The sequence below is a fragment of the Ranitomeya imitator genome, chromosome 2, assembly GCF_032444005.1.
Source record: "Ranitomeya imitator isolate aRanImi1 chromosome 2, aRanImi1.pri, whole genome shotgun sequence".
NCBI lineage: Eukaryota > Metazoa > Chordata > Amphibia > Anura > Dendrobatidae > Ranitomeya > Ranitomeya imitator.
In genome coordinates, this window is record NC_091283.1 from 834,671,498 (window position 1) to 834,743,586 (window position 72,089).

Genomic DNA, 72,089 nt, shown 5'->3' on the forward strand with positions numbered 1-72,089 from the left:
GGCACAGTATGGCACTGTTATAGTGGTGTTCAGGCACAGTATAGCACTGTTATAGTGATGTTCAGGTGTAGTATGCCACTGTTATAGTGGTGTTCAGGCACAGTATGCCACTGTTATAGTGGTGTTCAGGCACAGTATGGCACTGTTATAGTGGTGTTCAGGCACAGTATAGCACTGTTATAGTGATGTTCAGGTGTAGTATGCCACTGTTATGATGGTGTTCAGGCACAGTATGCCACTGTTATAGTGGTGTTCAGGCACAGTATGGCACTGTTATAGTGGTGTTCAGGCACAGTATGGCACTGTTATAGTGGTGTTCAGGCACAGTATAGCACTGTTATAGTGGTGTTCAGGCACAGTATAGCACTGTTATAGTGGTGTTCAGGCACAGTATGGCACTGTTATAGTGGTGTTCAGGCACAGTATGACACTGTTATAGTGGTGTTCAGGCACAGTATAGCACTGTTATAGTGGTGTTCAGGCACAGTATGGCACTGTTATAGTGGTGTTCAGGCACAGTATGGCACTGTTATAGTGGTGTTCAGGCACAGTATGACACTGTTATGATGGTTTTGTTCGGGTAAAGTATGGCACTGTTATAGTGGTGTTCAGGCACAGTATGGCACTGTTATAATAGTGATGTTCAGGTATAGTATGCCACTGTTATAGTGATGTTCAGGTGCAGCATGGCACTGTTATGATGGTGGTGTTCAGGCACAGTATAGCACTTTTATGGTGGTGTTCAGGCACAGTATGGCACTGTTATGGTGATGTTCAGGTGCAGTATGGCACTGTTATGATGGTGGTGTTCAGGCACAGTATAGCACTTTTATGGTGGTGTTCAGGCACAGTATAGCACTGTTATAGTGATGTTCAGGTGTAGTATGCCACTGTTATAGTGGTGTTCAGGCACAGTATGACACTGTTATGATGGTTTTGTTTGGGTAAAGTATGGCACTGTTATAGTGGTGTTCAGGCACAGTATGGCACTGTTATCATAGTGATGTTCAGGTATAGTATGCCACTGTTATAGTGATGTTCAGGTGCAGTATGGCACTGTTATGATGGTGGTGTTCAGGCACAGTATAGCACTTTTATGGTGGTGTTCAGGCACAGTATGGCACTGTTATGGTGATGTTTAGGCACAGTATGGCACTGTTATGATGGTGGTGTTCATGCACAGTATGGCACTGTTATGGTGGTGGTGTAAAGGCACATTATGGCACTGTTATGGTGGAGGTGCTCAGGCACAGTATGGAACTGTTATGATGGTGGTGTAAAGGCACATTATGGCACTGTTATGATGGTGGTGTTCAGGCACAGTATGGCACTGGTATGGTGGTGGTGTAAAGGCACTGTTATGGTGGAGGTGCTCAGGCACAGTATGGCACTGTTATGATGGTGGTGTAAAGGCACAGTATGGCACTGTTATGATGGTGGTGCTCAGGCACAGTATGGCACTGGTATGGTGGTGTTCAGGCACAGTATGGCACTGTTATGGTGGAGGTGCTCAGGCACAGTATAGCACTGTTATGATGGTGGTGTTCAGGCACATTATGGCACTGTTATGGTGGAGGTGCTCAGGCACAGTATGGCACTGTTATGGTGGTGGTGTTCAGGCACAGTATGGCACTGTTATGGTGGTGGTGTTCAGGCACAGTATGGCACTGTTATGGTGGTGGTGGTGTTTAGGCACAGTATGGCACTGTTATGGTGGTGGTGTTCAGGCACAGTATGGCACTGTTTTGGTGGTGCTCAGGCACAGTATAGCACTGTTATGGTGGAGGTGCTCAGGCACAGTATGGCACTGTTATGGTGGTGGTGTTCAGGCACAGTATAGCACTGTTATGGTGGTGGTGTTCAGGCACAGTATGGCACTGTTATGGTGGTGGTGGTGTTTAGGCACAGTATGGCACTGTTATGGTGGAGGTGCTCAGGCACAGTATAGCACTGTTATGATGGTGGTGTTCAGGCACATTATGGCACTGTTATGGTGGAGGTGCTCAGGCACAGTATGGCACTGTTATGGTGGTGGTGTTCAGGCACAGTATGGCACTGTTATGGTGGTGGTGTTCAGGCACAGTATGGCACTGTTATGGTGGTGGTGGTGTTTAGGCACAGTATGGCACTGTTATGGTGGTGGTGTTCAGGCACAGTATGGCACTGTTTTGGTGGTGCTCAGGCACAGTGTAGCACTGTTATGGTGGTGGTGTTCAGGCACAGTATAGCACTGTTATGGTGGTGGTGCTCAGGCACAGTATAGCACTGTTATGGTGGTGGTGTTCAGGCACAGTATGGCACTGTTTTGGTGGTGCTCAGGCACAGTATAGCACTGTTATGGTGGTGGTGTTTAGGCACAGTATGGCACTGTTATGGTGGTAGTGTTCAGGCACAGTATAGCACTGTTATGGTGGTGGTGTTCAAGCACAGTATAGCACTGTTATGGTGGTGGTGTTCAGGCACAGTATAGCACTGTTATGGTGGTGGTGTTCAAGCACAGTATAGCACTTTTATGATGGTGGTGTTCAGGCACAGTATGGCACTGTTATGGTGGTAGTGTTCAGGCACAGTATAGCACTTTTATGATGGTGGTGTTCAGGCACAGTATGGCACTGTTATGGTGGTAGTGTTCAGGCACAGTATAGCACTTTTATGATGGTGGTGTTCAGGCACAGTATGGCACTGTTATGGTGGTGGTGTTCAGGCACAGTATGGCACTGTTATGGTGGTGGTGTTCAGGCACAGTATGGCACTGTTATGATGGTGTTTAGGCACAGTATGGCACTGTTATGATGGTGTTTAGGCACAGTATGGCACTGTTATGATGGTGTTTAGGCACAGTATGGCACTGTTATGATGGTGTTTAGGCACAGTATGGCACTGTTATGGTGATGTTTAGGCACAGTATGGCACTGTTATGGTGTTGGGGTTCAGGCACAGTATGGCACTGTTATGGTGTTGGGGTCCAGGCACAGTATGGCACTGTTATGGTGATGTTTAGGCACAGTATAGCACGGTTATGGTGTTGGGGTTCAGGCACAGTATGGCACTGTTATGATGGTGGTGTTCAGGCACAGTATAGCACTGTTATGATGGTGTTTAGGCACAGTATGGCACTGTTATGGTGTTGTTTAGGCACAGTATGGCACTGTTATGGTGGTGGTGTTCAGGCACAGTATGGCACTGTTATGGTGGTGGTGTTCAGGCACAGTATGGCACTGTTATGATGGTGTTTAGGCACAGTATGGCACTGTTATGATGGTGTTTAGGCACAGTATGGCACTGTTATGATGGTGTTTAGGCACAGTATGGCACTGTTATGATGGTGTTTAGGCACAGTATGGCACTGTTGTGGTGGTGGTGCTCAGGCACAGTATAGCACTGTTATGGTGTTGGGGTCCAGGCACAGTATGGCACTGTTATGGTGATGTTTAGGCACAGTATAGCACTGTTATGGTGTTGGGGTTCAGGCACAGTATGGCACTGTTATGATGGTGGTGTTCAGGCACAGTATAGCACTGTTATGATGGTGTTTAGGCACAGTACGGCACTGATATGGTGGTGGTGTTCAGGCACAGTATGGCACTGTTATGATGGTGTTTAGGCACAGTATGGCACTGTTATGATGGTGTTTAGGCACAGTATGGCACTGTTATGATGGTGTTTAGGCACAGTATGGCACTGTTATGATGGTTGTGTTCAGGCACAGTATAGCACTGTTATGGTGAAGATGTTCATGCCTCAGATGTTTATTAAGCCTCATTCAGGCACCAGAGATGTTCTAATATTAGAAAATCAGTCAGAGTTTTTCAGAGTTTCATCAGTTTGGGCAGTCTCAGTTTTTATCATTAGAGTTTGGTCTGAGTTTCATCAGTTTTACAAAGAAAAAAAGGTTTTGTTACCTTCTCCTATCTAGCAATCCATGAAAATGGCACCCGATTGAGGACAGATTTTTCACGGGTCCATAGACTTGCACTGCTGATTTTGATCTGACACTCAGATTAATATTAGACATGTTGCTCTGTCTGTGAAAAGTCACGCACATGTGAACAGCCACATTCACTATAGGTATCTGGGTCAGTGTTAGGGGCAGGCAAACTAGGCATTTGCCTAGGGCCCCCACTCCCCCACAGGACTCCAGCCAGTGGCTTGCCGCTAATAGTAGCACATCACACAGCCGGTATTGGGCTCGTGAGTCATTGCCCTGTGCTGGCGCCCACCGCATTGCGCATTCAGTTGTACCAGCATCATAGGTGCCGATACAGTTGAGAGCAGTGATGGAGGAGAGAGCGTCAGCTGATGTTCCCTCTCCCATCATTCCCCCTCTGTGTCTGACGCAGTGGGTGCGATGCGTCACTTCATCGTGCAGCGCCCCAGGGTCATGGTCGTTGCAGTAATCTCATTCTCCTCTACAGGGAAGTGATGTTACGTTTGGAGGCAAAGAAGGACAACCGAATCCAGGTATCACAAACATGCAACACATTTCACACTCCAGGCCACCAGGGGGAGCTATGCTCCTAATTATTAGGGCACTCTTCACACTTTGGTAAAACTGGTTGTCTGGGAAGGAAGTTAGTTAGTTGCTGTGTCATGATCCCAATGGCAGGGGATCACTAAAGGACAAGCACAGATACAAACAAGCTCTAGGGCGATGGAACCTGAGCTGACCGCGACCCTGAACCTAACACACAAATAAAAGTAGCCGGGGAACGTGCCTACGATGATCCTAGACGTCTCGCTCCAGCCGAAGATCTAACTTCCCCTATTAGAAGAAACACAGACCTCTCTTGCCTCCAGAGAAATACCCCACAGAAATAGCAGCCCCCCACATATAATGACGGTGAAATGAGAGGAAAGCACATACGCAGTATGAAAACAGTTTCAGCAAAATGAGGCCCGCTAAAGCTAGATAGCAGAGGATACAAAAGTGAACTGCGCGGTCAGCGAAAAACCCTTCAAAAAACCATCCTGAAATTACTTGAACTCATGTGCCAACTCATGGTACATGAGGAGCAATTTCAGCCCACTAGAGCAACCAGCAGCAAAGAATCACATATCTGTAGGCTGGACTAAAAAACCAAATAAAGCAAAACACCAAAACCGGAAAATCCAAACTTAGCTTGACCAGAAGGTTCTAGGAGCAGGGAGCAGAGGTAACAAGACACACTGGATACATTGATAACCGGCGAGGAAATGCCAGCAAAGCCAGGTTAAATAGGAAACTCCCATATCCTGATGGAACAGGTGGAACCCAGAGACCCAGGAAAGACAAGTCACCCAGTACCATCAGTAACCACCAGAGGGAGCCCAAAAACAGAACTCACAACAGTACCCCCCCCCCTTGAGGAGGGGTCACCGAACCCTCACGAGAACCACCAGGGCGACCAGGATGAGCCCTATGAAAAGCGCGAACCAAATCATCAGCATGAACATCCGAGGCAACCACCCAAGAATTATCCTCCTGACCATAACCCTTCCACTTGACCACATACTGGAGTTTCCGTCTGGAAACACGAGAATCCAAGATCTTCTCCACAACATACTCCAATTCTCCCTCCACCAGCACTGGAGCAGGAGGCTCAAGCGAAGGAAAAACAGGTACCTCATACTTCCGCAACAACGACCGATGGAACACATTATGAATAGCAAACGATGCCGGGAGATCCAAACGAAACGACACAGGGTTAAGAATTTCCAAGATCCTATAGGGACCGATGAACCGAGGCTTGAACTTAGGAGAAGAGACCTTCATAGGAACAAAACGAGAAGACAACCACACCAAGTCCCCAACAAGAAGTCGAGGACCCACGCGGCGACGGCGATTAGCAAACTGCTGAGCCTTCTCCTGGGACAACTTCAAATTGTCCACCACATGACTCCAAATCCGATGCAACCTATCCACCACCATGTCCACTCCAGGACAATCAGAAGGTTCCACCTGACCAGAGGAAAAACGAGGATGAAACCCCGAATTACAAAAGAAAGGAGAAACCAAGGTAGCAGAACTAGCCCGATTATTAAGGGCAAACTCGGCCAGCGGCAAAAAGGTAAACCAGTCATCCTGATCAGCAGAAACAAAACACCTTAAATAAGTTTCCAAGGTCTGATTAGTTCGTTCAGTCTGGCCATTCGTCTGAGGATGGAATGCAGACGAAAAGGACAAATCAATGCCCATCTTAGCACAGAACGTCCGCCAAAATCTAGACACAAACTGGGATCCCCTGTCAGAAACGATGTTCTCAGGAATCCCATGCAAACGAACCACATTCTGAAAAAACAGAGGGACCAACTCAGAGGAGGAAGGTAACTTAGGCAAGGGTACCAGATGAACCATTTTAGAAAAGCGATCACACACAACCCAGATGACGGACATTTTTTGAGAGACAGTGAGATCCGAAATAAAGTCCATGGAAATGTGCGTCCAAGGCCTCTTCGGGATAGGCAAAGGTGACAACAATCCACTGGCCCGAGAACAGCAAGGCTTAGCCCGAGCACAAACCTCACAAGACTGCACAAAAGAACGCACATCCCTCGACAAGGAAGGCCACCAAAAAGACCTGGCCACCAAGTCTCTAGTACCAAATATTCCAGGATGACCTGCCAACGCAGAAGAATGGACCTCGGAGATGACTCTACTGGTCCAATTATCCGGAACAAACAGTCTCTCAGGCGGACAACGATCAGGTTTACCCGCCTGAAACTCCTGCAAAGCACGTCGCAAGTCTGGGGAGACAGCAGACAAAATCACCCCATCCCTAAGGATACCAGAGGGCTCAGAATTTCCAAGGGAGTCAGGCACAAAACTCCTAGAAAGAGCATCCGCCTTCACATTCTTTGAACCTGGCAGGTATGAAACCACAAAATTGAAACGAGAGAAAAACAGTGACCAACGAGCCTGTCTAGGATTCAGACGCCTGGCAGACTCAAGGTAAATCAAATTTTTGTGATCAGTCAAGACCACCACACGATGTCTAGCACCCTCTAGCCAATGACGCCACTCCTCAAATGCCCACTTCATGGCCAAAAGTTCCCGATTACCAACATCATAATTCCGCTCAGCCGGCGAAAACTTTCTAGAAAAAAACGCGCATGGCTTCATCACTGAGCCATTGGAGCTTCTCTGTGACAAAACCGCCCCCGCTCCAATCTCGGAAGCATCAACCTCAACCTGAAAAGGGAGCGAAACATCTGGCTGACGCAACACAGGAGCAGAAGAAAACCGGCGCTTAAGTTCCTGAAAGGCCTCCACAGCCGCAGGAGACCAATTAGCAACATCAGCACCCTTCTTAGTCAAATCCGTCAAAGGCTTAACAACACTAGAAAAATTAGTTATAAAACGACAATAGAAATTAGCAAAGCCCAAGAACTTCTGTAGACTCTTAAGAGATGTAGGCTGCGTCCAGTCACAAATAGCCTGAACCTTGACGGGATCCATCTCAATAGTAGAAGGGGAAAAAATATACCCCAAGAAAGAAATCTTCTGGACTCCAAAGAGACACTTTGAGCCTTTTACAAACAAGGAATTGGCCCGCAGGACCTGAAACACCTTCCTGACCTGCTGAACATGAGACTCCCAGTCATCAGAAAAAAACAAAATATCATCCAAATACACAATCATAAATTTATCCAGATATTCACGGAAAATATCGTGCATAAAGGACTGGAAGACTGAAGGAGCATTAGAAAGTCCGAAAGGCATTACCAAATACTCAAAATGGCCCTCAGGCGTATTAAATGCGGTTTTCCACTCATCACCTTGCTTTATTCGTATAAGATTATACGCACCCCGAAGATCAATCTTAGTGAACCATTTAGCCCCCTTAATGCGAGCAAACAAATCAGTCAACAATGGCAAAGGATACTGATATTTTACGGTAATCTTATTCAAAAGACGATAATCTATACAAGGCCTCAAGGAACCATCTTTTTTGGCCACGAAAAAAAAACCTGCTCCCAAAGGGGACAAAGATGGACGGATATGTCCCTTTTCCAAGGACTCCTTAACATAATCCCGCATAGCAGTATGCTCTGGCACTGACAGATTGAACAAACGACCTTTAGGAAATTTACTGCCTGGAATTAAATTTATAGCACAATCGCAATCCCTATGAGGAGGAAGCGAACTGAGCTTAGGCTCCTCAAAAACATCCCGATAGTCAGACAGAAACACAGGAATCTCAGAAGGAGTAGATGAAGCGATAGAAATCGGAGGTGCATCATCATGAACCCCCTGACAACCCCAGCTTAACACAGACATCGATTTCCAGTCAAGGACTGGATTATGAGTTTGTAACCATGGCAGACCAAGCACTAGGACATCATGCAAATTATACAGTACCAGGAAGCGAATCACCTCCTGATGAACAGGAGTCATACGCATGGTCACTTGTGTCCAGTACTGAGGTTTATTCATAGCCAAAGGTGTAGAGTCAATTCCCTTCAAAGGAATAGGGACTTCCAGAGGCTCCAGACTAAACCCACAGCGATTGGCAAATGACCAATCCATAAGACTCAGGGCAGCGCCTGAATCCACATAGGCATCGACGGAAATGGCTGATAATGAACAAATCAGAGTCACAGACAGAATGAACTTAGACTGTAAAGTACTAATGGCAACAGACTTATCAACCTTTTTTGTGCGTTTAGAGCATGCTGATATAACATGAGCTGAATCACCACAATAAAAGCACAACCTTTTTTTCCGCCTATAATTTTGCCGTTCACTTATGGACTGAATTCTATCACATTGCATTATCTCAGGTGACGGTTCAGACGACACCGCCAAATGATGCACAGGTTTGCGCTCCCGTAAACGCCGATCAATCTGAATAGCCATAGTCATAGACTCATTCAGACCAGTAGGCGCAGGGAACCCCACCATAACATCTTTAATGGCCTCAGAAAGGCCATCTCTGAACTTTGCAGCCAGGGCGCACTCATTCCACTGAGTAAGCACCGACCACTTCCGAAATTTTTGACAATAAATTTCTGCTTCATCTTGCCCCTGAGAGAGGGCCAACAAAGCTTTCTCAGCCTGAATCTCTTGGTTAGGTTCCTCATAGAGCAAACCCAATGCCAGAAAAAACGCATCCGCATTAAGCAACGCAGGGTCCCCTGGTGCCAATGCAAATGCCCAATCCTGAGGGTCACCCCGCAGGAAAGATATAATAATCTTGACTTGCTGAGCAGGGTCTCCAGAGGAGCGAGATTTCAAAGAAAGAAACAACTTGCAATTGTTCCTAAAATTCAGAAAACGAGATCTATCTCCAGAAAAAAACTCTGGGACAGGAATTCTAGGTTCAGACATAGGAGCATGTACAACAAAATCCTGTATATTTTGAACCTTAGCGGCAAGATTATTCAGGCTGGAAGCCAAACTCTGGACGTCCATGATAAACAGCTGGGATCAGAGCCATTCAAAGATTAAGAGGAGGAGGAAGTAGCCAGGCTGCAATAAGGCTAGGCAGCAAACTCTGAGGGAAAGAGAAAAAAAAAAAAAACTTCCTCAGACTACTTATTCTCCTACTTCAGCCAATACAATTAACACTTTGTGGGCCGGTTATACTGTCATGATCCCAATGGCAGGGGATCACTAAAGGACAAGCACAGATACAAACAAGCTCTAGGGCGATGGAACCTGAGCTGACCGCGACCCTGAACCTAACACACAAATAAAAGTAGCCGGGGAACGTGCCTACGATGATCCTAGACGTCTCGCTCCAGCCGAAGATCTAACTTCCCCTATCAGAAGAAACACAGACCTCTCTTGCCTCCAGAGAAATACATATATTAAAAAAAACCAATTCCCAGTGGAGAACAATAATAAATAAACAACAGGATCCAGATGTGCACCTAACCTGTCAAATAGCCCTGCACTTAGCTACTATCCCTACCTACCAGTGGAGGTTGGCACCCTAATAGATCGATTTGGCGCCCCCACTCAACGCCGGCTGACCCAAACTCACCCTGATAAATATCTAGCGAGCTACAGGTGGGAAAACAATAAGCTATTGAAAGAAATGAAGGAAGGGCTGGAGAGATAAACTAAGGTGCACAAAAAAATAAACAAATAATAAATGACCCCAGTATTAGTATAGCATACAGTAACAAAGCTATTTGTGTGTGCTGCATACAAGCCATGGTACCATCACATAAGAGCTATACTCATAGTGTGCTGGCTAAGAAAAAAAAAAAAAAAACTGAAATACACAAATATAGCCAGCACTCAAGAGGTTACAGACTACAACAAAAATAGTACTGATAACTGGGGTAGGTAAAATATCCTCAGAATAGCCTGATATGGTGTATGTCAGCAGACTGTTAATAACAGACCCTTTTTACACAGCCTGAGATAGTATGTGCCAATAGTATCATGGTAGGTGATAGATGGTGTGACGTAGCAATCATATGTAGCTGACATGAAAAACAATAATATTGTGACACAGCACAATAAAAAAAAAAATCTATTCCGTGTCTAAGCACCAGACTGAAGACGGATCAATATATCAGCAATGCACAGCCTCAGCATATTGGTATACATGATATACAGGACAGCTAGAGAAGGACATAAGCCAAATCAACTTAGCTGCCAGGTAATCGCCCCGACGCGTTTCCCCGCAAGACGGTTCCTCAGGAGGCAGAGATATCAAGAGGCATATGTAATGGATGCAGGCGCCATGATGCTTGGGCAGGCTATTCTGAGGATATTTTACCTACCCCAGTTATCAGTACTATTTTTGTTGTAGTCTGTAACCTCTTGAGTGCTGGCTATATTTGTGTATTTCAGTTTTTTTTTTTTTTTTCTTAGCCAGCACACTATGAGTATAGCTCTTATGTGATGGTACCATGGCTTGTATGCAGCACACATAAATAGCTTTGTTACTGTATGCTATACTAATACTGGGGTCATTTATTATTTGTTTATTTTTTTGTGCACCTTAGTTTATCTCTCCAGCCCTTCCTTCATTTCTTTCAATAGCTTATTGTTTTCCCACCTGTAGCTCGCTAGATATTTATCAGGGTGAGTTTGGGTCAGCCGGCGTTGAGTGGGGGCGCCAAATCGATCTATTAGGGTGCCAACCTCCACTGGTAGGTAGGGATAGTAGCTAAGTGCAGGGCTATTTGACAGGTTAGGTGCACATCTGGATCCTGTTGTTTATTTATTATTGTTCTCCACTGGGAATTGTTTTTTTTTAATATATATATATAAATAAATTGATGTTTTAAGGGATTATATGTTACACTCCAGAGAAATACCCCACAGAAATAGCAGCCCCCCACATATAATGACGGTGAAATGAGAGGAAAGCACATACGCAGTATGAAAACATTTTCAGCAAAATGAGGCCCGCTAAAGCTAGATAGCAGAGGATACAAAAGTGAACTGCGCGGTCAGCGAAAAACCCTTCAAAAAACCATCCTGAAATTACTTGAACTCATGTGCCAACTCATGGTACATGAGGAGCAATTTCAGCCCACTAGAGCAACCAGCAGCAAAGAATCACATATCTGCAGGCTGGACTAAAAAACCAAATAAAGCAAAACACCAAAACAGGAAAATCCAAACTTAGCTTGACCAGAAGGTTCTAGGAGCAGGGAGCAGAGGTAACAAGACACACTGGATACATTGATAACCGGCGAGGAAATGCCAGCAAAGCCAGGTTAAATAGGAAACTCCCATATCCTGATGGAACAGGTGGAACCCAGAGACCCAGGAAAGACAAGTCACCCAGTACCATCAGTAACCACCAGAGGGAGCCCAAAAACAGAACTCACAACATTGCTGGCTGAGCTTTGCTCAGGTAGTTGGTCCCTGACAGGGGTGGGATCCTGTCAGAGGCCGAGACAGAAGGACACGGAGCTGTGCCTGCCCTTAGTGCGGCAGCTTCCAGAAAGAGACACGGAAAGAGAACTGTATTGTAGAGAGGGTGAAGAAGTTGTAGCAAAGGAGTGGATATCAGAGGGAGATCAGCCAGGAGCAGGCTGCTTCCTTCTGAGGCGCAGAAATCCGGTGGCCGGAATACAGAGGGAGTAAGGATCTCTATGCTTTACTTCAGAGACCGGCAGGACAGCTATTTCCATGGTACCTGTCTGACCTATACCCAGGAGGCAAGGTGGCACCGCTTAGATGCTGGCGCATGATAGAGTTCCTGTAAAACACCTCAAGCCACTGGTCATACGGGTTTGTCCTATACATCTGGGGGACAGAGAGAGACATAACATCTGTAACATCTTCAACAGTTGTGAGGACCTTATGAGAAGCTGCAACCTTATGAGAAGTAAAGAGACTGCAACCTTGTGTCCTCGTTCTTCACTGCGCCTCTCACCATCCACCATCTACACACTGGGAAGCCCTGGGGACACAATTCACCTGTGGGAAGGTATACCATCTAGCTGCCATAACATCACCCCAGCGGAGCCCTTAAAGCAGTATCGGTCATCTTACCGAATACCACAGATGGCGTCACGAACACAAACTTTATCCCTTTAAAGACCTTTCCCTTTTACACAGATGTCCCAGGGCTACGGACCGGGTCAGCCACAGTGACATCCCCCTGAGAACTGAAGGACCCGGTACTGAGTACCCCGCTGCCCTTGGGGGCGATCCAATCGCTCACCACCCTGCTGAGGAAACGTGTTTCAGACACCAGAGCAGGGGGAATAAGGAGAGGTGAGTGTTGTATCTTTTTAAATTGGTGAATACATTGTGGTGGCCATAATACTGCAGGGCGATGGGGCTGCATTATCCTATATGAGGCTGCATTATGCTCTTTGGGGCTGCACTATACTATATGTGGCTGCATTATACTATATGGGGCTGCATTATACTGAGGCTGTATTATACTCTTAGGGACTACATTATACTCTCTGGGGCTACATTATACTTTATGGGAGTCTACATTATAATTTATGAGTCTGCATATAATTTATCAGTCTGCATGAGTCTGAGGATGCATTATACTATATGGGGCTGCATTATACTCTATGAGGCTACATTATACTGAGACTGCATTATAATAATAATCTTTATTTTTATATAGCGCTAACATATTCCGCAGCACTTTACAGTTTGCACGCATTATCATCACTGTCCCCGATGGGGCTCACAATCCAAATTCCCTATCATGTTGGCGGAAACCGGAGTACCCGGAGGAAACCCACGCAAACACGGAGAGAACATACAAACTCTTTGCAGATGTTGTCCAAGGAGGGATTAGAACCCAGGACTCCAGCGCTGCAAGGCTGCAGTGCTAACCACTGAGCCACCGTGCTGCCCCATTATACTCTATGGGGCTGCATTATACTCTATGGTGCTGCATTATACTCTATGAGGCTGCATTACACTATATAGGGCTGTATTATACTGAGACTGCATTATAATCTATGGAGGCAGCTTTATACTGTATGAGGCTGCATTATACTCTGTGGGACTGCATGGGACTGCATTATACTATACGGGGCTGCATTATACTCTATGGGGGTCTGCATTATACTTTATGAGGCTGCATTATATTATATGAGGTGGCATTGTACTCTATCAAGGACTATGGGGAGTGCATTATACTGTTTCGAGAACTATGGTGAATGCATTACACTGTATGGAGGAATGGATTATTTTATATGAAGGACTATTGGTGCATTATATTTTGGGGCGTGCATTATACTATATGGAGGACTATGGGGAGTGCATTATACTATATGTACTATATGGGGGCTGCGTTATACTTTATGGGGACTGCATTATACTGTATCAAGACTATTGGGGGTGCATTATACTGATTAGATAACTATGGTGAATGCATTATACTGTATGGAGAACTATGGGGAATGCATTATTTTATATGAAGGACTATTTGGTGCATTATATTATGGGGTGTGCATTATACTATATGGAGGACTATGGGGTGTATTATACAATATGGAGGACTATGGGTGCTTAATATATTGAGGTATATGGGCTGTGCATTACACTGTGTATTATACTTTATGGACACTATGGGGAGTGTATTATACTATGTGGAGGACTATGGGAGGTGCATTAAACAATATGGAGGACTATATGATGAGTACACACACAATACAGGATACAGCTGGCTTCAGTAAATGTCTTTATATAGCATTTGTTACATTATTACATGTATAGGGATACAAAGGCACAGATATATTAGAAAGGAAATGTCACGTAATACATAGTGCAACCGAGTGATCCCTGTAGATGAATCTTATACTAGTCCCTAATATCCACCCCCTGACACAGGTATGCAGCCTGTCTCCTTCCAGCTGAGGTATATACTGATCCCTGCACTTAGAGAGAAAATCCAGTCACTACTGATATCAGCATTATTAGTGCAGAGTTTATAGTTACGATCTGCTTATTATTACCTACAGTTAATTACTGAGCATAACATACCATATTTCTGCAAGGAAATGAGTGTTCCTCCTCAAGGAAATCCATGATGTTCCCCTAGCTGTAAGCATAAGACTATCATAATACTGCCTTGCATGGACAAAAATTCTTAGTATTATAGTACTGCCCCAATAGATAAAAACTATTATTATTATAATACCGCAACACATGGACAAAAAATACTAGTATTATAACACTGTTCTCCTATAGAAAAAAAATTGTACTACAATACTGCCCCCCATACTCAAAAAATATTAGTACTATAATACCGTGACCCATGGACAAAAATTAATAGTATTGTAATACTACTCCAATGGATAAAAATTATTATTACTATAATACCGCAACCCATGGACAAAAATTAATAGTATTATAATACTGTTCTCTTATGGACAAAAAAATTGCACTATAATTCTGAATCCTATGGACAAAAAAAGCACTATAATACTGCCCCCTACGGACAAAAAATATTAGTACTATAATACCGCACAATTCTGTTCTGTTAGGGACAAAAAATTGTACTATAATACTGCCTCATATGGACAAAAAAATATTAGTACTATAATACTACCCCCAAAATATAAAATAGAACTACTATAATACCGCCAATTATAACCATTATAATACTGTCCCCGTGATCAAAATATGCTAGGAAAGTTAATATATCGGACTAGAATTGCTCTTTAATGATTGTGCCGCTTTTTTAAAAGTTGTCCTTTATGTGCAGTGACCCCCAACTTCTTCTATGCCAGCACCACCATAGAAAGCATTCCAGAATCGGAGATTCGATTTTGCACTACATGGGGGTATGTGGAGACTGAATAGGTGATAGGGTCAGGATGAGTGACAAAGGGCCCATATAACAGTATTGCTGTGGATTCAGTGTCCTGGAGAAGGTCACCCCACTACTGGAGTGTATAATAGTGGGGGTTCATGTATGGACTTTTCTGTAATTAGTTCCCATCAGTTTCATCCTCAGCAGGTTCTTGGGGTTCAGGGAGGCGTCGGGGAGGGAGTCCGGCCAGCTGGCGGCATTTGTCTTCTGTACATAGGAGAGCAGAGACATCACAATGAGTCAGGTGGGCTTTGTGTATGGTCCACCATGACGTGTCTATGCTGAAAGACTCACCTTGCATGATCTCGTCCTCCTTGCACATAATCTTCGTGCAGATCTCCTTGTTTATCATGTAGATACGTCGGACGCTGTAAGAAGAACGTAATGGTTAGAGGTAAAGGGAGGTACGGGAATCTCGGTGGAAAGGACGGGATGTCTGTGAAGGTTGATATTGGCACATGGTTGGACCCTACAGACCTCCATGTGCCACCACTTAGCATCTAGAGGAGAGTCATTCGATGGAACATGCCACATTTTTTCCTGGTGTATCCATATAAAATTGGAGGTACATGGAAGTACAATGTGGGTGCCATAGCAAAGGCCCATACAATACAAATCTCTTGGAAGGATTACCCCATTAACTAGGGGAAGGGACACATTGGCCACAGCTAAGTTGTAGGTAAGTTTGTCCATTGACTTTTCATTCCACCTTGATGCAACTTGACCAGACAGGAAATGAGATCACAAACCACAAATTTCACAAATTTGTGACTCCATCCTGATGCAAATGGACTAACACATATAGTAAGAATAAGGGGGCGGACTGACGGGCGTATTTCTTGTGTGAGGATTGCATCGCAGTGCATGGACTGGCCCGGCATCGCTCAGGACGACGGTCAGTCTGAGGATTCCAATGCGATCCTTGCATGAGAAATACGATCGTCTGTCTGCCCCTAAATATAATCTTCCGAAGGTTTTAGCTGTGCACAAGGTGTCTTCTTGATGAGTTTTCGGAGCAAAGCCTATACGTTTTTTAGAAAGATTTTGTAAAGTTTTGACTCTAAGACATCCATATAACACTGTGCTGACACCACCATAGTCTAACCCTCGGCTAAATAGTGGCTTTTTTGAGGGTACCTGGAAGAAACCCACGCAAACACGGAGAGAACATACAAACTCTTTGCAGATGTTGTCCTTGGTGGGGTTTGAACCCAGGACTCCAGCGCTGCAAGGCTGCTGTGCTATCCACTGCGCCACTGTGCTGCCCCAAAAGTGCATAAAGTCTCCAGTGCATAAAGACTCCAGTGCATAAAGTCTCCAGTGCATAAAGTCTCCAGTACATAAAGTCTCCAGTGCATAAAGTCTCCAGTGCATAAAGTCTCCAGTACATAAACTCTCCAGTACATAAAGTCTCCAGTGCATAAAGTCTCCAGTACATAAAGTCTCCAGTACATAAAGTCTCCAGTGCATAAAGTCTCCAGTGCATAAAGTCTCCAGTGCATAAATTCTCCAGCGCATAAAGTCTCCAGTACATAAAGTCTCCAGTGCATAAAGTCTCCAGTACATAAAGTCTCCAGTGCATAAATTCTCCAGTACATAAAGTCTCCAGTACATAAAGTCTCCAGTACATAAAGTCTCCAGTGCATAAAGTCTCCAGTGCATAAAGTCTCCAGTGCATAAATTCTCCAGCGCATAAAGTCTCCAGTACATAAAGTCTCCAGTGCATAAAGTCACCAGTGCATAAAGTCTCCAGTGCATAAATTCTCCAGTGCATAAAGTCTCCATCCAGTACATAAAGTCTCCAGTGCATAAAGTCGCCAGTGCATAGAGTTGCCAGTGCATAAAGTCTCCAGTGCATAAAGTCTCCAGTACATAAAGTCTCCAGTGCATAAAGTCTCCAGTGCATAAAGTCTCCAGTGCATTTTTTAGCTTTGGGTATTTCTGGGCTTTTTGTGTTACATCTATGGTTTTTTTAGTCTTGCATTGTAGTTTTGTTTTGTTTTTTCATTTTTTATCCAAACACGCTGCAGATGTGGATTTTTTCTTGTGTTTTTCTATAGGACTTGAAAACTCCAAGAAAGAAGTTATCTGCACATCAGATTTTCAAAACTATTTAAAAATGGCAAACTAAAAAATGCTAAATAAAATACCTTTCTGTTTGTACTTTGAGAAATGTGTGATACAGACCTGGTGACACACAGGTAGCTGATGCACTGTTTGACCGGCTTCTGTACCGAATACACGCGGGTGCAGGGATACTTCACCTCCTTACAGTCTACGAGAAAGAAAGGAAAAAGGTCAAATAAATAACCGGCAACTCCAACAATGCATTTGTAGACTACAAGTTCTCTAACTTCATGCATCTATACAGCGGTCAGAGGTCAGAGCTCCTGTTTTCTGACACACAGCTCCAAACCCTCCATCACACCTCCCTGCTCTCCGAATTTGGTAATCTTGGGCTGTATTGAAGGCAGACGCAGATTATACACGTACATAGAGATATATCGAATCGTAACAATGTATTTCTATGTTCCGTGTATACTAGAGGTGAAGAAAAAGTCTGATTTTTTTTGTTCCTATGAAACTACCAAAAAATAACAAAAAGCAATCACAGAAATGTCATTTTTTTCTTTTTTGTGAGTTTTCTTCAACATTACAGGCAGGAGATAAAGCAATTGAGCCACAGGCTCTGGTGATGTCACTGGGAGAATTTTGTGTACTTAATGTGTATTGCAGGCTCTGACTATAGGCAGATTATACTGATACATGTGTATTTCTATGTCCCTGGATTCTAGGGGGAGAATAAAAGATTATTTCTTCTTAAAAAATTACTAAAAAAAGAAAAACAATTACAATAATGTAAATTTTATTGAGCTTTTTAAAAAAATAATAAACATCATAAATCACCAAATACCAGACATGTTTGGCGTCCCTGTAAACGTAACAATGCGCGCAACAAAGATTTCAGTTTATTTATGGGAATTGGAAAATGGTGTAAAAAAAAATGTCGTGATTGATATTTTTCTCTATTAAACTCATAAAAAATGTAGTAAAAGTGTAACGCTGAGGCCGTGTCACACGTAGCGTAAATGCTGTGTTTTTTTCCACTGCTTTCTTTTCTGCGGGTGTCCTCCTCACCACACAGCGCAATAACAATCTTCTCTGATTATTGCGTGCTTGCTGTTTTTTTTTTAAATTCTGTCCTTAAAAATGCAACAGCTTTTCTTTTCTTGCTGTTTTTTCAGGCTCCCCATAGAAACACCAAAATGGCAGAATGCAGCAACGTCATTAGAGGCACAGAGGCCGGAGATTTCATGGAATCACTTCCACTTCGCTTGGACATTTAGAACGTGTTCACAAGTAGCGCAAATGCTGCCTTTTTTTTCTGTTCCTTTTTTTTGCACAAAAAAATTCTGCTGTGTTTAACTGTTCAAGCAAAGTACAACCCCTGGCAAAAATGATGGAATCACCGGCCTTGGAGGATGTTCATTCAGTTGTTTCATTTTGTAGAAAAAAAGCCGATCACAGACATGGCACAAAACTAAACTCATTTCAAATGGCAACTTTCTGGCTTTAAGAAATACTAAAAGAAATCAAGAACAAAAAGTGTGGTAGTCAGTAATGGTTACTTTTTTAACCAAGCATAGGGGAAAAATTATGGAATCACTCAATTATGAGGAAAAAATTATGGAATCATGAAAAACAAACAAACAAAAAAATACTGCAAAACATCACTAATATTTTGTTGCACCACCTCTGGCTTTTATTACAGCTTGCAGTCTCTGAGGCCTGGACTTAATGAGTGTAAACAGTTCTCTTCATCAATCTGCCTCCAACGTTCTCTGATTGCTGTTGCCAGATCGGCTTTGCAGGTTGGATTCTTCTCATCGACCATTTTCTTCACCTTCCACCAAAGAATTTCAATTGGATTGAGATCCGGACTATTTGCAGCCATGACATTGACCTTATGTGTCTTTTTTCAAGGAATGTTTGCACAGTTTTTGCTCTATGGCAGGATGCATTATCATCTTGAAAAATGATTTCATCCTCAAACATCCTTTCAATTGATGGGATAAGAAAAGTGACCAAAATATCAACATAAACTTGTGCATTTACTGAAGATGTAATGACAGCCGTCTCCCCAGTGCCTTTACCTGACATGCAGCCCCATGTCATCAATGACTGTGGAAATTTGCATGTTCTCGTCAGGCCGTCATCTTTATAAATCTTATTGGATCGGCACCAAACAAAAGTTCCAGCATCATCACCTTGCCCAATGCAGACTCGCGATTCATCACTGAATATGACTTTCATCCCGTCATCCACAGTCCACGATTGCTTTTCCTTAGCCCATTGTAACCTTTTTTTCTGTTTAGGTGTTAATGTTGGGTTTCGTTTAGCTTTTCTGTATGTAAATCCCATTTCCTTTAGGTGGTTTCTTACAGTTCGGTCACAGACGTTGACTCCAGTTTCCTCCCATTCGTTCCTCATTTGTTTTGTTGTGCATTTCCTGTTTTGGAGACATATTGCTTTAAGTTTCCGGTCTTGACGCTTTGATGTCTTCCTTTATCTACCAGTATGTTTGCCTTTAACAACCTTCCCATGTTGTTTGTATTTGGTCCAGATTTTAGGCACAGCTGACTGTGAGCAACCAACATCTTTTGCAACATTGCCTGATGATTTATCGTCTTTTAATAGTTTGATAATCCTCTCCTTTGTTTCAATTGACATCTCTTGTGTTGGAGCCATGATTCATGTCAGTCCACTTGGTGCAACAGCTCTCCAAGGTGTGATCACTCCTTTTTAGATGCAGAATAACGAGCAGATCTAATTTGATGCAGGTATTAGGTTTGGTTATGAAAATTTACAGGGTGATTCCATAATTTTTTCCTCGGAATTCAGTGATTCCATAATTTTTCCCCTATGCTTGGTTAAAAAAATAACCATTACTGACTACCACACTTTTTGCCAGGGGTTGTAGATGTGATCTAAAGACGTGTCAGAACTGGGCTGTTTTGGTGCTTTTTTTTTTCTCTCGTCTTCTATGTGGAGCCTAAAAAAAAAAACGCATGAAAAAAAAAACTGCAGTTACTTTCTTAAGTGCAGAATCAAAGATTTTCTGTACTATAAAAAACACTTTAGAATCTCTCAAATACGGCCGAAAAAGGCATAAAAAAGTGCAAGAAGAAAGCAATAATCAGGGAGGATTGTTATTGTGTAGTTTGGTGCGGATCCGGCAGAAAACAAAAAACACAGAATTTCTGCAACGTGTGAACATGGCCTTACAGACACAAAAAGCCAAATGGTGTGCAGTGAAGATACATAAATGAGAAAGTTCTGGCGGCTCCGACTGTGAATGAAGGAACAATAAATAAATCCAGTGTTCTCAACTAGAGATGAGCCGGGCGCACAGATGACGTCGCGCTGCTAATCCAAAGCCGCGGCGGGGAAGGTAAGAGGTTGGCTGTCTCCCGTCCAGCCGCCAGGTACTGGAGGTGATGGGCGAATATTTCCTCCTCCCTACTTAGTGTTTCATTGCCACATTAAAGTTCAATACCAGCTCTTTATTAAAGGGGTCTCAATAATAGTGTGGGACCCTAGGGATGGAATTGCAGCACTCCAGAGTCCTGGTTGTTGCAGTAATGTTATTCTTCCACCAGGGGGAGTGATGTTACGTCTGAAGGCAATGAAGGAGATCTTCTGTCCAGGTATCACAACCACAAAACACACTTCACACTCCAGTCCGCCAGGGGGAGCTAAGCTTCTATCTATTAGGGCGCTCCTCACAATTAGGTAAAACTGGTGGGTTGGTTAGGAAGTTAGGCAGAAGCTGACTGGAGGGAGTAGGAGATAGTCAGTGAGTCCCGACCGAGTTTGGCAGAGGCTGATTGGAGTGTGTTCCAGCCAGCTTCAGACTGCGGCCTGCGGAAGACGAGGGTAAACGGAGCTGCGCCTGCCCCACGTGCGGCAGCATCCCAAGAAAGAGACTTTGAAAGGAATTGTGTTGCAGTGAGTGAGCAACGAAGTCATAGCAACAGGAGAGGAACATCAGAGGGAGACCAGCTAGAAGCAGGCTGCCTCCTTTTGAAGCGCAGATCTGGTAGCCAGAACACCAAGGGAGTAAGGATCTCTATGCTGTTACTTCAGAGACTGGCAGGACAGTTGATTCCACGTTGACTGCCCGACCATATACCCAGGAGGCAGGGTGGCAACTTGTGGGGGCCGGGGCGTCTCTAGGGTCCCTATAAAAAGCCTCAGGCCACCAGTCATACGGGTTTGTCCTATCCATCAGGGGGACAGAGAGAAGAGACTTAACATCTACAATAGTTGTGAGGACCTTACCGAGTTGCTCAGCAGGGAGGGACTATAACGCCCAGGCGCTAGAGGAAGGCTATTGAATTCCACCTGGATAAGGGGACTCTGGATGTACCTTCAGACCGGCTGGACTCTGCCTACCCTGTGATCTGGTGCCCTGGACTGTGAATGCTGAAGCCTTCAGTAAAGGTAAAGAGACTGCAACCTTGTGTCCTCGTTATTCGCTGCGCCTTACATCATCCACCATCTACCACCTACACTCTGGGAAGCCCTAGGGACATACTTCACCTGTGGGAAGGTATACCATCTAGCTGCCATTCCATCACCCCAGCGGACCCCTAAGCAGCATCCGTCACCCTGACCGAATACCACAGGTGGCGTCATGAACATTATCCTACAAACTTTAGTCCTTTTATTGGACGCCCCTCAAAGGGCCACAGACCGGGTCAAGCCACCGTGACATCCCTACTGAGTACAGAAGAAGGGCCCGGCTCCGAGTACCCCATTGCCCTGACGTTGGGGCGCTCCAGAATGATGGGAGAAATGCTATCTCTGAGTGGAGTGCCCCTTTAATTTATCTGATTATTAATGTTTTATAGTATTTATAGCATAAAACAGGAGTGGTGTCGGTGCAGTGTATCCTCACCTCCAGGGGTTGGAGTCACTTTACTCCCAGCATCATCTGTAAGAGACACAATTTATGTTATTCTCAATGGACATGAAAATAGATACAAAATAATGCATAAAGAAATCCTGCCAGGACCCCCAAGCCCCCAAGCAGCCACCGTAAAGCATCTGAGCCATATAAAGTCTTTTACGTCCTAAAACAATCTTCATAGCTGAGCGCCAAAATCACCTTTCGGGCCCCATTCAGACGGTTGTTTTCACAAATAAAACACATAACTATTAAGGACCAGTCCGGGAGGCGTCAACCACCAGGCTAGTCCGGGTCAGATCCTCTCATCAGGGCGGGATGCTGTGCGCATGCGCGAGATCTCCTGCTGCAAACAGATTTTGGGGACATTGAGGAAGACGTCAGTCAGGCCGAGGGTCGGGGCGTAATTTTACGGGGCCTGAGTCAGGGTGGAAAAATGTCTGCCGGACTAGTCCAGGCTAATTTGCATATAACAATAAAAGAGATTTTGGCACACATATAAAGATTGTATAGGGACATAAGAACTTTATTAGACTGCAGGAACTGGCGATTGGGGCCCTGGGGGTAGATAAATGGGCTCACACGTGATAATAGTGGGGGACCGGGTACAGAATCTGCACCGAGGGCCAAGTTCTGACCTCACCTGTGTCTGGAGACGTAGTGGTGGTATCATCTGTGTGACAAGAAAAACAAGCCATTACAAGCTGAGTATGGTATAGTACGGTATAATACCGTCTGGTACGGTATAGTATGGTATAGTACAGTATATACTATATACAGTATAGTATGGTATAGTACAGTATAGTATGGTATAGTACAGTATGGTATAGTATGGTATAATACTGTATGGTACGGTATACTACGGTATAATATGGTATAGTATGGTATAATACGGTATAATACAGTATAGTAGTGTATAATTCGGTATAATACAGTATAGTACGGTATAATATAGTATAAAATGGTATAGTATGGTATAGTACAGTATAGTATTGTATAGTAGGGTATAATACGGTATAATACTGTATAGTATGGTATAATATGGTACAGTACGGTATAATACGGTATAGTATGGTTAAATATGGTACATTACGGTATAGTATGGTATGGTACGGTATGATACGGTATAATACAGTATAGTATGTATAGTATAATGCGGTATAGTATGGTATAGTACGGTATAATACTGTATAGTAGGGTATAATACAGTATAGTACGGTATAATATGGTACAGTATGGTATAATACGGTATAATATAGTATAATATGGCATAGTATGGTATAGTATGGTATAGTACAGTATAGTATTGTATAGTAGGGTATAATACGGTATAATACTGTATAGTATGGTATAATATGGTACAGTACGGTATAATACGGTATAGTATGGTTAAATATGGTACATTACGGTATAGTATGGTATGGTACGGTATAATACGGTATAATACAGTATAGTATGTATAGTATAATACGGTACAGTACGGTATAGTACAGTATAATACGATATAGCATGGTATAATACGGTATAGTAGGTTATAATACTGTATAGTAGGGTATAATATGGTACAGTATGGTATAATACAGTACGGTATAGTATGGTATAGTATGGAACAGTACGGTATAGTACAGTATAATACGGTATGATACGGTAAACCAGTGCTTGGTAAGAGCTGCAGGGTGGCGAAATCAAATCACTACATTATTTTTACTAAAACTTCCAGTACCTGATAGGGAAAGAATAATTATTGCAACGTGATAAGAGAGAATCACGGAACGTAACGGATCCCTCGTCCTCCCTTCTGCCAGATCACTGAGCGCCGTTATAGCAATCTATCAAACGCGCCCGTAATGGATGGATGGATTCTACCGCCACCTGGTGGTAGCTCTTTACACTACAATATCTGATTATTTTTTTTTGTTAACTTTTTTGTGTTGCGGTTTCTTTTAATTACCTGATAATTTTTTTTTTTTCACTCAAAAACTTCCCTTGTGTGAACAACTTTTAAAAAACGAAAGAGGCAGCTGCACGTCCTAAAGTTTGTAGATTAAATCTTTTTCTAACTTAAATTTGGAGATGAAGACTTTAATTATTCAGGTGGTGTAATATTTTTTTTTTTTGTCTTTTCAGATAGCATTATTATAAATATAGTTAATATAAGTTTTACACGTATGTACAGTATAGACCAAAAGTTTGGACACACCTTCTCATTTAAAGATTTTTCTGTATTTTCATGACTATGAAAATTGTGCATTCACACTGAAGGCATCAAAACTATGAATTAACACATGTGGAATTATACAGGTCCTTCTCAAAAAATTAGCATATAGTGTTAAATTTCATTATTTACCATAATGTAATGATTACAATTAAACTTTCATATATTATAGATTCATTATCCACCAACTGAAATTTGTCAGGTCTTTTATTGTTTTAATACTGATGATTTTGGCATACAACTCCTGATAACCCAAAAAACCTGTCTCAATAAATTAGCATATCAAGAAAAGGTTCTCTAAACGACCTATTACCCTAATCTTCTGAATCAACTAATTAACTCTAAACACATGCAAAAGATACCTGAGGCTTTTATAAACTCCCTGCCTGGTTCATTACTCAAAACCCCCATCATGGGTAAGACTAGCGACCTGACAGATGTCAAGAAGGCCATCATTGACACCCTCAAGCAAGAGGGTAAGACCCAGAAAGAAATTGCTCAACAAATAGGCTGTTCCCAGAGTGCTGTATCAAGGCACCTCAATGGTAAGTCTGTTGGAAGGAAACAATGTGGCAGAAAACGCTGTACAACGAGAAGAGGAGACCGGACCCTGAGGAAGATTGTGGAGAAGGACCGATTCCAGACCTTGGGGAACCTGAGGAAGCAGTGGACTGAGTCTGGTGTGGAAACATCCAGAGCCACCGTGCACAGGCGTGTGCAGGAAATGGGCTACAGGTGCCGCATTCCCCAGGTAAAGCCACTTTTGAACCATAAACAGCGGCAGAGGCGCCTGACCTGGGCTACAGAGAAGCAGCACTGGACTGTTGCTAAGTGGTCCCAAGTACTTTTTTCTGATGAAAGCAAATTTTGCATGTCATTCGGAAATCAAGGTGCCAGAGTCTGGAGGAAGACTGGGGAGAAGGAAATGCCAAAATGCCTGAAGTCCAGTGTCAAGTACCCACAGTCAGTGATGGTGTGGGGTGCCATGTCAGCTGCTGGTGTTGGTCCACTGTGTTTCATCAAGGGCAGGGTCAATGCAGCTAGCTATCAGGAGATTTTGGAGCACTTCATGCTTCCATCGGCTGAAATGCTTTATGGAGATGAAGATTTCATTTTTCAGCACGACCTGGCACCTGCTCACAGTGCCAAAACCACTGGTAAATGGTTTACTGACCATGGTATTACTGTGCTCAATTGGCCTGCCAACTCTCCTGACCTGAACCCCATAGAGAATCTGTGGGATATTGTGAAGAGAAAGTTGAGAGACGCAAGACCCAACACTCTGGATGAGCTTAAGGCCGCTATTGAAGCATCCTGGGCCTCCATAACATCTCAGCAGTGTCACAGGCTGATTGCCTCCATGCCACGCCGCATTGAAGCAGTCATTTCTGCCAAAGGATTCCCGACCAAGTATTGAGTGCATAACTGAACATTATTATTTGTTGGTTTTTTTGTTTGTTATTAAAAAACACTTTTATTTGATTGGATGGGTGAAATATGCTAATTTATTGAGACAGGTTTTTTGGGTTATCAGGAGTTGTATGCCAAAATCATCAGTATTAAAACAATAAAAGACCTGACAAATTTCAGTTGGTGGATAATGAATCTATAATATATGAAAGTTTAATTGTAATCATTACATTATGGTAAATAATGAAATTTAACACTATATGCTAATTTTTTGAGAAGGACCTGTATACTTAACAAAAAAGTGTGAAACAACTGAAAATATGTCTTATATTCTAGGTTCTTCAAAGTAGCCACCTTTTGCTTTGATGACTGCTTTGCACACTCTTGGCATTCTCTTGATGAGCTTTGTCACGATATTGTATGAAATCTTATGATTTTGTAGCTTGCCTGTTAGCCCATGCTGTGGGTTAAACCCCCCTTCTCTCTCTGGCTCTCTTTGTTTCAATGTGTGAGTGGAGCTTTCTTCTCAATGCTCTACCCTCCCCCCAAGCCAGGAAGGTCTATCCCGCTGGTGGCAGTCCAAAGCACCCTCCAGCTGAAACTGGTCTGATAAGATATGCGGCTCTTTGTTCTGTTATAGTAAGATATTGGGCCACCGATTGGGGCTAGCAAGATAATAAGGATGTATTGTGAATCTCCATCGACGGATTTATCGGCCCCTATAAGCACTAGCCTCTAATTCCTCCAGATAACAAAATACAGATTTCTCTGGAACGGAGTGTAACTACTAGCCCGAATATAGTATCTATAGAGAGCAAATCTTAATACAAGATGGATGAGGGGTGTGATATGACTCTGCCAGATTCTCCAGCGAAAATATGACAATCATAAGAATGGTTGGAGAAAACTTACAGCTGAGCAAAGGAAGGGTGATCGTAGCTCAACCCCTTTTGTGAGGTCACGAGGCTGAAGTATATAAGCCCCACACTTAACCCAGCCGGCAGTCTGAGTTTTTTTTGCCTGAGGACTGGAGCCATACTATGCATTGGGACATTTGGGGAGCTCCGCCCACCAGCATGGTTTTGCCTGATATGAACTGAGAACATGTGAGTTTTACCTTTCTTCTTTATTCCCTTTTATTTTATAATTGCTTTGTACCTATTTCAATTGTCTCATATTGTAACATCCTTGTAATATTTTCTATAAACACTGCCTTAAATCTTTGTGGAGTTTAATATTTAATATACTAGTTTCGTTCTTCCTGCTCTAAAACGTACCCTAAGTCTTCTGAAGGGAATTACGCTACTGTTTTGGGTTAGCTTCGGACCCGTTTAATCGAAGCTGGTGGCAGCATACCTTTGTACTGGGTAGTTAGGAGTCATTGTAGCGACTGCGGCGTTGATAATTATTGTTCCTGCCTGAGTGGAAGTAGTTAAATCGCCTTGCTGCAGCGTGCCCAATAGCCAGTACATAGCAGGCAGCCTTTCTGGCGACGAATTACCCTAGGTGCAGTACCTAATCTGACCTGAGAGTAAGGGGGGCACCAGAGAGCTGCAAGTTTCAAGTGGAACTGTAAGTGGGATATACATAAATCCCTGCAGTTTGTGGTATATTGAAGAGCAGTGGGATACCTAGAATAAGCCCCTGCTGTAAACTAAGAGGTCAATAGCCTTGTGTGTGTTTTTTTTCATCACCTTGTAGCAGAGGAGGGACAACTAAGATAAGCCCCCCTGCACATGTGATAGCCGTCTGTTGGCCTAAAGTCACCCCGATCCGTGACGTGGGGGTAACGGTCACGGTGTGAATCGTGACATATTGGTGGCAGCGGTGTGGATTCGTGACAAGCTTCAAGAGGTAGTCACCGGGAATGGTCTTCCAACAAACTTGAAGGAGTTCCCAGAGATGCTTGGCACTTGTCGGCCCTTTTGCCTTCACTCTGCGGTCCAGCTCACCCCAAACCATCTCGATTGGGTTCAGGTCTGGTGACTGTGGAGGCCAGGCCATCTGGCGTAGCACCCCATCACTCTCCTTTTTGGTCAAATAGCCCTTACACAGCCTGGAGGTGTGTTTGGGGTCATTGTCCTGTTGAAAAATAAATGATGGTCCAACTAAATGCAAACCGGATGGAATAGCATGCCGCTGCAAGATGCTGTGGTAGCCATGCTGATTCAGTATGCCTTCAATTTTGAATAAATCCCCAACAGTGTCACCAGCAAAGCCCCCCCACACCATCACACCTCCTCCTCCATGCTTCACGGTGGGAACCAGGCATGTAGAGTCCATCCGTTCACCTTTTCTGCGTCGCACAAAGACACGGTGGTTGGAACCAAAGATCTCAAATTTGGACTCATCAGACCAAAGCACAGATTTCCACTGGTCTAATGTCCATTCCTTGTGTTCTTTAGCCCAAACAAGTCTCTTCTGCTTGTTGCCTGTCCTTAGCAGTGGTTTCCTAGCAGCTATTTTACCATGAAGGCCTGCTGCACAAAGTCTTCTCTTAACAGTTGTTATGATCAGAGTACCAGACAACCACATTGTAACTATACCAATGCGTAAAATTACGCAAAACAAAACCTCCAAAAGAGGAAAAAAATTACCCCACTCCATATATAAGCATAGACAAATTGTAGAACAATTGAGTGTTCAGGGTTAAAAACAGAGTACTTTATTATACACAAATCAAGTGACACAAATATCATACAAAAGGTAAAATGTAACAGGATGATGTGCAAGATCACCAAAGTCTCCTCTTAACACTTGTTGTAGAGATGTGTCTGCTGCTAGAACTCTGTGTGGCATTGACCTGGTCTCTAATCTGAGCTGCTGTTAACCTGCGATTTCTGAGGCTGGTGACTCGGATAAACATATCCTCAGAAGCAGAGGTGACTCTTGGTCTTCCTTTCCTGGGGCTGTCCTCATGTGAGCCAGTTTCTTTGTAGCGCTTGATGGTTTTTGCCACTGCACTTGGGGACACTTTCAAATTTTTCGGACTGATTGACCTTCATTTCTTAAAGTAATTATGGCCACTCATTTTTCTTTACTTAGCTGCTTTTTTCTTGCCATAATACAAATTCTAACAGTCTATTCAGTAGGACTATCAGCTGTGTATTCACCAGACTTCTGCACAATAAAACTGATGGTCCCAACCCCATTTATAAGGCAAGAAATCCCACTTATTAAACCTGATAGGGCACACCTGTGAAGTGAAAACCATTCCCGGTGACTACCTCTTGAAGCTTATCAAGAGAATGCCAAGAGTGTGCAAAGCAGTCATCAAAGCAAAAGGTGGCTACTTTGAAGAGCCTAGAATATAAGACATATGCCACGAAGTCTGTAATTTATTCTTTTTACTGAATTTTAGAAATTGTCAAAATTTAGCGATGTACCTGGTCATATGGCTGGGAGAATTTTTTTTTTCACCTTTCCCACACTCATTTATAGCTATAACTGCAATGAAATATTATTTTTAGGTAAACTTATGAAATCTGTTTTTTTTGCAAATATGTTACTTTTATACTTATAATAACTTATATCATGGATTAAGGTAAACAAAAATAATAATATAATGATTATGAGAATACTGAATATGACTGGGTTTTTTAAAACTTTTTTTTAACAAAAATAAGGAATTTATTGTAAATGTTTTTTTTATTTGTAATAACTTTTAAGCTTTTTTTTTTTTTTTTTTTTTTTTTTTTTTTAAACTGCAATATATTTGCATATACATTAAAGTATATTGGGCATATTCCATTACATTATGCCTGTAAAGGAGAAAACTATTTAGGTTTTTAGGCAGAGAAAATTGTCCTATACCAATCAGTGCATCCTGGGGCCGACCATTAGTGTGGAAGGCAGAAAAACGAACACAGCAACGTCCTGTGTAGGAAACAAGACAGAACAAGTAGCGCAGACAGCCGCAGCACATACTGGATTACCTTTTTGTTAGATAATCCCTGCATGCGTTGTGACTATTGAACAGCAGCGAGACATGCAGCCGCGGGGTCTCGAACATATTTTTCGAGCACGCCGAAGACACTCGGTTATCACCTGAGCATGCTCAGATAACACCTTATCCCATAAAAAATAATGTTCAAATCACCCTTTTCCCATTCTAAGAATAATAATACAAAAATATAAAATGATTATTATTAATAAAATATTAAATAATTTAAAGATGCAATAGAATAAGAAGTGACCGTTCACTGATCGATTAAATGATGCAAATTCTTTATTCCATGAAGTGCTGGACGTGGACACAAAAGGCCACCAGCCGTTCCGTGAGCGCCCACATTTTGTCTGGCCCCATATTGTAGTGCAATGTACTATTGATATATATAAAATTCCACAATTGTACACTATGTGTTTTCGATCCTCGCAACGACTCCCCAGAAAGTATAAATAAAAAGTGATAACCACACGGAGACGTACGTTTTTTTACCGGCAGCACAAATGACAAGGACCAATACAAGTCTATGGGTCCGTGAAAATGTATGTGTGTCGCCCGTGTGCTGTACGTGTCTAACATTGCAAAATACAGAAAATACGTCATTTCTTTTTCTTTATCTATACCGGAAATACACTGATCACACCAGTCGGTTTTATACGGACATGTGAAGGTGGCCTAAGGCTGTTTGGACAGAAAAATACATAAAAAAAAGTTAAAGCTTTTGGAAAGGGTTTTGCTTCTCAGGATATTATTGACACGGAATATATTGGCACTATACGAATAAAAATGATCATTATATTATACAGGTGATTTATTACGAGATGTAATATTTAAATTGGCCACTAGATGTCAGTGACGGGACAAATTAAAAAAATGGCAGCGCAGACAACTAGTATCCCAGAAAACCGACACGTCTCATCCGTTATGTCTAAATATGAAAGATTAGCTTTTATTCTCCTCTCATCCTCAACCAGAAATATCTGCAGGGCAGGGTAAGAACTCCAGATGTTGGGGTCCGTTATGCGGATACTTTGGCTTAGGATGGCACTTTTATTCAAATGAATGGAGCAGCTGACCGACAGCATCGGGAGCTGCCACTCTGGAGCTGGAAATAGCTGATTGGTGGAGGTCGTCAGTAGTGAAAACCCCCTAGATTATTCCTGGCGGTCATCATTGAGCATTGTAGACATCCCTGTGCAGTGAGCGCCCCCTAGTGGTAGCTACTTGCAGTCTAAATGTAAAAATGTGTCCTGTACTTATAGAAAGAAAGGAGGCAGAAAGAAGGGCAATTCACTGCTGTAAAAAGGGAATGCATGACCAAAGACAGGAATGTGCGCCGCCTCAAGCCTCAGCAAGTTTCTGGACTCGTGACAATATAGGAGAGGCGCGACGTTTCTGCCTCTGGAGATCATTAAACCCTACAATGTGCATTAAGGAAGGAAGACGAGGGCGCTGCACCCACGGGACCACGCCGGGTGACGGCAGCAATGACTCAGATTAGATCGAACTCACCCGAATTTCTCCGGACGACCACATTCCCCAGAGCCGGCAGAACTGCGGGACACAAAGAGACGGACACCCATCAACCATTGTGTAATGTTATATGCTAGAAATGGCATTACCGGGGCGTGAGGAGCAGAAAACCTCAGTATGATGATGATGATGATGATACCCTCAGAACCGTCCCTTTAATGCAGAGCCGATCATTCTGGATATCGTCACACCTGGTCGGATTATCTTGCATTTATATGACGGATTATCAGATTGTCGAATTAAAGGATTTTTGCACTTCTCAGCACAAACCTCAGATTTGTATTGTAAGTTTCAGGTCCACAGTGAGAGACGGCAGTGTAATAATAATACTCACCGACGGCCAAAACTGTGAGGAGCAACAGGCAGCAATGACGAGTGTTCAGTCCTGGCATCTCTGCGGAGAGGAAACGACATTACACACAATTATACACATATTGTATACAGTGGGGGAAATAAGTATTTGATCCCTTGCTGATTTTGTAAGTTTGCCCGCTGACAATGACATGAACAGTCTATAATTTTAAGGGTAGGTTAATTTTAACATTGAGAGATAGAATATCAAAAATAAAATCCGGAAAATCACATTGTGTAAATTATATACATTTATTTGCATTTTGCAGGGAGAAATAAGTATTTGATCCCCCACCAACTATTCAGAGTTCTGGCTCCTACAGACCAGTTAGACGCTCCTAATCAACTCGTTACCTGCAGTAAAGACAGCCGTGTTACATAGTCACCGTTATAATAGACTCCTGTGCACAGACTCCATTAATCAGACAGACTCTAACCTCTACACCATGGGCAAGACCAAAGAGCTTTATAAGGATGTCAGGGACAAGATCATAGACCTGCACAAAGCTGGAATGGGCTACAAAACCATAAGTAAGACGCTGGGTGAGAAGGAGACAACTGTTGGTGCAATAGTAAGACAATGGAAGAAATACATAATGACTGACAATCGACGTCGATCTGGGGCACCGTGCAAAATCTCACCTCGTGGGGTATCTTTGATCATGAGGAAGGTGAGAGATCAGCCTAAAACTATACGGGGGGAACTTAATGATCTCAAGGCAGCTGGGACCACAGTCACCAAGAAAACCATTGGTAACACATTACGCCGTAAAGGTTTAACATCCTGCAGCGCCCACAAGGTCCCCCTGCTCCAGAAGGCACATGTGCAGCCCGTCTGAAGTTTGCCAGTGATCACCTGGATGATTCTGTGAGTGATTCGGAGAAGGTGCTGTGGTCAGATGAGACAGAAAATGAGGTCTTTGATATTAACTCATGTTAATGTATATACATAGAGCAAACACATATATTACACATGCGCAGTGTACACATATACATGTTACACATTCATATACAGAGTGCACACATGTACTGTACATATTACACGTGTATATACATAGTACACACATATACACATATATAAAACCTATAATTAATTGCACAAAAAAGACCTCAATGTACAAAAATACCAAAATTTTATTGAGAAATATTCCAAACTATAAAATACAGCATGATGGAAATGGTACCAAATGGCAGGCACCCCAGGCCAGAGGTAAGCTCATCATAACATAACAACCCACCGCCACATAAATTCAACTACCATTTAGGGTAAGCAGTCTCAGTCACCAAAATGGCATAGTATCATATACCACCCTGGATACATCGCAATAAGTGCGGCGTGATGAGATACAAATGTGCAAAGTAGTACTAATTATATTACCTCTGGACTGATGGTGCCACGACCCCTACGCGCGTTTCGGCTGCGTGTGCCTTCTTGCACATTTGTATCTCAAGTCTTAGTCTCTCAACCAGTACGCGTTTCATTATTCCATTATTATTGGTTTATTCTTTGTGAGGAAAACCCCTTCCTTCCCCAAACTGGCAACGTATCTATTTATCCATTTCTCCTCCCCTGATGATTTGGAATAATGAAACGCGTCGGGAGGCCACGGGGTTAATCTTTGAGGCTTGGGTATCCTAATGGAGGGTTTCCAATGTTACGGGGACTGAAGCATACCCGTTTCCCCACGTCCTGGGATCAACTCAAAGCATCTCTTTGGAGCCGTCTGAGAGACCAGGAGGAACATATGCATACATACCTGGGTGAGACCGTTCCATTTTTCTAAGCAGATATTTTTCTTTTGACTGTGGCAGCTATGCAGTGCATAGCATCTATATGGTACAGCTAGACTCTCTGTTTTCGAGGTTGCTGATAATAATTGCATGAGACCAAAAAGAAACTGCTTTTTTACCACTGCTCAAATTATAAGAGTCTACTGTTTGGGAGACTAAGACCTGAGAACCTATGTGAGTAATTGTTTTTGATACACCCATAAAAGGTGATTTTGGAGTTTGGGGTGTTTTCTGCTACCTTTACTGTGTGTTATTAGTGTTTGTCTTGTTGTTCTTGTCTGTATTGGTTTTTAATTACTAATATTAAAAGTTAAATTTATTTAATTTAGTACCATTTTTACCCTACTGCTGCCACAGTAGCTGCAACATGTGCAGAGTGGAATTCTACCATGTTGGCACATCGCAAATCAAATGGATAACCAGTAGGTCGAAAGACCCCTGTAGCATTGCAAGTCGATGTCCTGTGGGGTGCGATCGGCGGAAGTGAGCACACAGCGACCTTGCTTTCTTGCAGTAGCACATCCAGGCCGGGATAGTGGCAGAGAAATTGCTGTACCACCAGGTTGAGGACGTGAGCCATGTAAAGATGTAAGGCACATGTGTGAGGTTACCCAGGCATAGGGACCCCACCAGGTTCGCACATTGCTCAAACTCAGCATGGATAGTTGCTCACAACTCTTGAGCTGTGCAACTGCAAACTCAAGGGCACATTAATTTAAATACTGCCTGATTGAGGTTAGCCATGGCTGCGGAGTACGGAGGTGGGGGGGATTCTTTCTGCAGTGTTGGGATGCGTGTCTGATTAAGGGAGAGGTTTAGGGTGCATGTGGAGGTCCTAAAGGAGGTGGAGGAGACAAGCAGTGGAGGAACCGTTAGATACAAAGGTTTGGGGATACAAAGACTTGTGGAGCAGCCCCTTAACCACCTTCCCCCACAGCCACCAGAGTCACCCAGTGCCCAGTCAGCAAGATGTAACACCCCTGCCTATGTTTGCTCGTCCAGGTGCCAGTGGTGAAAGGCACCCTGGCAGACAGATTTTTTTTCAGGGAACGGGTGATGTTGTCTGCGACATGCTGGTGTAGCACAGGCACAGCTTTCTTAGAGAAGTAATGTCGACTGCGCAACTTGTACATGGGGACTGCGACAGCCATCAACTTTAGGAGACTTTCCATATCCACAAGACGGAATGGCAGCATTTCTGTGGCCAACAGATTGGATATCGTGGAGTTCAAGCTCTTGGCTTTGAGATGTGTAAGAGGAAACATTCTTTTAAGTGACCACAACTGTGGGACCGAGAGCTGTCTGCTGTGCTGAGAGAGTGTGCAGTAGGGTGAACAGGACAAACTGATGGACTGTGAGTGATGTGCAGGCGGAGATGTTATGGTGGATTGAGAAAGATGTGATGTGCTCTGTGACACAAAAGAGCAGGCATCGCCACTTCTGTAACAGCTGACAGGCTCTCACTCACCCTGAATGTAGCGGGTAAACAAGTGGAGGTTCTGCGGCCAGAGACCTGTCTGAGAACACTTGCCACGATGAATGAGGAGGAAGAAGCAGCAGTTGTGGTTGATGGGACGGTCAGTAGGGTTGAGCGAAACAGGTCAGCACTTTTCAAAAGTCGCCGACTTTTTGCAAAGTCGGGTTTCGTGAAACCCGACCCGATCCCACCCTGGAATCGGGCCGGCAGTCGGCGATCTCAAGTGAAAAGTCGGGTTTCGAAAAAATTGGCGTGGGCTATATCGCCCTGAAGGAAATGTAAAACAAAAAAACCCATAGACTTACATTGGGTTTCGAGTTTCGGCCGATCCCGACCCCGACCCCGACTTTTCAATAGGATCGGCCGATTTCACTCGACCCGACTTTTGAGAAAGTCGGGTTTCGTGAAACCCGACTCGACCCTGAAAACCTAAAAGTTGCTCAACCCTAACGGTCAGTGATTGGCGAGGCCCGCTAGTCTGCATTTTAGTGCAGTGTGATTCCCAGACTACGGCATGTTGATCGCGCATGTGTACCTCCACCCCTGGGGGTTAATGTCTGGTGACAAGGGTCTTGATTCTGTTTGGACCCTACTTCATCCGGACCCAGATCCAACAGGAAAAAAATTGGGCTATCGGTGTAGATGCTTTGCTCCTCTGGGTTCTGTGAATCTTTTGAGCAGACCTCTGATGCTCATGATTTCGATTAGCCAATGTGACCTCCTGAGTCCTGACTGCAACACAGTTTTAGCCCAAACGATTTTGATTAGGAAATGTGGCCTCCTGCCTGCACAACACTATTAGCACAAACTACTTAGATGCTGGGAGGTCACACAGGATCCTATCTAACTATATGGCAACTTGCAGCAGCAGCAGGAGCGGCTTTTCAGCACTGGTACACTGAGAAAATGGGGACAGCAAAACAACATGTCCATTTTTCATATAGAGAGAGACATGTGATTTCGGGAGGCAATGGCAAACATTTTGCGAACACGTTCCCTCATCTCTAGGGAGAACTCGCTGGGTCCTTGCCTCGGTCTGGACATTCAAGAAGCATAAACCATTTTTAAAATATATTTTCTCTGAAACGCCGCAGCATATCAGAGTATAAAATGCCAGACTACACCTGGGGTCCGGGCAGCGTAATTCTGCACCAACACTGAACCAGCAGGGATCCGGTAGGGAATGTGAACTTAGAATCTGCAGAAGTTTAAATGCAGATCTGGCTGTGAACAGAGTAAATGTGGAGTATCGCTGCTGAGCCATAGAGAAATGCAACGGGAAAGACACAGCGCCCAGGACCCAGAAGGGAGGATCTTACAGTAGGTCATTTCTATTACATGGGTCAGGATATTTCCCTCCAGGAGTTTTCCTTCCAGTCTGGCTTTACAGTTCTATAGAAATTGTTGTGTGGCCCTGGAGCTGTCAGCGTTGAGGGCCCCGTTAGAGGACGGTACATTGTTACTAACGTGATCTTTTCAGGAAAAGCCGGTCTGTGAGGTGGAACCAGAACAAAACCGATCTGGAATGTGCAAACAGGCCGCGAAGTCTTACAGAGCATGACGGCGTCCTGCCAAATCACCCGAGGGCCAGAAAGTGAGAGCCCAGAACTTCTCCGCAGTGTGTTTACATATGGCTTAATATCATATGTGAAGCCACAAAATAACAGATAAAAGACGGCAGCAGCCATGCCCCGAAGCGTCACACATTTCAGAAAGATAAAAGCCTAAAGCAGCAGAACTTGTCAGTGCGTCAGTTCTTTCCATCCAAGATCCTGGAGAATCGACACAAACTACAAAAGCAACAAGTAACACCCCCCCTGACAACTACAAGAGCAAGTAACACCCTGACATTTGCAAGAGCAACAAGTAACACCCCGACAACTACAAAAGCAACAAGTAACACCCCGACAACTACAAAGGTAACAAGTAACAACCCGACAACTACAAAAGCAACAAGTAACACCCCGACAACTACAAAGGTAACAAGTAACAATCCGACAACTACAAAAGCAACAAGTACCACCCCCCCTGACAACCACAAGAGCAAGTAACATCCTGACATTTGCAAGAGCAACAAGTAACACCCCGACAACTACAAAAGCAACAAGTAACAACCCGACAACTACAAAAGCAACAAGTACCACCCCCCCCTGACAACCACAAGAGCAAGTAACATCCTGACATTTGCAAGAGCAACAAGTAACACCCCGACAACTACAAAAGCAACAAGTAACAACCCGACAACTACAAAAGCAACAAGTAACACCCCGACAACTACAAAAGCAACAGGTAACACCCCGACAACTACAAAAGTAACAAGTAACACCCCGACAACAACAAAAGTAACAAGTAACATCCGGACAACTGCAAGAGCAACAAGTAACACCCCGACAACTACAAAAGCAACAAGTAACAACCTGACAACTACAAAAGCAACAAGTAACACCCCGACAACTACAAAAGCAACAAGTAACACCCCGACAACTACAAAAGTAACAAGTAACACCCCGACAACAATAAAAGTAACAAGTAACATCCGGACAACTGCAAGAGCAACAAGTAACACCCCGACAACTACAAAGGTAACAAGTAACACCCCGACAACTACAAATGCAATAAGTAACACCCCAACAACAGCAAGGGTAAAAATTAACAAGTAACATCTCGACAACTACAAGATGAACAACTAACACCCCGACAACTACAAGAGCAACAAGTAACACCCCGACAACTACAAAGGTAACAAGTAACACCCTGACAGCTACAAAAGCAACAAGTAACACCCCGACAACTACAAAAGCAACAAGTAACACCCCGACAACAGCAAGGGTAAAAAGTAACAAGTAACATCTCGACAACTACAAGATGAACAACTAACATTCCGACAAATACAAAAGCAACAAGTAACACCCCGACAACAGCAACTGTCAAAAGTAACACCCCAACAACTACGAGGAGGCTCTCTGGCATGTCATGTGGGCAGAGGGACTAATGCATTGGGGTTGAACTTGGCAGAGGGACTCTGTGACTGACACTGTAGGATTACAGGTACATTATGGTCCGCACTGTTGCAGAGTAAGGCTTCTTTCACACTTGCGTCGTGTGACGTCCGTTACAATGCGTCGTTTTGGGGAAAAAATGGATCCTGCAAATGTGCTCGCAGGAAGTGTTTTTTGCCCATAGACTTGTATTGCCGACGGATCACGACATATGGCCATACGTTGCGTCCGTCGTGCACTGGATGCATCGTATTTTGGCAGACCATCGGCATGAAGAAACGTTCAAGGGAACGTTTTTTCGTACGTCGCATCCGCCATTTCCTACCGCCCATGTGCAGCCGGAACTCCGCCCCCTCCTCCCCGGACTAAATGGGCAGCGGATGCATTGGAAAACTGCATCTACTGCCCACGTCGTGCCAAATTTTCACAACGTGCGTCGGCAAGTCGCACCGACGCTTAGCGACAGACCCGTACCGACGCAAGTGTGAAAGAAGCCTAACTGACAGTATTATGAGGAATAGTGTTGAGCATTCCGATACCGCAAGTATCGGGTATCGGGCGATATTTGCGGTATCGGAATTCCGATACCGAGTTCCGATACTTTCAGTATATCGGATACCGGAATCGGAAGTTCCCATAATTCAAACAGCCAGAATTCAGCCAATGAGGAATAATTAGAAGTGTGGGCACATCCTGTTCTGTATGGTGGGCATGTAACTACTGGCATGGCTGTGATTGGCTGTTGAAATGATGTCATGATGCACTATAAAAGTCACTGCCGCCATTTTGGGTTCACTCTGTTGTGAATTCAGTTAGTCAGAACACAGCGTCCTGTCCCTGAGAGCCAGTTTAGAGATAGCAATTTGCTTCATTGTGCTTTACCCAGGCTAATTTAGCAACCGCTGTGTGAGAACCTTGTTTTTGCCTTGCAGGGCTATTCACAGGTGTCTGCAAGGTGTCTGTGTGAGAGCAGCTCACTCTGTAGCCTGGTCTGCAGCCACCGCTGGTTGTAGTCAGCTCAGAGTGCATCGCTGCCTCATACCGTTCCATTGTCCATTTTTCAATAAGTGCAGCCTGCTGCACATTTGTTCAAATTTATCCTATTAGTGGCGTCCCATCCGTATACAGCTAGATTGTGGGAAAACACTATAGGATTGTATAGAGGAGCTTTTTTGGCCTTGCAGTGCCGTTCACGGCAGTCTGCATGGTCTCTGTGTGAGTGTAGCTCACTCTGTAGTCTGTTCTGCAAAAAAAAAAAAAATTAATACAGTTCACCAAACACACCACTTTACAGTTGTGTAGGCCACATTAGCTCATATAAAAGTCTAGTCCACACTTTTGAAAATTAGTGTTTCTTACACCTGTTAGCAGCTGTTCAGGAATAAGCACACCCTTAGTACTTTTCTGCCTATCTTTATCAGTCTACCAAGATGAAGAGGGCAGGGAGTAAGGCACGTGGGCGTGGAGCAGGGAGAGGACATGGGGATTCTGTGCCTGCTGCGGGCACCAGTGACTCAGCATCCCCCAGTTTTAGCAGGGAACAATCCTTCATTCGCAGCTTTGTAGGAGATCGCCGTACCCCGCTGCTGCGGGAAGAACAAATTGAAGCCGTTGTCGGATGGATGGCAGCTAACGCATCGACTTCAATTAGTGCCACATCCTCTCAGGCACAGAGCACTGGAGAGCAGCCATCTGTCTCTTCACTACCTGCCAAATTGCCCAGGCAGTCAGAAAGTCCAGGACAGGAGCCATCTCTACTTCTATTCTCTGAATCTCTTGGCTTGGAAAGAGGGGGCCAGCCAAGCAGCATTGGAGAAATGGAAGAAGAGGCAGTATGCAGTGATGCCCAACAGCTTTGTCTCTCTGATTCTGAAGAGGCGGGTGGGCCAGTGCCTCCGGTAAGCACACCTCAGTACGCATCTGATGATGAGACTCAGGTGCCACTTTCAGGTGCAGTTGGTGGAAGAGGGTAGTGTGGATGATGAAGTCCTTGACCCATCATGGCGTGAGGTACAGGAAGGTGGTGGGAGCAGCTCTGAGGAAGAGATTCCCCGAACGGCCCAAAGAGGGAGAGGGAGGGGGAAGACTGCGGTGCCTGTAGCCTCCACTTCGGCACCCATTAGGAGCATGCCTCTTCCAAAAGCCAAAATGGGTGCTCCCAAGACTTGCAGTGCCTGGTCCTTTTTTGACACAGTTGCAGATGACATTTGCTTAGTCAAATGCAAGCTGTGTAATCAGAAAGTCAAAGAGGGAAAAGTGTCAGCAACCTCAATACCACAAATATGTGGAAACATGTGCGGAACAGGCAAGTGGTGGAGTTACAAAAACACACTGAAGACCTAGGCCAACCAACAGCGGCACCTACCACCTCTTCAGCTCGTGTTGTTGCCTCTTCCTCCAGCTCACACACAGCTGGTTCAGCTTCCTCCCAGGATCTCCATGGAAGAACCTCTGGCACTGTTGTCCAGAGACCCAGTGTAATTCCACCCACAGCACCACGTTCCCTGTCATCCTCACATTCCCAGCCCAGTCTACAGCCATCGCTAGCACAGGCATGGGAGAAAAGGCGGCCATTCTCGGCAAACCACCCCCGAGCACAGGATCTGAATGCTGGCATTGCAAAACTACTGTCCCTTGAAATGCTGTCATTCAGGCTGGTGGAGACTGACACCTTCTGTAACTTGATTGCATTGGCAGTCCCACAATACAACGTGCCCAGCCGCTTTTATTTCAGCAGGCAAGCCGTCCCTGCCCTGCAAAAGCATGTGGAGGGAAACATTAAACATGCGCTACTAAACACCATCAGTAGCAAGGTCCACCTCACCACCGATGCGTGGACCAGTCACCATGGACATGGACGATACCTGTCCCTCACTGCCCATTGGGTCAATGTTGTGGAGCCGGGTACAGATCTTGCGAGTGGCGCTGTATGTGTTCTGCCAACTCCAAGGATTGCAGGAATCCAGTCTGTACATATTGCCTCTTCCTCATACTCCAGTTCCTCAGAATCATCGCTGCAGAAGCCGTCATGGTCTACCTCCACCTTGACCTGTGAACGCTTACCTGTTACGACCGATATGAGCACAGCCGTGGCCAAATGCGCAGGAGCTCTGGAATGCCATCAAGCAGGAGAGCGATGTGTGGTTTGTGCCAGCAAATCTCCAGCCAGGCATGGTAGTGTGTGACAATGGCCAAAATCTGGTGGCAGCTCTGGCCCTAGGCAACCCCACTCACATCCCATGTCTGACACATGTGCACAATTTGGTTGTGCAGAGTTTTTTGAGGGACTATCTGGATCTTGATGCACTGCTGCACAAGGTCCGCCTAGAGTGTGCTCACTTGCGACGTTCCAGCATGGCAAGATCGCGCCTTGCAGCTCTGCAGCGCCGATTCCGCCTTCCAGAACATCGCATCATATGTGACCTACCTACCCGGTGGAATTCAACATTACATATGTTGAGGAGGTTGTGTGAGCAGCAGCCAGCAGTAATGGAGTACCAGCTGCATCAGGCGCAAAGAAGTCGCACTGCGCACCGTTCAGACTTCACAACCACAGAGTGGGCCACTATGATGGACATCTGCCAGGTTTTGCATGCCCTTGATGATTCCACGTGGATGGCGAGTGCAGATGATGCACTAGTCAGCATGACTGTCCCCCTTATTTGCTTGCTTGAAAGAACACTGCAAGCGCTAAGGGATGATGTTGTGGAAGAGGTGGAGGATGAGGAGTCACAAATGCCATCAGCTTCTGGACAGTCTGCGTGACGTGGTTCCTCACAAAGGCCTGGGCAGGGAACACTTTGTGAGGAGGATGAGGAGGAGTCAATGGAGGAGGAAGACATCTCTCCAGAGGAGGGAGTTACACAATTCTCCGGTAGTCAGTGTGTAGAGCGAGGGTGGGGTGATGCTGAGCAGGCAGAGGTCACGCCTCAAGCAGGGGACAGCGTTTCTTGGCCAGTTGGCAGTCTGCAGCACATGGTTGATTTCATGCTGCAGTGCCTGAGCAACGACCGCCGCATCGCCCACATTCTCAACACGGCTGATTATTGGGTGTACACCCTCCTAGATCCTCGCTACCGGGACAACTTACAAAGCCTCATAACGCCGTTGAAGCGGGAGCATAAAATATAGGGCAGCACGGTGGCTCAGTGGATAGCATTGCAGCGCTGGGGTCCTGGGTTCTAATCCCACCTTGGACAACATATGCAAGGAGTTTGTATGTTCTCCCCGTGTTTGCGTGGGTTTCCTCCGGGTACTCCGGTTTCCTCCCACAGACCAAAGACATACTGATAGGGAATTTAGATTGTGAGCCCCATCAGGGACAGTGATGATAATGTGTGCAAACTGTAAAGCGCTGCGGAATATGTTAGCGCTATATAAAAATAAAGATTATTATTATTATTATAAAATGCGGGAGTGCCAAGACACACTGGTGCAGTCCATCTTCTCCAGTCCAATCGAGAGGAGTTCTGCTAGTGCTTTACAAAGCAGCTCTGTGCGTCGAGGCAGTGGAGGAAACTCAGCACAAACAGGGAGCAGAAGCAGTGCTTCAGCACAAGGCAAGACCAGTATGGCCCAACAGTGGCAAAGTTTTGTGTGCCCACCACAAATGTCTACACCATCACAGACAGCTCCAGTCAGCAGGAGACAGCGTTTCCATCAGATGGTGACAGACTACATGGCTTGCCCTCTCAGCAAACTCCCAGACGGCTCTTCCCCCTTCAAGTTTTGGGTCTCTAAGCTGGATACATGGCCAGAGCTTAGCCAGTATGCATTGGAGGTGCTGGCTTGCCCTGCTGGTATTGTATTATCGGAACGCGTCTTTAGTGCCGCAGGTGGGGTACTAACAGACCGTTGCATGTGACTATCCTCCGATAACGTTGACTGTTATGAATAGGTAATTCAGAACCACAATGGACCTTGAAGTTCAGAGCACACAAGTGACCTGACAAAAACCACAAAACATAGGACGAGCTCTGAGACGTGGGAACTCTGCTGACCGCAATCCCTAAACCTATCAAACCACACTAGAGGCAGCCGTGGATTGCGCCTAACGCTCCCTATGCAACTCGGCACAGCCTGAGAAACTAGCTAGCCTGAAGATAGAAAAATAAGCCTACCTTGCCTCAGAGAAATTCCCCAAAGGAAAAGGCAGCCCCCCACATATAATGACTGTGAGTTAAGATGAAAATACAAACACAGAGATGAAATAGATTTAGCAAAGTGAGGCCCGACTTACTGAATAGACCGAGGATAGGAAAGATAGCTTTGCGGTCAACACAAAAACCTACAAACAACCACGCAGAGGGGCAAAAAGACCCTCCGCACCGACTAACGGTACGGAGGTGCTCCCTCTGCGTCTCAGAGCTTCCAGCAAGCAAGCAAAACCAAAAAAGCAAGCTGGACAGAAAATATAGCAACAAAGTAACACAAGCAGAACTTAGCTTATGCTGAGCAGACAGGCCACAGGAACGATCCAGGAGGAAGCAAGACCAATACTAGAACATTGACTGGAGGCCAGGATCAAAGCACTAGGTGGAGTTAAATAGAGCAGCACCTAACGACTTAACCTCATCACCTGAGGAAGGAAACTCAGAAGCCGCAGTACCACTCGTGACCACAGGAGGGAGCTTGATCACAGAATTCACAACAGTACCCCCCCCTTGAGGAGGGATCACCGAACCCTCACCAGAGCCCCCAGGCCGACCAGGATGAGCCATATGAAAGACAAGAACAAGATCGGCAGCATGGACATCAGAGGCAAAGACCCAGGAATTATCTTCCTGACCATAACCCTTCCACTTAACCAGATACTGGAGTTTCCATCTCGAAACACGAGAATCCAAAATCTTCTCCACTATATACTCCAACTCCCCCTCCACCAAAACCGGGGCAGGAGGATCAACAGATGGAACCACAGGCGCCACGTATCTCCGCAACAATGACCTATGGAATACGTTATGGATGGAAAAAGAATCTGGAAGGGTCAAACGAAAAGACACAGGATTAAGAACCTCAGAAATCCTATACGGAGCAATGAAACGAGGCTTAAACTTAGGAGAGGAAACCTTCATAGGAATATAACGAGATGACAACCAAACCAAATCCCCAACACGAAGTCGGGGACCCACACGGCGTCTGCGATTAGCGAAACGTTGAGCCTTCTCCTGGGTCAAGGTCAAATTGTCCACTATATGAGTCCAAATCCGCTGCAACCTGTCCACCACAGTATCCACACCAGGACAGTCCGAAGACTCAACCTGCCCTGAAGAGAAACGAGGATGGAACCCAGAATTGCAGAAAAACGGTGAAACCAAGGTAGCCGAGCTGGCCCGATTATTAAGAGCGAACTCAGCCAACGGCAAAAAGGACACCCAATCATCCTGATCAGCAGAAACAAAACATCTCAGATATGTTTCCAAGGTCTGATTGGTTCGTTCAGTCTGGCCATTTGTCTGAGGATGGAAAGCCGAGGAAAAAGACAAATCAATGCCCATCCTAGCACAAAAGGCTCGCCAAAACCTTGAAACAAACTGGGAACCTCTGTCAGAAACGATGTTCTCTGGAATGCCATGTAAACGAACCACATGCTGGAAGAACAATGGCACCAAATCAGAGGAGGAAGGTAATTTAGACAAGGGTACCAAATGGATCATCTTAGAGAAGCGATCACAAACTACCCAAATGACCGACATTTTTTGAGAGACGGGGAGATCCGAAATAAAATCCATAGAGATATGTGTCCAAGGCCTCTTCGGGATCGGCAAGGGCAAAAGCAACCCACTGGCACGAGAACAGCAGGGCTTAGCCCGAGCACAAATCCCACAGGACTGCACAAAAGAACGCACATCCCGCGACAGAGACGGCCACCAAAAGGATCTAGCCACCAAATCTCTGGTACCAAAGATTCCAGGATGACCAGCCAACACCGAACAATGAACCTCAGAGATAACTTTATTCGTCCACCTATCAGGGACAAACAGTTTCTCCGCTGGGCAGCGATCAGGTTTATTAGCCTGAAATTTTTGCAGCACCCGCCGCAAATCAGGGGAAATGGCAGACACAATTACTCCCTCTTTGAGAATACCCGCCGGCTCAGGCAAACCCGGAGAGTCGGGCACAAAACTCCTAGACAGGGCATCCGCCTTCACATTTTTAGAGCCCGGAAGGTACGAAACCACAAAGTCAGAACGGGAGAAAAACAGCGACCAACGAGCCTGTCTAGGATTCAACCGTTTGGCAGACTCGAGATAAGTCAAGTTCTTGTGATCAGTCAAGACCACCACGCGATGCTTAGCTCCTTCAAGCCAATGACGCCACTCCTCGAATGCCCACTTCATGGCCAGCAACTCTCGATTGCCAACATCATAATTTCGCTCAGCAGGCGAAAACTTCCTGGAAAAGAAGGCGCATGGCTTCATCACCGAGCAATCAGCACCTCTTTGCGACAAAACAGCCCCCGCTCCAATTTCAGAAGCATCAACCTCAACCTGGAACGGAAGCGAAACATCTGGTTGACACAACACAGGGGCAGAAGAAAAACGACGCTTCAAGTCTTGAAAAGCTTCCACAGCAGCAGAAGACCAATTGACCAAATCAGCACCCTTCTTGGTCAAATCGGTCAATGGTTTAGCAATACTAGAAAAATTACAGATGAAGCGACGATAAAAATTAGCAAAGCCAAGGAACTTTTGCAGACTCTTCAGAGATGTCGGCTGAGTCCAATCATAAATGGCCTGGACCTTAACAGGGTCCATCTCGATGGTAGAAGGTTAAAAAATGAACCCCAAAAATGAAACCTTCTGAACACCAAAGAGACACTTTGATCCCTTCACAAACAAAGAATTAGCAAGCAGGACCTGGAACACCATTCTGACCTGCTTCACATGAGACTCCCAATCATCCGAGAAGACCAAAATATCATCCAAGTATACAATCAGGAATTTATCCAGGTACTCTCGGAAGTTGTCATGCATAAAGGACTGAAATACTGATGGAGCATTGGCAAGTCCGAATGGCATTACTAGATACTCAAAATGACCCTCGGGCGTATTAAATGCTGTTTTCCATTCATCGCCCTGTTTAATACGCACAAGATTATACGCACCACGAAGATCTATCTTGGTGAACCAACTAGCCCCCTTAATCCGAGCAAACAAATCAGATAGCAGCGGCAAGGGGTACTGAAATTTGACCGTGATTTTATTTAGAAGGCGGTAATCAATACATGGTCTCAGCGAACCATCCTTTTTGGCCACAAAAAAGAACCCTGCTCCCAATGGCGATGACGACGGCCGAATATGACCCTTCTCCAAGGATTCTTTTACGTAACTCCGCATAGCGGCGTACTCAGGTACAGATAAATTAAACAGTCGACCCTTAGGAAACTTACTACCAGGAATCAACTCGATAGCACAATCACAATCCCTATGCGGAGGTAGGGCACTGGACTTGGACTCATCGAATACATCCCGGTAATCAGACAAGAACTCTGGGACCTCAGAAGGGGTGGATGATGAGATAGACAGAAATGGAACATCACCATGTACCCCCTGACAACCCCAGCTGGACACAGACATTGATTTCCAATCTAATACTGGGTTATGGACTTGTAGCCATGGCAACCCCAACATGACCACATCATGCAGATTTTGCAACACCAGAAAGCGAATATCCTCCTGGTGTGCAGGAGCCATGCACATGGTCAGCTGGGTCCAATACTGAGGCTTATTCTTGGCCAAAGGCGTAGCATCAATTCCTCTCAATGGAATAAGACACTGCAAGGGCTCCAAGACAAACCCACAGCGCCTAGCAAACTCCAAGTCCATCAAATTCAGGGCAGCGCCTGAATCCACAAATGCCATGACAGAATAGGAAGACAAAGAGCAGATCAAAGTAACGGACAAAAGAAATTTCGACTGTACAGTACCAATGGTGGCAGACTTAGCGAACCGCTTAGTGCGCTTAGGACAATCGGAGATAGCATGAGTGGAATCACCACAGTAGAAACACAGCCCATTCTGATGTCTGTGTTCTTGCCTTTCAGCTCTGGTCAAAGTCCTATCGCACTGCATAGGCTCAGGTTTATGCTCAGATAATACCGCCAAATGGTGCACAGATTTACGCTCACGCAAGCGTCGACCGATCTGAATGGCCAAAGACATAGACTCATTCAGACCAGCAGGCATAGGAAATCCCACCATGACATCCTTAAGGGCTTCAGAGAGACCCTTTCTGAAGATTGCTGCCAAAGCACATTCATTCCATTGAGTGAGCACAGACCACTTTCTAAACTTCTGACAATAAATCTCTATCTCATCCTGACCCTGACACAGAGCCAGCAAATTTTTCTCTGCCTGATCCACTGAATTAGGTTCATCGTACAGTAATCCGAGCGCCAGAAAAAACGCATCAATATTACATAATGCAGGATCTCCTGGCGCAAGGGAAAATGCCCAGTCTTGAGAGTCGCCACGTAATAAAGAAATAATGATCTTAACTTGTTGAACTGGGTCACCAGAGGAGCGAGGTTTCAACGCCAGAAACAGTTTGCAATTATTTTTGAAACTCAGAAATTTAGCTCTATCTCCAGAAAACAAATCAGGAATAGGAATTCTTGGTTCTAACATAGAATTCTGAGCCACAAAATCTTGCATATTTTGTACTCTTGCAGTGAGAAGATCCACACATGAAGACAGACCTTTAATGTCCATCACCACACCTGTGTCCTGAACCACCCAAATGTCTAGGGGAAAAAAAAGGCAAAACACAGTGCAAAGAAAAAAAAATGGTCTCAGAACTTCTTTTTTCCCTCTATTGAGAAGCATAGTACTTTGGGCCTCCAGTACTGTTATAAATAGGTAATTCAGAACCACAATGGACCTTGAAGTTCAGAGCACACAAGTGACCTGACAAAAACCACAAAACATAGGACGAGCTCTGAGACGTGGGAACTCTGCTGACCGCAATCCCTAAACATATCAAACCACACTAGAGGCAGCCGTGGATTGCGCCTAACGCTCCCTATGCAACTCGGCACAGCCTGAGAAACTAGCTAGCCTGAAGATAGAAAAATAAGCCTACCTTGCCTCAGAGAAATTCCCCAAAGGAAAAGGCAGCCCCCCACATATAATGACTGTGAGTTAAGATGAAAATACAAACACAGAGATGAAATAGATTTAGCAAAGTGAGGCCCGACTTACTGAATAGACCGAGGATAGGAAAGATAGCTTTGCGGTCAACACAAAAACCTACAAACAACCACGCAGAGGGGCAAAAAGACCCTCCGCACCGACTAACGGTACGGAGGTGCTCCCTCTGCGTCTCAGAGCTTCCAGCAAGCAAGCAAAACCAAAAAAGCAAGCTGGACAGAAAATATAGCAACAAAGTAACACAAGCAGAACTTAGCTTATGCTGAGCAGACAGGCCACAGGAACGATCCAGGAGGAAGCAAGACCAATACTAGAACATTGACTGGAGGCCAGGATCAAAGCACTAGGTGGAGTTAAATAGAGCAGCACCTAACGACTTAACCTCATCACCTGAGGAAGGAAACTCAGAAGCCGCAGTACCACTCGTGACCACAGGAGGGAGCTTGATCACAGAATTCACAACAGTTGACCGGCTTACTTTTCTGAAAATAAATAAGGCCTGGATCTCGCAGGAATTTGCCACTCCTTTTCCAGATTAAATACTTGGTTGGCAACAGTATCCAGGTCTCCTATTGTGATCATGTTTCTACCACCTGAACTGTAATCCCTGGGTTCCAACACCGCCAGTTGCTGCTCAGAAGTGCCGTCTGCACAGTCAACACATGACCCAGTGTTATTGGGTTTCAGTAACGTCAGCTGATCCCCTGCTGTGCATCCAGCAATTTCTCCTGCTCCGTCCACACTCACACTACTTCAGATATTAAACTTGCTCCAATTAGGCCTTGGCCTACACCCTGATTGACCCTGGGCTCCAGCACTGCCAGTTGGTGCTCGGAAGTGCTGTCTGCACAGAGAAAAACACTAGCTCCTGTGTTAGTGGGGTTCAGCAACGTCAGCTGCTCCCCTGCTGTGTGTGTGGCAATAACTAAAGTCTGCTCCTCCTGCTTTCCCTGGGCACAAACACCGCCAGTTGGTGCCCGGAAGTGCTGTCTGCACAGTCAACAGTCGCTCCTCTGTTATTGGGGTTCAGCAACGTCAGCTGTTCCCCTGCTGTGTGCGTGGCAGTAACTAAAGTCTGCTCCTCCTGCTTTCCCTGGGCACAAAAACCGCCAGTTGGTGCCCGGAAGTGCTGTCTGCACAGTCAACAGTCGCTCCTCTGTTATTGGGGTTCAGTAACGTCAGCTGTTCCCCTGCTGTGTATCCGGCAACATGTCCAGTGAACGCCACACTGGCACAACAACAGACATTAAACTGCCTCCAATGCAGCCCTCGGCCTACACTCTGCTCCTCCTGGATTCCCTGGGCACATACACCACCAGTTAGTGCCCGGAAGTGCTGGCTGCACAGAAAAAAACACTCGCTCATGTGTCAGTGGGGTTCAGTAACGCAAGCTGCTCCCCTGCTGTGTATCCGGCAACGTGTCCAGTGACCACCACACTGGCACAACAACAGATATTAAACTGCCTCCCATGCAGGCCTCGGCCTACACTCTGCTCCTCCTGGATTCCCTGGGTTCCAACACCGTCAGTTGCCTGGAAGTGCTGTCTGCACAGTCAACACTAGCTGCCATGTTATTGTGTTTCAGTAACGTCAGCTGATCCCCAGCTGTGTATCCGGCATTGTGTCCTGCGACCCCCACACTGACACAACATCAGATATTAAACTGCCTCGAGTGCAGGCTTCAGCCTAAACTCTGCTCCTCCTGCTGTCCTTGGGCTCCAACACTGCCAGTTGCTGCCTGGAAGTGCTGTCTGCAGAGTCAACACTAGCTGCCATGTTATTGGGTTTCAGTAATGTCAGCTGATCCCCAGCTGTGTATCCGGCAATGTGTCCAGCGACCGCCACGCTGACACAACAACAGATATTAAACTGCCTCGAGTGCAGGCTTCGGCCTACACTCTGCTCCTCCTGCTGTACCTGGGCTCCAACACTGCCAGTTGCTGCTTAGAAGTGTCTTTGGCACTTGTACCTTCTGCTCCCCATCCTGGTTCCAGTACCGTCAGCTGATTCCGGGCTGAGCCTTTGGCTTAGGTGCCTCCTTCTGGGTATCCGAGTTCGACCAACGTCAGGTGGTCCTTGGTAGTGCTTTCTAGCACGGGTACCTCCTGCTTAGTAACCGGGTTCCAGTAACGTCAGCTGGTCCTCGGTTGTTCCATTGGCTCTTGTACCTTCGGCTAGACATCCGGGTTCCAGTACCGTCAGCTGGTTCCGGGCAGAGCCTTTGGCTTAGGTGCCTCCTTCTGGGTATCTGAGTTCCACCAATGTCAGGTGGTCCTTGGTAGTGCTTTCTATCACGGGTACCTCATGCTTAGTAACCGGGTTCCAGTAACGTCAGCTGGTCCTCGGTTGTTCCATTGGCTCTTGTACCTTTGGCTAGCCATCCCGGTTCCAGTACCGTCAGCTGGTTCTCAGCAGTGTCTTTTGCTCTTGTACCTTCTGCTCCCCATCCTGGTTCCAGTACCGTCAGCTGCTTCCGGGCAGAGCCTTTGGCTTAGGTGCCTCCTTCTGGGTATTTGAGTTCCACCAACGTCAGGTGGTCCTTGGTAGTGCTTTCTGGCACGGATACCTCCTGCTTAGTAACCGGGTTCCAGTAATGTAAGCTGGTCCTCAGTTGTTCCATTACTTCTTGTACCTTCGGCTAGCCATCCGGGTTCCAGTATCGTGAGCTGGTTCTCGGCAGGGTCTTTTGCTCTTGTACCTTCTGCTCCCCATCCTGGTTCCAGAACCGTCAGCTGGTTCCGGGCAGAGCCTTTGGCTTAGGTGCCTCCTTCTGGGTATTCGAGTTCCACCAACGTCACGTGGTCCTTGGTAGTGCTTTCTAGCACGGGTACCTCCTGCTTAGTAACCAGGTTCCAGTAACGTCAGCTGGTTCTTGGTTGTTCCATTGGCTCTTGTACCTTCGGCTAGCCATCCGGGTTCCAGTACTGTTAGCTGGTTCTTGGCAGAGTTTTTTGCTCTTGTACCTTCTACTCCCCATCCTGGTTCCAATTTCGTCAGCTGGTTCCGGGCAGAGCCTTTGGCTTAGGTGCCTCCTTCTGGGTATCCAAGTTCGACCAACGTCAGGTGGTCCTTGGTAGTGCTTTCTAGCACGGGTACCTCCTGCTTAGTAACTGAGTTCCAGTAACGTCAGCTGGTCCTCGGTTGTTCCATTGGCTCTTGTACCTTCGGCTAGCCATCCGGGTTCCAGTACCGTCATCTGGTTCTCGGCAGGATCTTTTGCTCTTGTACCTTTTGCTACATTTCCAAGTTCAAGACCCTAAAGATGACGACCCTGAAGACCGAAAAGCAGAAGAACAAGAAGCTGCAGAAGAACATTAAGCATAAGAATAAAAATCAGAGCAAAAGATATTATCTAAATTATAAGCAGAAGAAGCCTAAGCAATGTATGGGGTGAGTCCGTTCCTCCTCGTGGTGCCCCTGGAAAATACCTGCTGCTGAAGGCCAAACTGAACACGGACAAATCCTGTTGTAAATCTTTTGTGACAGGCAGAACGGAAGGTGTAATCTTCAAACTTTTATAGATAACAACTACAGGAATGCCTGTCACAAATAAGAATATGATGAAGAAGAAGAATATGAAGAAGATGAAGAAGTTGATAATGAAGAAGAAGTATAGTTGAATAAAAAGAATATGAAGAATGTAAAAAAAAAATATGAAGAAGGTGAAGAAGAAGAAGATGAATAAGGTGAAGGAGAAGTTGATGGAAAAGATGATGCTGCTGAGGATGATGAAGAAGAAAGTGTGGGAGAAGTTAAAAAGAAGGTGAACAGCATGGGAGTAGTGAAACACAAATATCTGACAAAATATAAAAAATCTTAACATAGTCAATAACTTTGTAACTCAGAACGTCTTTAAAAAAAAATTAATTCCTGCTATTCCATTTGATTGGGCTAAACCTCTGTGCCTTAAATGTCTCTTCCACCTCCCCCAATACATCCTACATTATTCTTAGTTGTTTTCCTTCATGAAGAATTAACCTACAAGGAAAGAAAGGGTTTATTTTCATTCCGATATTTTGGTCCCATTGACTTGCATTGGTATCGGGTATCGGTATCGGCGATATCCGATATTTTTTTGGATATCGGCCGATCCAATCCAATCCGATACCGATACTCCTGGATATCGGAAGGTATCGCTCAACACTAATGAGGACACTTGTACAGGAACATCCACATCTACCACATTTACATCTTCCTCTTTAACTCATGGTTATAGGAACCAAACTGTGGATCGAGAAGACAATGCAATATACAAATAATATACAATATACAAATAAGCTACAAGTCACCATTTAAAGGAGATGAACGCTTTCTGTGGCAAATTCTTTTTCTTTAATTAAATGCATAGACTTTTATCTAAAATTAATTTTGCAATAGAGTTTCATAAAACATTTTGCACCATCTAGCTTCTAGAACCTCTACATATACTGTGCACACAGACATGAGAGATTCCTGCTATTTGGTCACTATGTAGCCCTTGATTAGAAGCAAGGACGAATAATACTGAGCAAAGTATCTGTGAATCCAGCTCTGGGATGAGATAAAACTCTTACAAGAAAGCAGTGATACAGCATGTGAGTCTTATTTTCTACAGGAAAGATAAATATCTTGGTCTTTTTTCTTTCACTCAGTTCTACACTCTCAGTAGACTTCAATAGGCAGCTGTAATCTGATTCCTGAGTGAGATCGGGGTCTGTCTTGGTTTTAGCTCTTTCACAGTGAATGATGAGTTTAGGAGGCAGGAAGGAAAGAAGTGGCTCATAAGTGGAGAAAGAAGGAAATTTCTTGCACCAGTTCCTTACAGGTCACTTAATAGCTAACAACTCAAAATATGTATCTAAGGGTAAAGACAAAGTCATAGATGAGTTCAAAGGTTTCAATTCCTCATCATATTCAATATCTCTGCTTGAGAACAGGAGCAACTTCTGCATCCAGATGCTGAAAACTACCCCAGACCTTGTTCAAGACTTGTTACAATGTATCCTAGACCTAAACAGAACAGCCACAGCAATGTCTTCCCTGCCCTGACCGTTTGCTACAATGTATCCAAGCACATACAATGTATCCACATTTTCAGTCTTAAAATTGTTCTGGTCTAAACAAAAGAAAACAATAAAAGAAAAGTTTGTTCGGGTTTTCAGCCTCTGGTTGTAAATATCAAACTTTCCGTTTGCTGTCAGCAAGCAGAGATATTGACTATATTGAGGAGTTGAGAGAGAAAAGTTAAATTGTATAACTTTTTATTATGCGGTGAATAACCTTTAGTAACGGGTCTGGAGATACAGATATGTTAGGGAATTGCTATTTATGCAATCCTGGCCCCCGTCTCCTTCCCCTGCACACACACATCTGTCCTCCATCCTCTCCAGGTCACAATCCAGTAGGTGAAGCCCCCACTTACTGCTCCGTCTGCTGGATTTCGGCTCCTCTGCGCCCGTCCCAATGTCTCTCGTTCTTTCCTCTGTCCCCTTCTCTGCTCCCCTTCGATTCCCCTCGTTATTTGTCTTTTTTCCAGTATTCCTGAATTAAAAGCCGCACCCAAAGACACGAAAAAAAAAAAAAAGTGAGCACTTGGGCAGCTGCTTGGCCTTGACACAGGGTCTGCATGTGCTCATATATTGTGGAAGTATAGACGGCATCTACATGTCACACCTACATTATGGAAAATCGGAATATCCGCTCTATGGGGGCGACGAATGCTAACGCCGCAATATCGGAGCAGAAGTCCAGAGAGATGGCCGAACCCAAAACATTGAACCACTATTTTGATCAAGTAGGAAAAGCTTATACTGTATGTGTCCTACAGGGCAGGGGAGCTTGGGTTCACTAAAAGATTAAGTCCGATTTCATTCCACTTGCGATGAAATCGGACAAATGCAATCCAATTAAAAGTCAGATTGCATTCGGACCAATGTTATTCTATCATTCATTGTGTGTTCCTCTGTGTTTTTTTTTTTTTTCCAGCTCGGATCGGATCATGATCAGACTGGAAAAAACTCACAGCATGCTGCGATTGTAATCAGAAATCGAATCGCATCCCACAAGAGAAGTCAGTGAGTGCGAGAAAAAAAATCGCACAGCGCTCGAAACATGCGAGTGCCGTCTGATTTTTACACACTGATCGCATTTGAAAAGCCGGCAATTTGTGTGCCGAGTACAGTAAAATCACAGCAAGACCCGACAGGAAAGAATAGATGGAATAGATATATACACATAGAATACATAGATATATAGATGTCAGTGACACACACACATATATATGTATATATATTACATAGACAGATAAATAGTAGAAACGCCGGAAATTCATCTGCCGCATACAGTAAAATCACAGCAAAAGCAGACAGGATAGAAGAGATGGATTACATACAGTAAATACACACAGAATAGATAGATGCAGTACACACCAAAAGTTTGGACACACCTTCTCATTTAAAGATTTTTCTGTATTTTCATGACTATGAAAATTGTACATTCACACTGAAGGCATCAAAACTCTGAATTAACACATGTGGAATTATATACTTAACAAAAAAGTGTGAAACAACTGAAATTATGTCTTATATTCTAGGTTCTTCAAAGTAGCCACCTTTTGCTTTGATGACTGCTTTGGACACTCTTGGCATTCTCTTGATGAACTTCAAGAGGTAGTCACCGGGAATGGTCTTGACTTCACAGGTGTGCCCTGTCAGGTTTTATAAGTGGGATTTCTTGCTTTATAAATGGGGTTGGGACCATCAGTTGTGTTGTGCAGAGGTCTGGTGGATTCACAGCTGATAGTCCTACAGAATAGACTGTTAGAATTTGTATTATGGCAGGAAAAAAACAGCTAAGTAAAGAAAAACGAGTGGCCATCGTTACTTTAAGAAATGAAGGTCAGTCAGTCCGAAAAATTGGGAAAACTTTGAAAGTGTGTCCAAGTGCAGTGGCAAAAACCATCAAGCGCTACAAAGAAACTGGCTCACATGAGGACCGCCCCAGGAAAGGAAGACCAAGAGTCACCTCTGCTTCTGAGGATAAGTTTATCCGAGTCACCAGCCTCAGAAATCGCAGGTTAACACCAGCTCAGATTAGACACCAGGTCAATGCCACACAGAGTTCTAGCAGCAGACACATCTCTACAACAACTGTTAAGAGGAGACTTTGTGCAGCAGGCCTTCATGGTAAAATAGCTGCTAGGAAACCACTGCTAAGGACAGGCAACAAGCAGAAGAGACTTGTTTGGGCTAAAGAACACAAGGAATGGACATTAGTCCAGTGGAAATCTGTGCTTTGGTCTGATGAGTCCAAATTTGAGATCTTTGGTTCCAACCACCGTGTCTTTGTGCGACGCAGAAAAGGTGAACGGATAGACTCTACATGCCTGGTTCCTACCGTGAAGCATGGAGGAGGAGGTGTGATGGTGTGGGGGTGCTTTGCTGGTGACACTGTTGGGGATTTATTCGAAATCGAAGGCACTGAACCATCATGGCTACCACAACATCTTGCAGCGGGATGCTATTCCATCCAGTTTGCATTTAGTTGGACCATCATTTATTTTTCAACAGGACAATGACCCCAAACACACCTCCAGGCTGTGTAAGGGCTATTTGACCAAGAAGGAGAGTGATGGGGTGCTACGCCAGATGACCTGGCCTCCACAGTCACCAGACCTGAACCCAATCGAGATGGTTTGGGGTGAGCTGGACCGCAGAGTGAAGGCAAAAGGGCCAACAAGTGCTAAGCATCTCTGGGAACTCCTTCAAGATTGTTGGAAGACCATTCCCGGTGACTACCTCTTGAAGGTCATCAAGAGAATGCCAAGAGTGTGCAAAGCAGTCATCAAAGCAAAAGATGGCTTCTTTGAAGAACCTAGAATATAAGACATATTTTCAGTTGTTTCACACTTTTTTGTTAAGTATATAATTCCATATGTGATAATTCATAGTTTTGATGCCTTCAGTGTGAATGTACAATTTTCATAGTCATGAAAATACAGAAAAATCTTTAAATGAGGTGTGTCCAAACTTTTGGTCTGTACTGTATATAGATGTCAATGACAAATACAATTAGCACAGTGCGTGCAGCTTACTGTACATGTATTTAATTATTAAAAGATTATTTGTCTGAAAAAAAATGGTGTGGGCTCCCGCATAATTTTGTTAACCAGCAGAGGGAAAGCCGACAGCTGGGGGCAGATGATTATAGCCTGAAAAGGGGCAACACCCATGGGGCTTCTGTTATGACCTGGTGGTTAGGAGCACCCGGAATGACCTGATAGGTAAAACTCACACAGGACCAGCTCTGGGATGTGGGAGCTCTGCTGACCGCAATCCCTAATCCTATCACACACACTAGAAATAGCCGTAGAGCGCTCCTGACTCTACCTAGGCGCCTCGTCACAGCCTAAGAGCTAGCTAGCCCTAGAGATAGAAAATAAAGCCTACCTTGCCTCAGAGAAATTCCCCAAAGGTAAAGGAAGCCCCCCACATATATTGACTGTGAGTAAAGATGAAAGTCACAAACGCAGAAATGAAACAGGTTTCAGCAAAGGGAGGCCAGACTTACTAAATAGACAGAGGATAGGAAAGGTAGCTTTGCGATCAGCACAAAAACCTACAAAAGACCACGCAGAGTGTGCAAAAAAGACCCTCCGCACCGACTAACGGTGCGGAGATGCCACTCTGCATCCCAGAGCTTCCAGCTAGCAAGACAAAATCATGATATCCAGCTGGACAAAAAAACAATGAACAAATTAGATACTATCAGGAACTTAGCTTCTGCTGGAGTAGACAGGTCACCAGAAAGATCCAAGATGAACTGAACCAATGCAGAAACATTGACAGCTGGCATGGAGTAACGATCTAAGTGGAGTTAAATAGAGCAGCCAGCCAAAGGATAAACCATGTCACCTGTGTAAGGAATCTCAGAAGCAGCAGCTCCACTCACAGCCACCAGAGGGAGTCCATGGACAGAACTCACCGAAGTACCATTCACGACCACAGGAGGGAGTTCGACAACAGAATTCACAACAGGCTTCCCAGGCTATTAATATCAGCTCACAGCTGTATGCTTAGCATTTACTGGCTATCAAAATGAGGGACACAAAAAAATGTAGTAGGGTCCCCCTATAATTAATAACCAGCAAAGGCTAGGCAGACAGCTGAGGGCATATATTAATAGCCTAGGAAGGAGCCATGGATATTGCCCCCCCCCCCCCAGGCTAAAAACATCAGCTCTGTCACCCCAGAAAAAGAGCATCTCTAATATGCACCAATTCTGGCAATTAGCCCTGCTCTTCCCACTTGCCCTGTAGTGGTGGTAAATGGGGTGATAGTGTGTGTGTGTGTGGGGGGGGGGGGGGTTGATGTCACATTTTGTATTGTCAGGTGACATCAAGTCCCAAGGTTAATAATGGAGATGCATTTATAAGGCACCCCCATTACTAACCCTATAGTCATGTTGTATAAAAAAAACAGACACCCACAAAAAAGTCCTTTAATTGAAAGAATGACACAGACTCCTTTAATAAATCTTAATTAAACCATACCTTGCCCACTCCATAGACAGCATTGTCCTCTGCAAAAGATTTAAAATTACAAACAACATTCTTCATCTTTCCGTAGAGGAGATGATAATCCATTTGTCCCACAATGGGTCTAGCTCTGCTGCATCTAGACCAGCAGAATAGTGAGTGCAGCTCTGGGGTATAATACAGGATGTAACTCAGGATCAGTAATGTAATGTATGTACACAGTGACTGCACCAGCAGAATAGTGAGTACAGCTCTGGAGTATAATACAGGATGTAACTCAGGATCAGTAATGTAATGTATGTACACAGTGACTGCACCAGCAGAATAGTGAGTGCAGCTCTGGAGTATAATACAGGATGTAACTCAGGATCAGTAATGTAATGTATGTACACAGTGACTGCACCAGCAGAATAGTGAGTGCAGCTCTGGGGTATAATACAGGATGTAACTCAGGATCAGTAATGTAATGTATGTACACAGTGACTGCACCAGCAGAATAGTGAGTGCAGCTCTGGGGTATAATACACGATGTAACTCAGGATCAGTAATGTAATGTATGTACACAGTGACTGCACCAGCAGAATAGTGAGTGCAGCTCTGGAGTATAATACAGGATGTAACTCAGGATCAGTAATGTAATGTATATACACAGTGACTGCACCAGCAGAATAGTGAGTGCAGCTCTGGGGTATAATACACGATGTAACTCAGGATCAGTAATGTAATGTATGTACACAGTGACTGCACCAGCAGAATAGTGAGTGCAGCTCTGGGGTATAATACAGGATGTAACTCAGGATCAGTAATGTAATGTATGTACACAGTGACTGCACCAGCAGAACAGTGAGCGCAGCTCTGGAGTATAATACAGGATGTAACTCAGGATCAGTAATGTAATGTATGTACACAGTGACTGCACCAGCAGAATAGTGAGTGCAGCTCTGGAGTGTAATACAGGATGTAACTCAGGATCAGTAATGTAATGTATGTACACAGTGACTGCACCAGCAGAATAGGGAGTGCAGCTCTGGAGTATAATACAGGATGTAACTCAGGATCAGTAATGTAATGTATGTACAGTGACTGCACCAGCAGAATAATGAGTGCAGCTCTGGGGTATAATACAGGATGTAACTCAGGATCAGTAATGTAATGTATGTACACAGTGACTGCACCAGCAGAATAGTGAGTGCAGCTCTGGGGTATAATACAGGATGTAACTCAGGATCAGTAATGTAATGTATGTACACAGTGACTGCACCAGCAGAATAGTGAGTGCAGCTCTGGAGTATAATACAGGATGTAACTCAGGATCAGTAATGTAATGTATGTACACAGTGACTGCACCAGCAGAATAGTGAGTGCAGCTCTGGGGTATAATACAGGATGTAACTCAGGATCAGTAATGTAATGTATGTACACAGTGACTGCACCAGCAGAATAGTGAGTGCAGCTCTGGAGTATAATACAGGATGTAACTCAGGATTAGTAATTTAATGTATGTACACAGTGACTGCACCAGCAGAATAGTGAGTGCAGCTCTGGAGTATAATACAGGATGTAACTCAGGATCAGTAATGTAATGTATGTACACAGTGACTGCACCAGCAGAACAGTGAGCGCAGCTCTGGAGTATAATACAGGATTTAACTCAGGATCAGTAATGTAATGTATGTACACAGTGACTGCACCAGCAGAATAGGGAGTGCAGCTCTGGAGTATAATACAGGATGTAACTCAGGATCAGTAATGTAATGTATGTACAGTGACTGCACCAGCAGAATAATGAGTGCAGCTCTGGGGTATAATACAGGATGTAACTCAGGATCAGTAATGTAATGTATGTACACAGTGACTGCACCAGCAGAATAGCGAGTACAGCTCTGGAGTATAATACAGGATGTAACTCAGGATCAGTAATGTAATGTATGTACACAGTGACTGCACCAGTAGAATAGTGAGTGCAGCTCTGGAGTATAATACAGGATGTAACTCAGGATCAGTAATGTAATGTATGTACACAGTGACTGCACCAGCAGAATAGTGAGTACAGCTCTGGAGTATAATACAGGATGTAACTCTGGATCAGTAATGTAATGTATGTACACAGTGACTGCACCAGCAGAATAGTGAGTGCAGCTCTGGAGTATAATACAGGATGTAACTCAGGATCAGTAATGTAATGTATGTACACAGTGACTGCACCAGCAGAATAGTGAGTACAGCTCTGGAGTATAATACAGGATGTAACTCAGCATCAGTAATGTAATGTATGTACACAGTGACTGCACCAGCAGAATAGTGAGTGCAGCTCTGGAGTATAATACAGGATGTAAATCAGGATCAGTAATGTAATGTATGTACACAGTGACTGCACCAGCAGAATAGTGAGTGCAGCTCTGGAGTATAATTGTTGTGAGTTCTGTTTTTGGGCTCCCTCTGGTGGTTACTGATGGTACTGGGTGATTTGTGTTCTGCTGTCTCTGGTGTCCACCTGTTCGATTAGCATTTGGGAGTTTCCTATTTAACCGGGCTTTCTTGTCATTTCCCCGCCGGCTATCAAGGTTATCAGAGTGTTTTGTTACCTCAGCTTCTGGCTTCAGTAATCTTCAGGACAAGCTAAGTTTTTGATTTTCTTGTTCCACGTTTTGTTTTGCTTTTGTCTTGTCCAGCTTGCATATAATTGTTTCTTTGCTGCTGGTTGCTCTAGTGGGCTGTAATTGCTCCTCATGTTCCATGAGTTGGAACATGAGTTCAAGTAATTACAGGATGGTTTTTTTGAAGGGTTTTTTGCTGACCGCGCAGTTTACTTTTGTATCCTCTGCTATCTAGTTTTAGCGGGCCTCATTTTGCTGAATCTGTTTTCATACTGTGTATGTGCCTTCCTCTCATTTCACCGTCATTATATGTGGGGGGCTGCTATTTCTGTGGGGTATTTCTCTGGAGGCAAGAGAGGTCTGTGTTTCTTCTAATAGGGGAAGTTAGATCTTCGGCTGGTGCGAGACGTCTAGGATCAACGTAGGCACGTTCCCCGGCTATTGTTATTTGTGTGTTCAGGGTTAGGGTCGCGGTCAGCTCAGGTTCCATCACCCTAGAGCTCGTTGGTGCTTGTCCTTTTGTGATTCCCTGCCATTGGAATCATGACAGTATAGCCGGCCAGAATGTTTGGGCTGAAGTAGGAGGAAAAGTAGTCTGAGGAAGTTTTTTTTTTTTGTTTTTTTTTCTCTCCTCTGAGGTTGCTGTCTAGCCTTAATTGCATCCTGGCTGATTTTTTTTTTTTTTCCTCCTCTTAATCCTTGAATGGCTTTGACCTTAGCTGTTTATCATGGATGTCCAGAGTTTAGCTTCCAGTTTGAATAATCTTGCTGCTAAGGTTCAAAATATACAAGATTTTGTTGTACATGCTCCTATGTCTGAACCTAGAATTCCTATTCCAGAGTTCTTTGCTGGAGATAGATCTAGTTTTCTGAATTTTAGGAACAATTGCAAGCTGTTCCTTTCTTTGAAATCTCGCTCTTCTGGAGACCCTGCTCAGCAGGTTAAGATTATTATATCTTTCCTGCGGGGTGACCCTCAAAATTGGGCATTTGCATTGGCACCAGGGGATCCTGCGTTGCTTAATGTGGATGCGTTTTTTCTGGCATTGGGTTTGCTCTATGAGGAACCTAACCAGGAGATTCAGGCTGAAAAAGCTTTATTAGCTCTCTCTCAGGGGCAAGATGAAGCAGAAATATATTGTCAAAAATTTCGGAAATGGTCAGTGCTTACTCAGTGGAATGAGTGCGCCCTGGCTGCAAAGTTCAGAGATGGCCTTTCTGAGGCCATTAAAGATGTTATGGTGGGGTTCCCTGCGCCTACGGGTCTGGTGCAAACCTGTGCACCATTTGGCGGTGTCTTCTGAACAGGCACTTGAGACAATGCAATGTGATAGAGTTCAGTCTAGAAGTGAACGGCAAAACTATAGGCGGAAAAATGGGTTGTGCTTTTATTGTGGTGATTCAGCTCATGTTATATCAGCATGCTCTAAACGCACAAAAAAGGTTGATAAGTCTGTTGCCATTGGTACGTTACAGTCTAAGTTCATTCTGTCTGTGACTCTGATTTGCTCATTATTATCCATTTCCGTCGATGCCTATGTAGATTCAGGCGCTGCCCTGAGTCTTATGGATTGGTCATTTGCCAAGCGATGTGGGTTTAGTCTTGAGCCTCTGGAAGTCCCTATTCCTTTGAAGGGAATTGACTCTACACCTTTGGCTATGAATAAACCTCAGTACTGGACACAAGTGACCATGCGTATGACTCCCGTTCATCAGGAGGTGATTCGCTTCCTGGTATTGTATAATTTACATGATGTTCTAGTACTTGGTCTGCCATGGTTACAAACTCATAATCCAGTCCTTGACTGGAAAACAATGTCTGTGTTAAGCTGGGGATGTCAGGGGGTTCATGATGATGCACCTCCGATTTCTATCGCTTCATCTACTCCTTCTGAGGTTCCTGTATTTTTGTCTGATTATCGGGATGTTTTTGAGGAGCCTAAGCTCAGTTCGCTTCCTCCTCACAGGAATTGCGATTGTGCTATAGATTTAATTCCTGGTAGTAAATTTCCTAAAGGTCGTTTGTTCAATCTGTCAGTGCCAGAGCATACTGCTATGCGGGATTATGTTAAGGAGTCCTTGGAAAAGGGACAAATCCGTCCATCTTCGTCCCCTTTGGGAGCAGGTTTTTTTTTTCGTGGCCAAAAAAGATGGGTCCTTGAGGCCTTGTATAGATTATCGTCTTTTGAATAAGATTACCGTAAAATATCAGTATCCTTTGCCTTTGTTGACTGATTTGTTTGCTCGCATTAAGGGGGCTAAATGGTTCACTAAGATTGATCTTCGGGGTGCGTATAATCTTATACGAATAAAGCAAGGTGATGAGTGGAAAACCGCATTTAATACGCCTGAGGGCCATTTTGAGTATTTGGTAATGCCTTTCGGACTTTCTAATGCTCCTTCAGTCTTCCAGTCCTTTATGCACGATATTTTCCGTGAATATCTGGATAAATTTATGATTGTGTATTTGGATGATATTTTGGTTTTTTCTGATGACTGGGAGTCTCATGTTCAGCAGGTCAGGAAGGTGTTTCAGGTCCTGCGGGCTAATTCCTTGTTTGTAAAGGGCTCAAAGTGTCTCTTTGGAGTCCAGAAGATTTCTTTCTTGGGGTATATTTTTTCCCCTTCTACTATTGAGATGGATCCCGTCAAGGTTCGGGCTATTTGTGACTGGACGCAGCCTGCATCTCTTAAGAGTCTGCAGAAGTTCTTGGGCTTTGCTAATTTCTATCGTCGTTTTATAACTAATTTTTCTAGTGTTGTTAAGCTTTTGACGGATTTGACTAAGAAGGGTGCTGATGTTGCTGATTGGTCTCCTGCGGCTCTGGAGGCCTTTCAGGAGCTTAAGCGCCGGTTTTCTTCTGCTCCTGTGTTGCGTCAGCCTGATGTTTCGCTTCCTTTCCAGGTTGAGGTTGATGCTTCCGAGATTGGAGCGGGGGCGGTTTTGTCGCAGAGAGGCTCCGATTGCTCGGTGATGAAGCCATGTGCGTTCTTTTCTAGGAAGTTTTCGCCCGCTGAGCGGAATTATGATGTGGGTAATCGGGAACTTTTGGCCATGAAGTGGGCATTTGAGGAGTGGCGTCATTGGCTGGAGGGTGCTAGACATCGTGTGGTGGTCTTGACTGATCACAAAAATCTGATTTACCTTGAGTCTGCCAGGCGTCTGAATCCTAGACAGGCTCGTTGGTCACTGTTTTTCTCTCGTTTCAATTTTGTGGTTTCATACCTGCCAGGTTCAAAGAATGTGAAGGCGGATGCTCTTTCTAGGAGTTTTGTGCCTGACTCCCCTGGAAATTCTGAGCCCACTGGTATCCTTAGGTATGGGGTGATTTTGTCGGCCGTCTTCCCAGACTTGCGACGTGCTTTGCAGGAGTTTCAGGCGGGTAAACCTGATCGTTGTCCGCCTGAGAGACTGTTTGTTCCGGATAGTTGGACCAGTAGAGTCATCTCCGAGGTCCATTCTTCTGCGTTGGCAGGTCATCCTGGAATATTTGGTACTAGAGACTTGGTGGCCAGGTCTTTTTGGTGGCCTTCCTTGTCGAGGGATGTGCGTTCTTTTGTGCAGTCTTGTGAGGTTTGTGCTCGGGCTAAGCCTTGCTGTTCTCGAGCCAGTGGATTGTTGTCACCTTTGCCTATCCCGAAGAGGCCTTGGACGCACATTTCCATGGATTTTATTTCGGATCTCCCTGTCTCTCAAAAAATGTCCGTCATCTGGGTTGTGTGTGACCGCTTTTCTAAAATGGTTCATCTTGTACCCTTGCCTAAGTTGCCTTCCTTCTCTGAGTTGGTCCCTCTGTTTTTCCAGAACGTGGTTCGTTTGCATGGGATTCCGGAGAACATCGTTTCTGACAGGGGATCCCAGTTTGTGTCTAGATTTTGGCGGACGTTCTGTGCTAAGATGGGCATTGATTTGTCCTTTTCGTCTGCATTCCACCCTAAGACGAATGGCCAGACGGAGCGAACTAATCAGACCTTGGAAACTTATTTGAGGTGTTTTGTTTCTGCTGATCAGGATGACTGGGTTACCTTTTTGCCGCTGGCCGAGTATGCCCTTAATAATCGGGCTAGTTCTGCTACCTTGGTTTCTCCTTTCTTTTGTAATTCGGGGTTTCATCCTCGTTTTTCCTCTGGTCAGGTGGAGCCTTCTGATTGTCCTGGAGTGGACATGGTGGTGGATGGGTTGCATCGGATTTGGAGTCATGTGGTGGACAATTTGAAGTTGTCCCAGGAGAAGGCTCAGCAGTTTGCTAATCGCCGTCGCCGCGTGGGTCCTCGACTTCGTGTTGGGGACTTGGTGTGGTTGTCTTCTCGTTTTGTTCCTATGAAGGTCTCTTCTCCTAAGTTCAAGCCTTGGTTCATCGGTCCTTATAGGATCTTGGAAATTCTTAACCCTGTGTCGTTTCGTTTGGATCTCCCGGCATCGTTTGCTATTCATAATGTGTTCCATCGGTCGTTGTTGCGGAGGTATGAGGTACCTGTTGTTCCTTCGCTTGAGCCTCCTGCTTCAGTGCTGGTGGAGGGAGAATTGGAGTATGTTGTGGAGAAGATCTTGGATTCTCGTGTTTTCAGACGGAAACTCCAATATTTGGTCAAGTGGAAGGGTTATGGTCAGGAGGATAATTCTTGGGTGTTTGCCTCTGATGTTCATGCTGATGATTTGGTCCGCGCTTTTCATAGGGCTCATCCTGGTCGCCCTGGTGGTTCTCGTGAGGGTTCGGTGACCCCTCCTCAAGGGGGGGGTACTGTTGTGAGTTCTGTTTTTGGGCTCCCTCTGGTGGTTACTGATGGTACTGGGTGATTTGTGTTCTGCTGTCTCTGGTGTCCACCTGTTCGATTAGCATTTGGGAGTTTCCTATTTAACCAGGCTTTCTTGTCATTTCCCCGCCGGCTATCAAGGTTATCAGAGTGTTTTGTTACCTCAGCTTCTGGCTTCAGTAATCTTCAGGACAAGCTAAGTTTTTGATTTTCTTGTTCCACGTTTTGTTTTTGTCTTGTCCAGCTTGCATATAATTGTTTCTTTGCTGCTGGTTGCTCTAGTGGGCTGTAATTGCTCCTCATGTTCCATGAGTTGGAACATGAGTTCAAGTAATTACAGGATGGTTTTTTTGAAGGGTTTTTTGCTGACCGCGCAGTTTACTTTTGTATCCTCTGCTATCTAGTTTTAGCGGGCCTCATTTTGCTGAATCTGTTTTCATACTGTGTATGTGCCTTTCTCTCATTTCACCGTCATTATATGTGGGGGGCTGCTATTTCTGTGGGGTATTTCTCTGGAGGCAAGAGAGGTCTGTGTTTCTTCTAATAGGGGAAGTTAGATCTTCGGCTGGTGCGAGACGTCTAGGATCAACGTAGGCACGTTCCCCGGCTATTGTTATTTGTGTGTTCAGGTTTAGGGTCGCGGTCAGCTCAGGTTCCATCACCCTAGAGCTCGTTGGTGCTTGTCCTTTTGTGATTCCCTGCCATTGGAATCATGACATATAATACAGGATGTAACTCAGGATCAGTAAAGTAATGTATGTACACAGTGACTGCACCAGCAGAATAGTGAGTGCAGCTCTGGAGTATAATACAAGAGGTAACTCAGGATCAGTAATGTAATGTATATACACAGTGACTGCACCAGCAGAATAGTGAGTGCAGCTCTGGAGTATAATACAGGATGCTACATGTGCGGAGTCCTGCGCACCGTCCATGAGCTGCCACCTCCATCCCTCTCCGTACGTCCACATCTCAGTCGCTTCCCCTCGCTTCTTGCTTGCTGCATCACTGGCCGTTTTCCCAGTTCTTTTCTCATTGCTTCGGAATTTCTGGAAAACGACCTGTTACTTTGCGTCCGCTGCACCCCTCCCTCCCTCTCACACTGCTGCTCACCCTGAACAATTAGAGAAGTATGATATCACTGCAGACATGACATCCAGAGTGGGACCATTAAGGACAGACCTAATCAGAGCCGAGGTCAATGTGTTGACTACAACCATCACAATCTCATGGTACTAAGATAATCTCCAACGACATATAAGAATGAAGGGGGCGCCTGGGGCAAAACACAACCCAGCTGGTCATAGAAGTAATAAAAACCACACATGACCATGATCAATGGATAATCATTATGGGTTGTAATATACAGAGGATCAGTCCTGCACGGTGTAATGTACAGAGGATCTCTCCTGCACGGTGTAATGCACAGAGGATCTGTCCTGCGTGGTGTAATAATTTTCACTATATGGTGACCTAGTAATAATAACTGATCCACCACAATAGATAAAAATCATTTTTATTAATAAATATTAAAAACAAAAAATAAGCATAAAAGGAAGGGTGCTCAATCCTGTAACGAGGGACTATACAGCCATAGGGTCTTTCCAAAATACATGGGCTATATAATACAATAAAGGCAATTTATTCATACTGAAGCCAAAATGGCATAATGACTGCAAAGTGTGACATTCCCATATAGCTGGGTGCTACATATCTGACTCTTCTTGCTATAATGAATAAAGTGCTATGGTGGTGCTGCAGCTATAAATATATGTAAAACTACACTATTAACTTATGTATAGCCACGTGGAATCCTCTCGGCATCCCTCTGCCCCGACGCACGTTTCACAACTGCTTCTTTGGGAGGCGTGTCAGGGCAGGGGGGTGTGCCGGTTTATATAGTATGCACTGCGATGTTAATTCGCTGCTGCCCGTTCACGTAAGAGGAAAAGGAACTATATGTCTGAACTGCGCATGCGCCCGCATATAATAGTATATAGACAGGGCACATGTCCCAATAGTAAAATAGCCGTTCTTCCGCACAGACACCGGAAACCACATGTAAAGCGGCAAGTGTGGGCCGCATGCGCATTCCCCTAAGTGGTAGAATTGTAATGAACCCAATATGTTCAGCAGTGTATTCGGCGCATGTGCTGTCCTGACGGCACCTGAGACAAAAGGGGGCATTGACAGCCGCCGGTCACGCGGACGGAAGCACCCGAGGATCTTAAAGATGACGTAGATGCACCACCCGCTGCTGACCGCCAGTCGTCAATCCCACAGGTCCGCGGGCAGCGCATGCGCGCCACTGCTAGAAGATACAAGGGGCAGTACTGTAATGTGCAATAACGTGGGGCCACAGCTAAATATGTGTCATAAATATGACTACTAAAATAAAGCGCTAAATGTGAAAACTAAAAAAAACACGAGTGATGGTAAGCTAATTATAAAGTGAAAGAAATTTTTAAAATACAGATTAAATAAATACTGTAACTATATACGTGTACCAGCATAAATATTTGCATATAAAATTATAGTATCAGGAATAAACTATAGTTTAATGTGTGTGAGAATAATAATTACCACTCCCAACTGCAACCGGTATAGTGCTAGGGGTGTAATATTTATATTATGTGTATTCTAATTCTAAAATAGTAAAAAAACATGGAAATGAACGTATGTGCTGACAAATTGCTCAAGTGCCTAAGTGCTGTGTAAAACAAAAGTGATGTATCTATATAGTAATATGTGCTTATTCATAAGAACATATAGTGCACATTACCAGATTACACCGCTAAAAACATAAAAATATGTATGAACTGTATACTGTAAAAAGCATTGTCTTATTAGTATACAGTGGGGCAAAAAAGTATTTAGTCAGTCAGCAATAGTGCAAGTTCCACAACTTAAAAAGATGAGAGGCGTCTGTAATTTACATCATAGGTAGACCTCAACTATGGGAGAGAAACTGAGAAAAAAAAATCCAGAAAATCACATTGTCTGTTTTTTTAACATTTTATTTGCATATTATGGTGGAAAATAAGTATTTGGTCAGAAACAAACAATCAAGATTTCTGGCTCTCACAGACCTGTAACTTCTTCTTTAAGAGTCTCCTCTTTCCTCCACTCATTACCTGTAGTAATGGCACCTGTTTAAACTTGTCATCAGTATAAAAAGACACCTGTGCACACCCTCAAACAGTCTGACTCCAAACTCCACTATGGTGAAGACCAAAGAGCTGTCAAAGGACACCAGAAACAAAATTGTAGCCCTGCACCAGGCTGGGAAGACTGAATCTGCAATAGCCAACCAGCTTGGAGTGAAGAAATCAACAGTGGGAGCAATAATTAGAAAATGGAAGACATACAAGACCACTGATAATCTCCCTCGATCTGGGGCTCCACGCAAAATCCCACCCCGTGGGGTCAGAATGATCACAAGAACGGTGAGCAAAAATCCCAGAACCACGCGGGGGGACCTAGTGAATGAACTGCAGAGAGCTGGGACCAATGTAACAAGGCCTACCATAAGTAACACACTACGCCACCATGGACTCAGGTCCTGCAGTGCCAGACGTGTCCCACTGCTTAAGCCAGTACATGTCCGGGCCCATCTGAAGTTTGCTAGAGAGCATTTGGATGATCCAGAGGAGTTTTGGGAGAATGTCCTATGGTCTGATGAAACCAAACTGGAACTGTTTGGTAGAAACACAACTTGTCGTGTTTGGAGGAAAAAGAATACTGAGTTGCATCCATCAAACACCATACCTACTGTAAAGCATGGTGGTGGAAACATCATGCTTTGGGGCTGTTTCTCTGCAAAGGGGCCAGGACGACTGATCCGGGTACATGAAAGAATGAATGGGGCCATGTATCGTGAGATTTTGAGTGCAAACCTCCTTCCATCAGCAAGGGCATTGAAGATGAAACGTGGCTGGGTCTTTCAACATGACAATGATCCAAAGCACACCGCCAGGGCAACGAAGGAGTGGCTTCGTAAGAAGCATTTCAAGGTCCTGGAGTGGCCTAGCCAGTCTCCAGATTTCAACCCTATAGAAAACCTTTGGAGGGAGTTGAAAGTCCGTGTTGCCAAGCGAAAAGCCAAAAACATCACTGCTCTAGAGGAGATCTGCATGGAGGAATGGGCCAACATACCAACAACAGTGTGTGGCAACCTTGTGAAGACTTACAGAAAACGTTTGACCTCTGTCATTGCCAACAAAGGATATATTACAAAGTATTGAGATGAAATTTTGTTTCTGACCAAATACTTATTTTCCACCATAATATGCAAATAAAATGTTAAAAAAACAGACAATGTGATTTTCTGGATTTTTTTTTCTCAGTTTGTCTCCCATAGTTGAGGTCTACCTATGATGTAAATTACAGACGCCTCTCATCTTTTTAAGTGGTGGAACTTGCACTATTGCTGACTGACTAAATACTTTTTTGCCCCACTGTATATACTTAGTTCACAGTCCAATATATACTTGCTCTACATATGGCAATTATAGTTCCAAAATAAGTCCACAAGGAGCCACAGAGTTCACATCTTCCAAGGCTTGTACAATGATTGTATGTTATTGGCCGCTCTCAGAAGATAATGGATTCCAGGGTAGGTTCCTCCTACATGACGTACAGCAGCAAGACTCATACAGAGGCTGGGACCCCAACGTATAAGTAATGATGACTAGAGCAAAGCAAAAAAAAAGGATGATTAAAAACCGACATAAAACACTAATTAACAATAGAACAAAAACTAAATAAACATTGAAGTGGGTATCACCATAATGTACATGTAATGTGAATAACCCCCTACCACATTACTTCCATAGACATATCGAATGTATTGCTGATAAGAAGGCCCCAAACCCAAAGCTTTCATTTAATCCATACGGAACAATACTTCCCAGTCTACAGATCCATTGACGCTCTCTTTTTTTCGCCAGTCTTTTCCCTATGTCTCCTCCCCTAGGACCCAAATCTAACATGTCTATACCTTTAACGGAAAGTAATCTTGAATTACGCTGATGGAATCTCTTGATATGTCTGGGTAAAGTTTTAAGGGTAGTATCATCGGTGACCGTTTTAGCTTTATCAATATCTAGACAATGCTCACGTGCCCTGATTTTGAGTTCCCGACTTGTCATCCCTATGTAAACCTTTTTACATGGGCACTCTGCATGGTAGATTACCCCTTTGGTGGAACATGTGATAGGAGCCCTGATATCAAAATTCCTCGTATGGTCGAAATTGCTAAATGTGTATCCCTTCTTCATGTTGGCACACCCTGTACACATGCCACAAGGAAAAAATCCTTGGCGTGTTGTAACATAGTAACATAGTAACATAGTTAGTAAGGCCGAAAAAAGACATTTGTCCATCCAGTTCAGCCTATATTCCATCATAATAAATCCCCAGATCTACGTCCTTCTACAGAACCTAATAATTGTATGATACAATATTGTTCTGCTCCAGGAAGACATCCAGGCCTCTCTTGAACCCCTCGACTGAGTTCGCCATCACCACCTCCTCAGGCAAGCAATTCCAGATTCTCACTGCCCTAACAGTAAAGAATCCTCTTCTATGTTGGTGGAAAAACCTTCTCTCCTCCAGACGCAAAGAATGCCCCCTTGTGCCCGTCACCTTCCTTGGTATAAACAGATCCTCAGCGAGATATTTGTATTGTCCCCTTATATATTTATACATGGTTATTAGATCGCCCCTCAGTCGTCTTTTTTCTAGACTAAATAATCCTAATTTCGCTAATCTATCTGGGTATTGTAGTTCTCCCTTTCCCTTTATTAATTTTGTTGCCCTCCTTTGTACTCTCTCTAGTTCCATTATATCCTTCCTGAGCACCGGTGCCCAAAACTGGACACAGTACTCCATGTGCGGTCTAACTAGGGATTTGTACAGAGGCAGTATAATGCTCTCATCATGTGTATCCAGACCTCTTTTAATGCACCCCATGATCCTGTTTGCCTTGGCAGCTGCTGCCTGGCACTGGCTGCTCCAGGTAAGTTTATCATTAACTAGGATCCCCAAGTCCTTCTCCCTGTCAGATTTACCCAGTGGTTTCCCGTTCAGTGTGTAATGGTGATATTGATTCCCTCTTCCCATGTGTATAACCTTACATTTATCATTGTTAAACCTCATCTGCCACCTTTCAGCCCAAGTTTCCAACTTATCCAGATCCATCTGTAGCAGAATACTATCTTCTCTTGTATTAATTGCTTTACATAGTTTTGTATCATCTGCAAATATCGATATTTTACTGTGTAAACCTTCTACCAGATCATTAATGAATATGTAGAAGAGAACAGGTCCCAATACCGACCCCTGCGGTACCCCACTGGTCACAGCGACCCAGTTAGAGACTATACCATTTATAACCACCCTCTGCTTTCTATCACTAAGCCAGTTACTAACCCATTTACACACAATTTCCCCCAGACCAAGCATTCTCATTTTGTGTACCAACCTCTTGTGCGGCACGGTATCAAACGCTTTGGAAAAATCGAGATATACCACGTCCAATGACTCACCGTGGTCCAGCCTAAAGTTGTTACTTTTTTGTTTTTGGCTATTCTTTTAGGATCATAGGAGCTATGTGTAAGGTGATCACGTAGATTAGGTGCTCTTTTCGCTACAAATAACGGTCGTTCAGGGAGGATTTTTTGAGGATAGAATCAGTTTGTAAGATCCTCCAATGTTTTTTAGATCATTCCAGCTGTTATTAAAATTGGTTATGAATCTTACCTGATTATTCCCCTCTTTAACTGCATGAGTGGGTTGGTTTTTATGTAACAACTAGCTGAAGAGCCCGGCGTTGCCTGGGCATAGTAAATATCTGTGGTTAGTTATAGCACCTCACTTCTCTTATTTTCCCATCACGCCTCTCATTTTCCCCATCACATCTTTCATTTTCCCTCTCACATCTCTCATTTTCTCCCTCACACCTCTCATTCCCCCCTAACACTTGTCATTTCAACCTCACATCTCTCATTTTCTCCCTCACACCTCTCATTTTCTCCCTCACTCCTCTCATTCCCCCCTAACACTTGTCATTTCGACCTCACATCTTTCATTTTCCGATCACTCCACTATTTTCCCTCACTCCTCTCATTTTGCACTC

General features: G+C 44.5%; 1 protein-coding gene across 1 annotated transcript; it reads right to left on the reverse strand.

The window, feature by feature from the left end:
• Nucleotides 1-14,095: 14,095 nt before the first annotated feature.
• MFAP5 (microfibril associated protein 5) lies at nt 14,096-53,694 on the reverse strand. Its single transcript, XM_069754200.1, has 8 exons — nt 53,487-53,694; nt 31,651-31,710; nt 31,296-31,337; nt 22,856-22,885; nt 22,204-22,239; nt 17,430-17,517; nt 15,537-15,610; nt 14,096-15,449 (listed from the first exon to the last, which is right to left on the reverse strand). Exons 2-8 carry the CDS (start codon nt 31,706-31,708, stop codon nt 15,361-15,363), a joined length of 417 nt encoding a protein of 138 aa, XP_069610301.1. The 5' UTR covers nt 31,709-31,710; nt 53,487-53,694; the 3' UTR covers nt 14,096-15,360.
• Between the last annotated feature and the right edge of the window lie 18,395 nt (nt 53,695-72,089).

Bases quoted from the DNA above. Each gene is read 5' to 3' on its own strand.
- MFAP5 (XM_069754200.1), bottom strand. From the start codon at position 31,708: ATGCCAGGACTGAACACTCGTCATTGCTGCCTGTTGCTCCTCACAGTT. The intron at 31,338-31,650 runs GTGAGTATTATT...TGTGTCCCGCAG, and splicing joins CCTCACAGTTTTGGCCGTCG to TTCTGCCGGCTCTGGGGAAT. The intron at 17,518-22,203 runs GTGAGGATACAC...TCTTTCTCGTAG, and splicing joins AGTGACTCCAACCCCTGGAG to ACTGTAAGGAGGTGAAGTAT.